Source organism: Nicotiana tabacum, chromosome 18, assembly GCF_000715075.1.
Source record: "Nicotiana tabacum cultivar K326 chromosome 18, ASM71507v2, whole genome shotgun sequence".
Lineage (NCBI taxonomy): Eukaryota > Viridiplantae > Streptophyta > Magnoliopsida > Solanales > Solanaceae > Nicotiana > Nicotiana tabacum.
The window spans coordinates 155,081,853-155,153,941 of NC_134097.1; the positions used below are offsets into that span (position 1 = coordinate 155,081,853).

Below are 72,089 nucleotides of genomic sequence, written 5' to 3' on the forward strand. Positions count from 1 at the left end.
TACATTTAATATACCATTTGTGTGCAGTAACAATTTGCATCATACCTAAAAATAAATCAGATTTTTCATCAAAAATTTCTTTTTCTTTATCATTAGAAAAATCAGAAAATCCTTTAGTCGAAGATTCAGGTAGAGAATTATTTTTCTCAATTTGAGTAATCCGGTGATCGCAAATCATTTGATTTTGCTTAAGAGACTTAATATCTCTTTTCAAATTTTCGATTTCTTCTTTTAAATCATCAAAAGAAGTATCTCGACTAGGAGTACTGGACTTTTGAAGTCTTCTATTTATTTCAGATAAAGAATATGGTGCAAAGTGTTCAAATTCGTTTTTGTATTTTTCAACAGTTTTTGAACTACTAGAACTTGAACTTGCAGCTAAAGTAATAATTTTTTCACGAAGTTTTTCATCAGTAACTTCTTTTAAAAGTTCTATTACATTGTCAGATGTAATAGTTTTTATATTAAGATCATCAAATTGTGATTTCAATTTATAAAATTCGTCACTATCACAAGCACAAATATCACCTTTGCAAGCAGTGCAAGCAGTATCAACATTTTTATTATTATCAGAAAAATCAATTAACTCAACTTCAGCTTCAGATTCAGTCTCTGAGTAATAGTCAGATTCTGATCCCGAAGTGTATAACAAGCCATAAACCTTATCGTATAACTCATCATCGAGTTCTAAGGTTTTTAGCTTTTGAAGCTTGCAGTTTGGAGAAATATGACCAAACTTTCCACACTTATAACACTTAATATCAGCGAGATCACGTTTGGATCTATTCTTCGCAAATCGAGTAGATTTCCTGTTCGCTTTTCTAGTATCACGTTCTTCCTTAGGCCTATATCTAGACCTCTTTTTCTTATACGGGCTATCCGGGTTAGGGTACCTATGATATTTGGTTTTCTTCTTCCTATTTTGAGTGGAAGTTCCGGGTAAACCAAACTGGGTACAAAAGTCACCTACTTGGGACCTTTCTTTAAGCTTATCTATCTTAAGCTGTCTAGAAAGTCTTAGCTCATTACATAATTTAAGACCTTCTTCTGTACAAACACCTATAAGCTTACCATAGGTATAATTATTATACAGAATCTCTCCGCAACTACCCTTTAACACATTCCTTACTCTTTCAGCAAATAAGGAAGGGAGGCCGTCTATAAACTTGGCTTTCCAGTGCTCATATCTATTCTCGGGTAGTTCCATAACTCTACTCATAAAAGTATCTTTATACCATCTAAACTCACTAAGGGTCTTACATCTAAGTCCATTAAGTAAAGTTCGGACGGTCTGATGGTTTGAGGTAAATCTACCGTTGAAATGCTCTAAAATTGTAAGGATAAGAGTATAAACTGCATCTTCTCTACCCACTACTAGAGCCATACCTATGTTATCAACACCTTCGTCGGTTGCCATAGCATTAATAACGAACGCCTTTTCCTCTACAGATAAATGATTATCCCACCAGCCACGAAGTTGGCCAGTAAAACCTGCAATAATCATTTTGCAAATAGTTCTATCTGTATTTTTAACACTTTTACAGATAGTCGAATACATGAGCATTCTGTGTACGAGAATGGTTAATTGTCTATCAGTTAGACCATCAAGATTCCATTCATAAATTTCGGAACCGTTATAAGACGTATTAGTCTGATTCCAATCTCGTTCCTCAATCAACACATCTTGAGGAGTAGGACGAGGATAATAATAGGTCTGCATTCTCGGTTTATCAGCATACCTATGATTTTGCTTAACAATCCCTTTGAGTTTATTAAACTCTGACCAAGTCTCAGTTTTATAATCAGAAACGGTCTCCATTTTATCAGCAAAATTTTTTGATAAATCAATAGGTCTAATATTTAAACCAGAAAGCTTTTTATCTAAAAGCTGAGCTAAGTCATCAAGAGATTTAAATTTAAAATCTTGAATCTCAGGAGGTCTTTGAATATGGGTAAGAATGTTTTGATCAACTGTTTTACTTCCTGAAGTGGAGGCAATATCAGTTGGTCCTTTCTTAGTACCCATTTTTTTTATTAAAATAGTCAAATCATCAAGTTTTTTATCAAGAGAACCAATATGTTCTCCTAAAATTTTAACATATAAACCCAAATAATTGTTTTGAGAAATCAATTTATTAATTTCTGCAATACTAATAGCTGCCACATTATCATCAATAAATTTTTGAAAGGCAGTGAAAGTAATACCAGTATTATTAGGTAAAATAAAGGGAGCCTGAGGCGGATAAATTGCTTTAGTAATATTACCACTCCCGTCTTTATAAGATCTTTCTAATACCTTTATATAAAGAGGTAAATAAGTTGTTATAAACCAAGGAACAAAATACATAATTTGATTATGTAAGGCACAAGTTTCATAAAATTCTTGAGATATATTACTCAAATCCTCTTTACTATAAGTATCAAAAAACCATGTTTTAAACTGGTTCCATTTTTCACTAAAAAATTCTTTTTGAATATAAATACGGGCCCGAGAACCTGGGCTAAAATCAATTTGGTGTGGAATCATTAAATATTATTGGGGTCGAAATCCATCTCAGATAGAGAAGGAATATCCTTATCTGAAATATTGTCATTATCTTGAACAATATTTGTTTGAGGGTTAATCTTAACCCTTTCAACCCTCTTATCTTTGGAATCAGGCTTATCGCTAGCAATAGTGTGTAAAGAAGCCGCACGATTGCGAGCTGGACCGTAAACTGGTTCAACAGGGGAAATATGTTGCATAGCAGGTAGAAGTCTGTGATTAGAAAAAGAATGCCTATTATAAATAGTAGACTTATCATCAAATTGAATACAAATCCTACCATCCGGATTTTGAGTGACATGCGAAAATTCAGTATTTGACAAGTCGTTAGTAATCTGACTTGGGGATATAACAGAATTTAAAGTCCATGTAGTCGGAAAATTAATTTCCTCCCATCTGATAGGTCTCCTAGTGGTGACCTTGGATTTTGCAAAATTGGTTTCGACCAATATGGTCTGATCCGAAGTATCGTATAACTTACATTTCGGATTTAAAGTAGATAATAATTAGAAATAAATCCTATAGGACAGACATATAAGTTCAGAACCAGGCGCATAATTATAACCATGCGTTTTCACATTTAAAGTTAAAGCATCAAGAATATTAACATCAGAAAGAGATAGTTGCAAATTGGGTTGAGTATTAAAATATACTGGACCATAGGCCACTGTAGATTCTATCGAACCCATTAGAGACTGTCTGAAATTCAGATTTCTAGCATCTCTAAGAGCTGCTAAGAAGGTCTCTGGTAACCCTTTAAGGGTTAAAGGTTTAAAAGCAATTTGAACCATACCAATATGCACATAATGGTAATGATGTTTATATAAATCTATATCATGCTTGTTTAACAAACGAATAGTCTGTTCAGATGAATTTAATGCTAAAGACTGTTCAGTCGTTTTTATCAATTGTTTAGAAGAAAGTTTATCAAACCAACCATAATCATAAATGGTTTTTATAGAAACTTTAGGAATTGTCCATTTATTTAACAAATCAAGGTTTTGAGGTATATCTACCTCTTCAAGTCTAGTACTTTTAGTACTTGTTTCTCCCAGATCCATTCCAAAAGCTTCATATCTATGTTGAATCTTTCATATCTATTACACAATTACCATGAAAATATCTAGGCTATGATACCAGTTTTTACACCAGGATCTAGGTAGGCGGGCGGTAGTCCGCACGGCCATCCAGATCTAGCTGCTTTAGTACACTTTAAAGGTTGGCGGTAGTCCGCACGACCAATAAGGATTCGAAATATACGGAAATTCTATTATAGTTTAATGACTGTATGGAAGGATCTATATCCTTTTACCCAAGCAAGGGGCCTGTCTAAGCCCGATACATACTCTTACTGAGCCCATGTGTCTAGCAGTTCTAACTATGAAAGAGATAGCCCTTTTGACAACTTCACATACACACACATATATATATAGGCTATTTTTTTTAATTTTTTTTATGTAAGGCACTTTCTTGTAAATTATATATGTATATACTAGTATAAATTGCTTATATATAGCTATATAAATATATATATAGTATATATAGTATGTATAGTATGTATATATAAGGGTGTATTATGTGTATATATAATTATATATTGCCTATATATATATATATATATATATATATATATATATATATATATATATAGTTTATATGTATTAGATATATATATTTATATGTATTAGAGATATATATAGTGCCTTATATATGTGTGTATGTATATATATACACATACACACACACACATATATATATATAGGCTATTTTTTTTAATTTTTTTTATGTAAGGCACTTTCTTGTAAACTATATATGTATATACTAGTATAAATTGCTTATATATAGCTATATAAATATATATAGTATATATAGTATATATAGTATGTATAGTATGTATATATAAGGGTGTATTATGTGTATATATATATATATATATATATATATATATATATATATATATATATATAGTTTATATGTATTAGATATATAATATATATATACTATATCAAATTTAAACACAAAATAAATTGCAAAGAAATATTCAAGGGAATGTCTTATATATTTTACTATTACGACATTGACAAAGAATGGTAATATCTTTCTTAGTCTTCCTCCCCCTAATGGAATGAGCACAACAAGGTACTAATACCACCATTAAAAGGAAAAAAACTAAGGAAGATGTGCCAAAATACAAGTTACATGTTAGTCTACGTATTATCTCTAACAAATCTCATAAATCCTTGAAGGTCCGGAGGAATTTTCGTTGGTGGTGGTGGAAAAGAAGCTTGTTCATCACCGCTTCCGGGAGAAGCAGCATCTTGCGCAAGTTCCGCTAGCATTTCTTCATAAGCTTCATCTATCTCCGGTTGTGATTCTGCAAGTCCAAAATTTCTTCTTTCCGAACGGATCCAATCTCTGAAGAGTACTGATTTTTCCAAGCTCTCCCTCATAGACGCTCTATGATCACCGATTTGAAGTCTTGCTTGACTGAATGCACTCTCCGATGCCACTGTTGAAGCTTGAACACCTAAAATATCTCGAGCCATACTTGAAAGAACCGGATAGTGTTTTTGTTTGTCCTTCCACCATTCCAAAACATCGAAGGAGCCGTCGGGATTCTCTGATTCAAGTCCCTGCGACAAATAAACTTGAAGCTCATTTAGTTGTGAACTATCACCAAAATTATCACCTTGAGAACCCCTGAACTCCGTCCAAGAACTAAGGGCTTTTAGGCCCGCAGTTCTTTTAGATGCTTGCGAACTAGACGAAGTGGAGTTGGAACATTTGGTCTAGCTTGATCTAAGGCAAGTTGATAAGCATTATAAATAGTTTGAACATTTATTTTAATTGAGGCTTTTTCATCTCCAAGTGCGCAAATTCCTTAGCTGAAAGTGATAAAACGTTATAAATTTTTGAATACCAAAAGTGAGGACCTCCTAATTTCATTGTAGGATTTAACAATGCAGCACCAAAAATAGGGGGGATAGGGAAAAAATATATTTTAAACTTAGCTTTCATAGAATTAATAGCTTCTTCATAAATTACTCCACCCTCTGAAAATTGAGTAAATAAATCTACAAGTGCTGCAATATAAACTAAACAGTTAGAAATAGTAGGATAATATTGGCCAGATAATTCATTTGTAGCAATATGAAATTGTTCTAAAAAGTCTACAAGCATTTTAACATTACTCCAATCTTGATTTGTAAGGTGCTCATCATCATCATCATCACCATCACCTACACGAGCATTATACGTTGCGCTTATTGGGTTCCTATATTCATATGCAACAACTAAACTTTCATACATGTAATTCCATCTAGTCGGACAAGGTTTAGGAACCTTTCTTTCTCTAAGGCCAAATTCATCACATTTTTTAAAATAGTCTCTAAGTCTACTTCTACGGTTTGAATAAAAAAGCCAATTAAGAGCCATTTTAACCTTTTCAATTTCTACATTTAAACTTTCATACCAGCACCGACGATTAAATGGTAAATATGACAAATACATCTAACATGAAAAATATTACTAAATGCAGGATTTAGTGTAGTTGTAAGCAAGCCTATAGCATTAGTGTTACTAGAAGCATTATCCATTGAAACCGACATAATTTTATCTCTAATGCAAAAATATCTACAAATATCTGCAACTGTGTTAGCAATAAACTTACCTGTGTGGCGTGAATTAATTATTCTATAAGCAATAATACGCTTTTGCATTATCCACTCCTCATCTATCCAATGACTTGTAACAGTTAGATAATCACAGTCATTACCACTTCAACCAATATCAGTAGTAATAGCAATGCGACAATCTATATGAGTAAATAAATAACGCAAATATTATTCATATTCATGTTTATATTTATAAATATCGCTCTTTACGGTTACGCGAGGCCATCCTTTATAAGTAGGATTAAAAACTCTTCTAATATAATGCACAAAGTGAGGATTAGAAGGAAAACTATAGGGTAAGCACATAATAGTAACCATTTTTGCCAATTCTTCACGATCTTTATTTGGATCATAATATAAAATGCCACCGGTAACAGTGTTAATTCCCAGTTGAACTAGATTTGAACCTGTACTAGGGTTAACCGTACTATCTACACTTGTCCCCTCTTGTGCAGCTTTCATTTGTAAAAATCTAGCTTTATCTCTAGGGTGTTTCAATATGTGTCTAGTCAAACTACCCGTACCGCTACGGTCTCCAATAAATTTATGAACTAGTTGAGACCCACAAGTGTTACACTTAGCCTTATTTTTTTCTTTTAGTTGAGTAAAAAAATGCCAAACAAGAGATGTTTCGGGCCGTTTAGAAGGTTGTCTATTAAAAGTAGGGGTTACTACAAGAGGGTCAGGCGGGACATCAGTTGGGTTATTAACAGGACTAGTAGGTGTATCATCTAAATCCGGTTGCGTTTCATCTAAATCATCATTTTCCTCATCATTTTCAAAGATAGTTTCATTAGGATAAAGAGCATTCATAACTTCTTCATTTAATTGTTGACCCGGTGCAACATCATGGCAAACTTGACTATCAGAAAATTAAAAACAAGAGTTATCACTATCAAGAATAATAGGTGGACGAGGACGGGTAACAGGTCTGGGTCGGGGAGCCGGGGGAAGAGTAGTAGCTTGGTTACTAGATTCACCAATTTTAGATTTTCCCTTACCCTTACCACCAAAAATATTTTTCAAAGAAAATATCATATTAATTTTAATTATACTAAATAAAACTAACAAAACTATAATATTAAAACTTAAGAGTTGGAACGCGTTTACCGAATTGACGAACAACTTCTTGAAAATTGAATATCATTGAAGACTTGAATACTTCACTTCACCAACTTCACAATTTTTCACGAAATTGCAGTAATAAAGCAAGCAATTATAGAAGAAAATTAGAGAGAAATTGATGATTTTGTGAGTAAAAATGAAAGAATGGGGAGGGGGGGTATTTATAGTTGAGAATTGGGAAAATGTGTAATTCTAAAAAGTTTGGGGTTAAAGCAAAGTTTGGGGACCAAATGACTATTTTTTAAAGTGGCCAACAGATAAATTTTGAAGGCCAACGACTAGATTTTAAAAATCTGGCCGGCCCGTTGGAGCCCGTTAGGCCCATTGGGCCCGGTTGAATCGGCCCAGGCCTGCCTGCCGGTCCCGGGCTCATGGGCTAAATGTCTTGAACCGGCCCACCACGGGCTTTTACACCACTAGAGCCCAGGCCCGGTTGAACCGGCCCGTTTGGCCCGTTAGGCTCGCGGTCCTGGGCCGGTCCCGGGCCATGCCTGGGCCACAATACAGCCTTAGTGAGGCTGTGATGTTGGACTTCGAGTTTGCAAAGGTGGTCCCGCTATCGTGAAGGGTTGAGATCAATGGTCATCGCGTTCGCGAGGGGTTAGTCGCGTTCGCGTAGAGGAAAGGTGAGTAGCTGGGTCCACGTTGATTTGTTCTTCGCGTTTGCGAGTGGGGAGTCACGCTCGCGATGCGTTGGGAAGCTGAGTCTTCGCGTTCGCATATGGGAAGTCTCAATCGCAATGAAGAAAAAAGTGGTCAACTCAAGTTTGTGCTTCGCAAACGCGAGACGTTGACCACGTTCGCGAAGAAGGATTTTGAATAGCTGGGTAGAATGCTTTAAAGGCCATATCCGCAATTTTGGGTCTAAGTTTCACCATTGTTGGGCGATTTTTGAGCTTTTTGAGGAAGATTGAAGAGAGAATCAAGGGGAAACACTTGGAGGTAAGGTTTATGGACTTAATATTCAATCCTAATATGATTTCTACCTAATTAATCATGGAATTTGTGGAATTTAAGCTTAAAAATTGGAGTTTAGGGCTTGGAAATTGGAGACCTAAATCTAGGGATTTAAGGGGTCATTTGTGGTCGGATTTTGATGTATTTGATATTTATGAACTCGTGAGGGTGTAAGGATTCTAGTTTTGTGATTTTTATCGGAATCCGAGACATGGGCCCGGGGATCGGTTTGGCCAATTTCGGAACTTGTGATGTAAATTGGTTATTTTCGAGTGGGCTTTGTTCCCTTAGCATATTTTGATGGTATAATTATGTATTTGGAGCATCCGGAGGCCGATTCGAGAGGCAAATGCATCGTGGGCTAGAGTTTGGACCGGATAAAGGTAAGTAATGATTGTAAATGCTGTCCTGAGGGTATGCAACCCCAGATTTCACATCGTTGTGCTATTATGAGGTGACGCACATGCTAGATGACGAGCGTGAGGTCATGCACCATTGGGGATTGTGACTTAGTCCGTACCGTATGACTATTAAACTGCATATTTGACTGAAAACTATTGGCTATCATCATATTTTGGGCTGAATGCCATATTTGGGCCTTGTGCCAACTGTATTGGACCCTTAGGGGATTTTTACTACTATTCCTTACTGTTTTGACTTTATATTTGTACTCAGTCATGCTGTATTCAACTGTTTTCATAATTCAACCATATTTACTCTATTTTGACATCTTAAATGATATTTTGGGCTGAGAATCATATTTTTACTGTGCCCGAGTGGCTTTGAGAGATTTCTGATTGAGTAAGGCCGAAGGCCTACATTATGAGGTGATTATAGGATCGGGTTACGGGCCGCAGCGGTATTGTACGGATTCATGATTATGAGGCCGAGGGCCTGAGTTGTTACGCCACAAGGTGGCTTGATATGAGGCCGATATTCTGTTTGATTATGCCATAAGATGGCTTGTTATTGCGCTTGGGCCGTAAGGGCCCCCTCCCGGAGTCTGTACACCCCCAGTGAGCGCGGGTACCTAGTGTAATACGTGATATAGCCCAAGGGGCTGATGTTGTTCCATGTTATTGCCCGAGGGGTTGATACGAGTGATTGTGAGATAGCTCGAAGGGCTGATTCTGTTGATATTTTGCCCGAGGGGCTGATTTATGTGTCTATATTTTCTCACTATTTTCATTCACTCGTTTGAGCTATTAAAAGATGTTTTAAAGAGGTTTACACTGAATTAAGGTGTTTTATGAGTTTTCACTATTTTATTGCATTGTATTGGTTTTATACTACCTCGTTGTAACATTTTGTTTTGTTTTACGTATTTTCTTATCGCTCAGCTGCCTTTACTTTTATTACTTACTGAGTTGGTGTACTCACATTACTCCATGCACCTTGTGTGTAGATCCAGGAGTCTCGGGTCACGCTAGCGAGGGCTGATTGCTTCTAATAGGCTGTTCGGAGTTCACTAGGTAGCTGCTCGACGTTCGCAGCCCAGTGTTTCTCCCTCCTATCTTTACTTTCCTTTGTAGTAACTCTGTAATAGATTGTGTAGTCCTTTTTAATACTCTTAGATATATGTTTAGATGCTCATGACTGGTGACACCCCGATGTCGGGCTGTGTTTGTTTTTGCAATTGTTCTATTTCACTCTATTTTGGGATTTATCACTTATTAATGACTAAATTATGAATTATTATAACTGTTAATTGGTTTTGGGGGTTTGTGTCGGCTGACCTTGTTTCACGAGAGGCACCATCATGACTAGGTCCGGTTTGGGGTCGTGACATATGACATTTGCGAGATTGTTGGCTCAAATAATAAAGCTAAGAGCACAATTTCCAGATTATGCAATTACGACAATTCGTCTTGATAATGCTGGTGAGTTTACATCCCAAGCCTTTAATGATTATTGTATTTCAACTGGGATAACAATTGAGCATTCAGTTGCTCATGTTCATACACAAAATGGCTAGTAAAATCATTAATCAAACACCTCCAATTAATTGCTAGACCAATGCTTATGAGAACAAAACTTCCCATTTCAGTATGGGGTCATGCTATTTTGCATGCAACAACACTTGTGTGGATAAGGCCCACAAGTTATCATAAAGTCTTCCCATTGCAATTGGCTTTTGGTCAAGAGCCAAATATTCCCATCTTAGAATCTTTGGTTGTGCGATATATGTTCAATTGCTCCATCACAATGCACAAAGATGGGTTCTCAAAGAAGGTTGGGAATATATGTTAGATATGAATCTCCTTCTATTATAAAATATCTAGAGCCGATGACTGGAGATTTATTTACGGCAAGATTTTTTGATTGTTATTTTGATGAATCAGTATACCCAATATTAGGGGGAGAAAATAAGCAGCTGAAAAAGGAGATAGATTGGAATGAATTATCACTGTCTTGTTTAGATCCTCAAACAAATCAATGTGAACAAGAGGTTCAAAAGATTATTCATTTGCAAAATATTGCAAATCAATTGCCAGATGTATTCACTGACAGACCAAGGGTAACTAAGTCACATATTCCAGCTTCTAATGCTCCAATTTGAGTTGATATCCCCGAAGGACAACCAATTAAAGCAAATGTTTCTAAGCCACGCTTGAAACGTGGTAGACCAATCGGTTCTAAAGATAAATGTTAATTGGTTATTACTTATTAATGACTAAATAAATGAGTAAATTATGAATTATTATAACTGTTAATTGGTTTTGGGGGTTTGTGTCGGCTGGCCTTATTTCACGAGAGGCACCATCACGACCAGGTCCGGTTTGGGGTCGTGACATATGGCATTTGCGAGATTGTTGGCTCAAATAATAAAACTAAGAGCACAATTTCCAGATTATGCAATTAAGACAATTCGTCTTGATAATGCTGGTGAGTTTACATCCCAAGCCTTTAATGACTATTGTATTTCAACTGGGATAACAACTGAGCATTCAGTTGCTCATGTTCATACACAAAATGGCTAGTAAAATCATTAATCAAACGCATCCAATTAATTGCTAGCCCAATGCTTATGAGAACAAAACTTCCTATTTCAGTATGGGGTCATGCTATTTTGCATGCAACAACACTTGTGTGGATAAGGCCCACAAGTTATCATAAAGTCTTCCCATTGCAATTGGCTTTTGGTCAAGAGCCAAATATTCCCATCTTAGAATCTTTGGTTGTGCGATATATGTTCCAATTGCCCCATCACAATGCACAAAGATGGGTCCTCAAAGAAGGTTGGAGATATATGTTAGTATGAATCTCCTTCTATTATAAAATATCTAGAGCCGATGACTGGAGATTTATTTACGACAAGATTTTCTGATTGTTATTTTGATGAATCAGTATACCCAACATTAGGGGGAGAAAATAAGTAGCTAAAAAAGGAGATAGATTGGAATGTATCACTGTCTTATTTAGATCCTCAAACAAATCAATGTTAACAAGAGGTTCAGAAGTTTATTCATTTGCAAAATATTGCAAATCAATTGCTAGATGCATTCACTGACCTACCAAGGGTGACTAAGTCACATATTCCGGCTTCTAATGCTCCAATTTGAGTTGATATCCCCGTAGGACAATCAATTAAAGAAAATGATTCTAAGCCATGCTTAAAACGTGGTAGACCAATCGGTTCTAAAGATAAAAATCCTCGAAAAAGAAAAGGAGAAAATGATCAAAGTGATCATAACACGGAGGTAGTGGCTCAAGAAGAGCCCAAAGACGTAACAAATGATAAGACCTTAGGGGAGGTCCAGGCACCTGAAAATAATGAGAATGAAGAGATATCAATAAGTTACGTCTCAACAGGAAAAAGATGGAACTGAAATAATATTGTTATCGATAACATTTTTGCTTATAATGTTGCTGTTGAAATAATGCAACAAGATGAGGATCTTGAACCAAAATCTATCGATGAATATAGATAGAGAAATGATTGGCCAAAATGGAAAGACATTATCTAGGCAGAGTTAACTTTACTTGGAAAACGTGAAGTCTTCAGACCCATAGTTCGAACACCTGATGGCATAAAACCAGTAGGGTATAAATGGATTTTTATGCGAAAACGAAATGATAAAATGAAGTCGTTAGATATAAAGCGCGACTTGTGGCACAAGGTTTTCGCAAAGGCCTGTCATTGATTATATGGAGACATATTCTCCTGTAGTGGATGCTATCACCTCCAGGTATCTCATAAATTTGGAAGTCCATGAAAAATTTAATATGCATCTAATGGATGTTGTCACAACCTATTTGTATGGATCATTAGACAACGAAAATTTATGAAAGTACCAGAGGGATTTAAAGTGCCAGAAGCATATAAAAGTTTTCGTGAAACTTGTTCAATAAAATTTCAGAAATCTTTATACGGATTGTAACAATCAGGTCGTATGTGGTACAATCTCCTAAGTGAATACTTGTTGAAATAAGGGTACAAGAATGATCCAATTTGTCCTTGTGTCTTTATAAAAAGGTTTGGATCTGAATTTGTTATAATCGTCGTGTATGTTGATGATTTAAATATTATTGGAACTCCTGGGGAGCTTCCAAAAACAATAGACTATTTGAAGAAAGAATTTGAAATGAAAGATCTTGAAAAGACAAGATTTTGTCTTGGTCTACAAATTGAGTATATGAAAGATGAAATATTTGTCCATCAATCAACGTACATCAAAAAGATTTTAAAGCGATTCTATATGGATAAAGCACATCTATTGAGTACCCCCGATGGTTGTGAGATCACTTGATATAAAGAAAGATCCATTCCGACCTCAGGAAAATGATGAAGAGCTTCTTGGTGCCGAAGTACCATATCTTAGTGCAATTGGGGCATTAATGTATCTTGCCAATAATTCCGGACCAGATATAGCTTTCTTAGTAAGCTTATTAGCAAGATTTAGTTTTTCGCCAACACAAAGACACTGGAATGGTATTAAACATATATTTAGATACCTCAAAGGGACCACTGATATGAGTTTATTTTATTCAAATGGATCCAAGTCATCATTGATTGGTTATGCAGATGCAGGATATTTGTCTGATCCATATCGAGGTTGATCTCAGACAGGCTATTTGTTTACAAGTGGAGGCACAACCATATCATGGCGTTCAACGAAAGAGACTATGGTTGCTACTTCTTCAAATTATGCAGAGATAATAGCCATTCACGAAACAAGTCGAGAATTCGTTTGGTTGAGATCGATAACTCAACACATTCAGGAAACATGTGGTCTTTTTTCGAAAGAGAATATTCCAACAATATTGTATGAAGACAGTGTTGCATGCATAACTCAATTGAAAGGACGATACATCAAAGGAGATAGAACAAAACATATTTCACCGAAATTCTTTTTCACTCATGATCTTCAAAAGAATTGTGAAATAAATGTTCAACAAGTTCGTTCAAGTGATAATTTAGCTGATCTATTCACTAAGGCATTACCAACCTCAACATTTGAAAACCTAATATATAAGATTAGAAAGCGTTGTCTTCGAGACATTAAGTGATATTTTTATCAGGGGGAGTAACTACGCGCTGCATTCTTTTCCTTAACTAAAGTTTTGTCCCACTGGGTTTTTCTGGTAAGGTTTTTAATGAGGCAACAAGCAATGCATATTATAAATAACTATGTACGTCCCAATATTTTTTTTTGTAAGTTCTTAATGAGGCACATTATCTTACATGGACATCCAAGGGGGAGTGTTATGAATAGTTTATAGATTGGATGTCCATGTATGTGAGTAGCTCACAGATGAAATCTCCTACTTTATGTCCATCCCATTCACTATTTACAATAGTAAGACTTCTCATTTTATGCCTATAAAAGGCTATGTAAATTGTAATGGAGAACACACCAAAGTGAAAGAAGAAAAGAGTTCCTCTTTCTTTCTGTCTCTCTTTCTTTCTGTCTATTCTTATTTATATTTTACTGAATTGCTTTTATTTTTTATATATATATATATATATATATATATATATATATATATATATATATATATATATATATATATATATATATAACCAAAAACAAATTTTACCCTATTGCATGAAGAAGAAGAAAAATTAAATGGATTAACCTTATTATTAACTGAAAAGGATTATTAGAAGATATGATAATAAAGGATTAATTGATAACTTTGTGTCCAAAAGATAAAAAGATAAATTCTAGCTAAAATACATATGAAATTTCATTAAAAATGATTAGGCCTCATAAATAATTTTGGCTTTAGGCCACTACTATAGTTGAGCCGCCCCTGCTTATGCATTTTACCTTTAAACATCATTCAAATTAATGTTAGCACCTATAAGCAGGATCTCTAAATGTGAATGTATAGGTACATATCAGTATTACATATAATACATGCTTTTAACTCAAGGAAGGTGAATTGCTTAGAAGCAACAGTTCTTACACAGGTGCAGTTTGTATCCAAGAGTTTTCAGAAAAAAATTGAGAACTCAAGACTACAAAAGAAGTTCTCCAAGTTTTTTCTCTTTTTTTTTGGGGGAGATAACAGAAGATGAGACAAAGTTGTTATTCATTGTAATTACTAATCTTGAGAGAAATGCAAAGGAGGAAAACCTTCCAGTCGTGATTTTAATTACCTTTTGTTCCATGAGTATAGAGGTCAACAAAACATGTATACACATGATAAAATATTAAAAGCAAGATGCAATAGGGACTACCTTTACCTGCAAAACAACTATTGATATATAGAAAATATAATATTATTTTATATGTTATGAAATCAATTAGGATATTTAGAGAACTGTTACTAAGCCTTCTCTCAGTGTGAGTGGTCACATGATATATTAATATCAACATAGCATCTCTTGATTTTATACTTACCTCTAAGAGCATTGCATAAAAGTTGTTGATCATAGACAACTTTCTATGTCAGCAATTGTAACCCCACTTTCCTCGCCAGTAACGTGCGATATAGTTTCTACTCGATCGGGTGTTGTACTGCTCTCTCTCTCTATTTGGTGATATTTTCTTTACCTTTTTAAAATAAACTTAAGAATCTTACTTAGAATCTCCATTTTACAGAAAGTACTCAGATTTCTAAGTAGATTTTGGAAGCTTGGGCAAGCATGCCCCAAATGATCTTCAATTTTTCAAGTATAAATGCAGGGTTTGGTTCCACTCTACGGCAGGGAAAAATTACTTACCATGAATATATCCAGGTATATGATGGCAGTGCCTAAACTAAGATCATACAGGTCGGCAAAGGGCAGAGATGTCGGACTCAACCAGATTGCATTATTTGAAGGCACAGTTGCTGGTGGTAATGGTGAACAAGTTCTCAGTAGAGATGTTTCCAGGCTCGGCCAGCTCTTTGATTTCTTTAGAATGTTATCATTCTACTTTACTACTATCTGATACTGCTTCTTATGTCCTTCTCACACTTTGATCTGTTATGCTAAACAAGAAATAGGATCATGATTTCCTACAAATTGAGCAATTTCTTGAATTGCTTACAAAATCTTAATTGAGTGACCAATGAGTATGTATGTCTTTCTTATCCTTGAAGAATGATGCTTCTCTTTTCGCCTTTTGGAAATAATCTCTGTTTTTTGCACCTACTTTACCTTCCTAGCTTTAGATTGTAGTATCATTCTCCTTCTATCTTATCTCCACAGATGCGCAAACAATCCTCTCAAAAGATATACCATTTGGACAACTTCTCGAAAAAATTGTTTTGAAAAAGTTTGTACGAAAAGAGAATGTGTTTTGTTAGCTGTATTATTTTTGAAGATCTCTAAGTGTTTTGTGAGTGAATAATATTTTTTCTTTGAAGAAACACTGTCAAACCACTTCTCCACATAACTGTTTTTTTTTTTCCAAACAAACTTCTTGAAGAGCTAAACAGAGAAGTCTCATGCTACAACTTTTTGCAATAGCTCCAAGAAAATTCCAGGAGAACGCCACTGATCTCTATGGAGAACTCATCAAATGCTTGTACTATTTTTTTTTCCGATGGTCTTTCACATTTCAATTCTAGTGCTCTTTTTCTATGGAACTTACTTTCTTGTTTGGCCTCTTAACTGCCTGTCTATTCTCTTTTTTCATGTGCTCACATGAATGTGTTTTTTTTTTTGTTATAGCTCTTTTCTATTCTTGTGGGAATATCAAATAGTCTACCAATCTTTGGCCTTCTTCCGCATGGAAACTGTGCTTCTGTTGGTGGTATATGCTGCTTACGGCTACAACGATGGTGGTGCTTTATCTTACATACTTCTCACTGTTAGCAATTGGTTCTTAGCTGTTTCTTGGCTTTTTGCTCCATGTTTGTTGAAGCCAGCGGGATTTGAATGGCAGAAGTAAGTAACCCCTAATAACTTTATTTCTGATCCTGTCCTTCCTGATATGACCACACATCCATCTTAACATCCTCATTTCAGCTACTTTCAGCTTCTGGACATGGGACTTCTTGATGGGCCAGCACTCACCCCCATACAACGTAGCCGGTCCAACCACCACTATGTAAAACTTGCCAAGTCCGGCTGGGACACTTTTATCATATAAAAACCCTAAGGCGAGCCTCCATCTCATCCACACTGCTCCAATATGATGGGTAGCATCCTCGTCAATCTCTCCTTTGCCTTGCATAATAGACCTAAAATACTTGAAACTATCTCTTTTGGGGACGACTTGAGTACAAATCTTCACTTTTACTCCTTCTTCATACATCCCATCACTGAACTTGCACTCCAAGTAATCAGTTTTTGGCCTACTCAACTTAATACCCTTAGACTCCAGCGTCTGTCTCCAGACTTCCAACCTAGCATTAACTCCGTCATGCGTCTCATCAATCAGGACTATGTCATCAGCGAATAACATACACTATGATACCTCCCCTTGTATGTGTCGCGTCAGCACCTTTAACGCTAAGGCAAACAAAAACGGGCGAAGAGCCGATCCCTGACGTAAACCTATCTCCACTAGGAAATCATCCGAGTCTCCTCTCGCAGTCCTCACCCGAGTCTTCGCTCCTTCGCACATGTCCTTAATCACCCTAATGTACGCCACTAGGACACCGCTAGCTTTCATACATCTCCATAGGACCTCTCTCGGGACTTTATCATAGGCCTTCTCCGGGTTTATGAATACCATATGCAAGTTCTTCTTCCTTTCCCTATAGTGCTCCACCAATCTCTCACAAGGTGAATAGCTTATATAGTAGACCTTCCCGACATAAATTCGAACTAGTTCCCGGAAATAGTAATACTACGTCACGCCCTCCTCTCCACTACTCTCTATCAAATTTTTCGGAGTATGACTCAACAGCTTGACACCCCTATAGTTGTTGCAGTCCTGAATATCACCTTTGTTTTTGTACAATGGGATCATCAAACTCCTCCGTTTTCGGGCATATTTTTCACCCTGAAAATGACATTAAACAACCTAGTAAGCTATTCCAAGCCTGTCCGACCCACTTCCTTCCAAAATTCTACTGAATCTCGTTAAGACCAGTTGCCTTACACCTGCTCTTCTTCCGCATTGCCCCCTCATCGTTCCTAATACGCATGTAAAACCCAAAATCCCTCTTACTCCCCGAGTTTTCCAACTCTCCTAGCACGATGTTCCTATCCCATTCCTCATTCAGGAGTCTATGGAAGTACTCCTGCCATCTACGCCTAATACACGCCTCTTCTGCCAGAACCTTACTATCTTCGTCTTTGATACACCGCACTTGATCCAGGTCCCGATCCTTCCTCTCCCTAATCTTGTCTAACATGTATAGCTTCCTGTTGCCTCCTTTGCCCCAAAGATTCTTATATAATCGCTCAAAAGCTGCAGTCTTAGCCGCCGTGACTGCCAATTTTGCCTTTTTCCTTGCCTTCTTATAACGCTCCCTACAGGTCCTCTGCTATTCCTCGTCCGTGCTCCCCACTTGCTTGAGATATGCCGCTTTCTTACCTTCCACTTTTCCTTGGACCTCCTCATTCCACCACCAATTCCTTTTATGGTTTCTAGAATTACCCTTCGATACCCCTAATACCTCTCTAGCAACTTCCCTAACCTTGCAATCAGTGCAAAGGCCCCTATCACCCCTCATAAAGAGAATGTAATCAATCTGAGTCCTGGTAACCTTACTCCGGAAAGTGACCAAGTGTTCCTCCCTCTTCTGAAAACACGAACTAACTAACACCAGGTCAAAAGCTTTAGCAAAATCCAACAATGAGGTACTGCCCTTATTCCTAACTCCGAAGCCCAACCCTCCATGCACCTCGTCATAACCCCTAGCAGTCACCCCAATATGGCCAATAAACTCGTTAACATCTTGTTGCTCCTCCTGAATACCATAGCTTAAACCCGTTAACATCCCGTGCCCTCGTACCCTTCCATCTATTCACATGAACACATGCTATATTAATCTCCCTCTTATGTAGAACCTTCCCTAATTCTATAAACTTACCCGTTAGTGTCCGTCAGTGTCCATATATTCAAGGACTCCACTCTCAGCCCATTGGAACCCTTACCCCCTTGACACCCTTGCCCTTGCCCCCTGGCCCACCCAAGAACATGACCCTACTCTACCATCCCTCCTAATAGCCACTACACCAACAAAGAAACTAAGGACTATAAATTAAGAATAAAACTACTACAAGTGCAGACAAGTGGAAAAGTTTCAATGTAGACTAAAAAAATTTCTTAATCTCACAAGATATAGAGTGACTCAGCTAATGGCAGAGAAAGGTAAACACGCAACAAAGCTATAAATACCCAAGATACAAATACTAAGCAGGATTCTCAATCCTCTCTGCTCATGAAATATAACTGTTTAAGCCAATAGCTGTGTAGATACTTGAAACCATATACGTAGTAATCTAGTGCAATACTGCAACATCTGATTTGTCAGGGTACCGCTATAAGTAATAATTTATTTGAGTTTTTGTTGATGTTAGAGAAAATGCATTGCCAATATAGCGGATTGTTGAAGTAGTTTTGAGCAATTTCTGTTCTGTCAGATATTCCAATCTTTGCTGTAGTGCTTGTATACTGTATTTGACATTTTTCTTTTTCTTAAAACATTGATATATATATATATATATTCCACACGGGAAGCATGAAATGAAAAAGTAAATTTGGGATCTATTAAGGTGCAAAATGAAAGGTGACCAGCTAGTGTTTTCATTATTGTCTATTAAGCTGTAATTTTGGAAATAAAAGATGCTTAAGAATGCAAAATAAAGGAAATGTTGAAATTTTCAAGTAAAAGATGAAAGATCTAAGGAGATTTGCAAGATTTGTGAAAGAGGATATGGAAATAGAGGCACCATCTTAGTTCTTGTTGATTAGTTCTATGTGTCTCTTTTTTTCTTTCGAAAAGACACCTCTGTAAGTTGACAAGTTCCGTTTAACAATTATATTCCGAACACCGTAAAACAAGCCAAGTTGATTCTCAGTTTGCTTAAAGTATTTGCTTTGATACCTCAATGTTAATTATTATGTGCTGTAGAAGAATTAAAAAGCTCATTTTTGTGGGTAGAAAAGGGTTTTTCTTGTGGGCATTTACATGTGAATTAGTAATCGAGAATTTGAATGCCATATGTTTTTTTTGTCTGAGTTACAGCTTGTTTGGATGGTTGTTACCTATCGTATTGTATCGTATTGTTACTTTAAATACAATATTTATTTTGATTGTTACTTAAATTTTATTGTATCTGGCGGTGATAAAGTACTACACGTGGAATATAAGACTGCTAACATGGCACAATACGTGAAAGTCTTGTTTGATAGAATAAGAAAAGGCACGGGAGAGAAACACCCACGAGATAGTACCGGGCCTAACATCTGGCAAAGAATGAATCAAGACAGTAAGAATGGAAGATTCATGAACCTTCAATTAATGAGGAGGGGGAATCAGAATCGTAAGAAGGGAAGATTCATGAACCTTCAATTAATGAGGAGGGGGAATCAGAATCGTAATAGAATTCTAACGAACAGTTACGATTACCAATTATAACGGATCATTAATACCATTAAAGCTCATAATTATTTAGCCATAAATAGAAGGAAACGTTATATGTGTAAACCTATATAAGAGGAAAGAATTTCACTTGTAAGGACATGTGAGACAATATTGGAATATATTCACTTTACTTTTCTGTTTTTCTCGAAATTCACTATATTGACTTTGCAATCAATTATTTCCTTATTTATTATTGTTATTTTCCTTTGATACCATTGGAAAAGTGAGGCAACACTTGATTATCAAAAGATCGTTTTCTTATAAAATTAATTTTTAACCGAAAGATATATTTTGGTTAAACAAATTAGTTCCGTTATCGGGAATCTAATAATTTTTTCACTTTCCAAATTCATTTTTCTGTCAAACAACCATATCGACTGCCAACGACAACAACTAACAGAACCAACAGAACCAGCAAAATCAACAAGAGGGTGGAACTCCAATCCCTTCACTCCAAAATTTTCCTCAACACTCCCAAGAGGGGTCACCTCAAAGATCAACATCACATACGAATATTCAACAAGGGGACAATCAAACTGCCAAAGATGCATTGAAACAACTAATTGCAGAACACGTCAACAATACCCTTTAAGCTTTTGTTAGTGGATTGCCAACTATACCACCAACTCCACCTCCAAACAACACTGCGACCATAAAAAACCCACGCTCAGGACTTGCTAATTCAGGCAGCAGAGGAACTCCCAGCGAATCTCGCGATGGGAGGTCAGGTACCCCAAATAATTCTAAGTTACAAAGTTTAGTACTAACTTTGAAGAAGCAGCTTAAGGAGCAGAATGATCGCATAGAATAAATACCTTGTATGTCACCCGTAATTAAAGGAGTGGATATTGACAAATGTTCACAATAGCCCTGGAAGCCAAGTGCCTCCCCCTTGCTGATTCCAAAAAAGTTTAAGATGCCAAATATTCCGAAGTATGATGGAACAACCGACCCACGAGATCATGTAACTGCGTTTACAACTGGTGCAAAAGGCAATGATTTAACCAAGCAAGAAAATGAGTTGGTGCTGGTAAAAAAATTTGGCGAAACACTCACAAAAGGAGCACTAACATGGTATTCTCTTTTACCGGAAAATTCTATTGATTCTTTTGCTGAGCTTGCAGATTCATTTATAAAATCACACTTAGGGGCTCAAAAAGTTGAAAAGAGGAAGGAAAACATCTTCAAGATAAAACAAGGAGATACAGAGCTACCCAGGGAATTTATGGATAGATTCCAGTGTTAAAGAATGATGTTACTGTGGGTACCCGATAACTGGGCGGCCATAGAGTTTGCAAGTAACTTAAATGAAAAAAGCTCAGAAGCCACGAGGAGGCTCAACGAAAGTTTGCGAGAATTCCCTGCTACAACTTGGAATGATGTTTACAACAGGTATAGTACGAAGCTGCAAATAGAAGAACATGTACGAACCTTACATGTGACCAGAAACTGAAAAAGGTCCGGTAAGAACATGTACAAACCTTACATGGGACCAGCGGGACGGGATTCACGTTCTAAACAAGAAAATATGAGGTACGGTTCTAGATCAAGAGACAGAGATGCGGGTTCATCATCCAAGTTTGGGAAAGAGCGAGATACGCGAGATAACAATGTTAATACAAAGGCAAAGATTGGCGATTAGAGTCATAATGTTAGCACTACTGAGTTGGTAGCTGTTTTAAGAAGTATGGGAGAAAAGTTGCAGTGGCCAAAAGAAATGAGATCGAACCCTAACAGAAGAAATCCAGATTTCTGGTGCGAGTTTCATAAAGACCACGGTCATAAAACAGCAGATTGCATATTGCTACAAGGCGAAATAGAGCATTTGTTAAAACAAGGTTATTTAACTGATTTGTTTAGTGAGAAGATTTAGCAAACGTATATAAAGAATAGAAAGAGCCACCAAAATCTCCATCACCAAAAAGAACAGTTACTGTGATAAACGGAGGAGAGGAGGTCAACGGTGTGACATATACAGCTGCAAAAAAATCAAAAGTCACGATTACCCACAAAAAGCGAGTTCGCCAAGTTTTGGAAGAATACAACATAACGTTTGATGATGCAGACGTAGATGGCATGATGATCCCTCACAACAATGCACTGGTAATATCATTACTTGTACATGATAGTAATGTGAAATGAGTTTTGATTGATCCAGGTAGCTCCGTAAATATTATTCTGTTAAAAGTGGTAAACAAGATGCAAGCTGATGACAAAATGGTGACCAAAGCACGGACCTTATGTGGATTCGACAATTCAAGAATTGTTACAAAAGGGGAAATAGTACTTACCATATTTGCAGAAGGAGTTGTCAAAGGTACGAAATTTCAAGTGATAGATACGGACATGACGTATAATATAATTCTCGCCAGACCTTGGATTCATGATATGGTTGATGTTCTGTCTACTTTACATCAGGTTATTAAGTTCCCTTCACAATGGGGGATTAGACAAATCCGTGGTGATCAGCAGTCTTCCAGAAGTATCAATTCAGTGGCGATTCAAGCATAAAGAACGATGTTGCAGACAAAAATAGCAATTACAGATATCAATTGAGGATTTAGCAACACAAACCTCAACTGGAGATGGGCAAATGGATGTAGATTCAAGGCCTGATATCATTCAAGAGCCAGAAGAGAATAAAAACATTAAAAAAACAATAGAATAACTCGAAGCAATGGTGCTGTTTATACATTGGTCGGACAGAAAAGTTTTTATTGGAACCAACCTGAGCGCAGAAATGAAAGGTAAGTTAACTGAATTCTTAAAAACTAACGCAGATTGCTTTGCTTGGTGGCATTCAGATATGACAGGTATACCACCAAAGGTGATGACCCATAAGTTAAATGAAGATCCATCATATCCACCTGTCAAACAGAAGAAAAGGAAGCAAGAATCCTTCAAAAATCAGGTGATTCAGGATGAGGTACAAAAACTTTTAAGAATTGGGTCTATACGAGAGATAAAATATCCTAATTGGCTAGCTAATACCGTAGTGGTACCAAAAAATAATGGGAAATGGCGAGTTTGTGTAGATTATACGGACTTGAATAAAGCTTATCCTAAAGACTCATTTCCTTTACCGCATATAGATCAACTAATTGATGCTACTGCAGGACATGAGTTGTTGAGTTTTATAGATGCCTATTCAGGGTGTAATCAAATAAAAATGGATCCTTTGGATGAGGAAAAAACTTCCTTTATTACAGACAGGGGACTTATTGTTATAAAGTCATGCCTTTCGGGCTAAAGAATGCTGGAGCCACGTACCAAAGGTTGGTAACAAAAATGTTTCAAGAACACCTGAGAAAAATTATGGAAGTCTACATCGATGACATGCTAGTCAAGTCAACACAGGTGGGGGATCATATCCAACATTTGTCAGATACTTTTCAGTTTCTCCGCAAATTCAATATGAAGTTAAATCTCAAAAAGTGTGCATTTGGCGTGTCTTTAGGCAAGTTTTTAGGTTCTTTGTTTCTAACCGAGGAATAGAAGTAAATCCTGCACAGATCAAAGCCATTGAAGAAATACCAGACATACTCATGAGCAAAAAAGAGGTACTGAGATTGACAGGTAGGATAGCACCTTTGGGAAGATTTATTTCTAAATCTTCGGAGAAAAGTTTTAAGTTCTTTTCAGTGTTGAAAAAGCAAAACCAATTTGAGTGAACTGAGGAATGTCAACAAGCACTCAAAAATCTAAAAGAATACTTGTCAAACCCACCGTTGCTGGCTAAACCAAAGGATGGAGAAAGGTTGCTCATCTATCTTGTTGTATCAGAAATAGCGGTAAGTGCAGTGTTAGTACGTGAAGACAAAGGTAAACAATCTCCAATTTATTATGTTAGCAAATCTTTATTGGATGCTGAAACTCGATATCCTCATTTATAAAAACTTGCTTTAGCACTAATCATGGCATCTTGAAAATTAAGGCCTTATTTTCAATGTCACCCTATCTCTATAGAGACTGCTTACCCCTTAAGAAACATATTACGTAAGCAAGAACTATCAGGTAGATTAGCCAATTGGCTATAGAGCTCAGTGAATATGATATAACATACCAACCTAGAACTGCAATAAAATCACAGGTTTTAGCAGATTTCATGGCAGACTTCAGCCCAAGTATAGTACCTGAAGCAGAAAAGGAACTACAGGTGTTCAATGGGTCTAATATGGGTACCTAGACCCTATTTGCTAATGGCTCCTCGAATATTAAAGGAGTGGGTTTAGGCATTGTTCTAATCCCACCTTCAGGAGAAACTATAATGCAGGCAATAAAGTGCCATCCCATTACTAACAATGAAGCAGAATATGAAGCTATAATTGCAGGTCTAGAATTGGCACGACAGCTTGGAATAGTGCAGATTATAATCAAAAGTGACTCGCAGCTTGTAGTTAATCAAATGCAGGGGACTTATATATCTAGAGAGGCGAGGATGAAACAATATTTAGAAAAGGCACGAGACTTAATCAGACAATTCCAATCTTGGAAAATCGTGTAAATACCCAGGGAGGAAAATGCTGAAGCAGACGTGTTGGCTAATCTCGCATCTGTTGCAGAAGTAACAAATTAAGAGAATGCTTCCATAATACATTTGTTTCATTCGATACTCGATCAGGACAGTAACGAGGTAAATTTCAATAATTTAACTTGGTATTGGAGAAATGAGTTCGTTAATTTCTTGTAGTACATGATTCTACCTAAAGATAAGAAAAAGGCTCAGTCACTTCGATGAAAAGCTGCCCGTTATTGTTTGGACCGTGGCAACCTGTACCGAAAGATGTTCGGTGGGCCTTTAGCAAGATTTCTCAGACCTTCTCAAATAGAGTATGTGATGAAAGAAGTACACGAGAGACACTGTGGAAATCACATAGGGGGAAGATCCTTGGTAAAAACTCTAATTAGAGCAGGATATTATTGGCCAAAAATTGAAGAAGATGCGGAAAGTTTTGTGGCCAAATGTGATAAATGCCAACAATATGGCAACGACATGCATCGCCCAGCGGAGCTACTACATCCGGTTATTTTACCATGGCCTTTTATGAAGTGGGGGATGAATATCGTCGGTCCACTACCACAAGCCAAAGGAAAGGTACAATTTTTATTAGTATTAACAAATTATTTTACCAAGTGGGTAGAAGCAGGTGGGGGAAAAAGAAGTCAGGGACTTTATTTGGCGAAACATTATATGCCGGTTCGGAGTTCCAAAAGAAATGGTATGTGACAATGGCCCGCAATTCATAGGTGCGGCAATCACAGGATTCTTTCAAAGTTAGCAGATTAAAAGGATAACTTCAACAACTTATCATCCTGTGGCTTATGGACAAGCTGAATCGACAAAAAGGTTATTATTAATAACTTGAAGAAAAGATTAGAGGAGTCAAAATGTAAGTGGCCAGAAGTATTACCAGGAGTCTTATGGGCTTATGAAACGATAACAAAAGTAGGTATGGGAGAGACTCCATTTGCACTTGTGTATGGTGCCGAAGCCTTAATCCAGTGGAAATAGGTGAACCAAGTATAAGATACACTCAAGCAACTAAAGAATTAAATGAGGAAGAGATGCGCATAAATCTCGATTTACTTGAAGAAAGGAGAGAAGCGACTCTAATAAGGATGGCAGTGCAGAAACAAATTATTGAGCGATATTACAATTGAAAAGCTCATCTTAGATACTTCAAAATTAGGGACTTCGTCCTCAAAAAAAGTTTTTTAATCAACAAAAGCAACCAATGCAGGAAAATTTAGTCCAAATTGGGAAGGACCTTACAAGATTCGAGGCATTGTTGGAAAGGGTGTATATGGGTTAGAAACAATGGACAACAAAGTACTCCCATCGAATTGGAATTCTATTCATTTAAATAAGTATTACTTCTAAAGGAAGAACCCCAGGTCAGGTATCATTTATGTGTGGTTTAGTTTTATTCGTTTTTAATTATACTAACCATTTTAGATGATAGGCATAAAGCTAGCCCACACCGAATGATGATATTAGACCAAAAAGACACGCGTGATACAAAATTATCCCCGGTGTGGGTTACAACCTTTCTGATGGAAATAAAAAGGGTTAAGCAATCATCATCTAAAAATATACCTCTGAGTCCCGTATGTATTTTCCTTTTCAGGAAATAGACCAAATGGAAGGAGTAATCAAGTGGTAGATATTTCATACTTCAAAGTTCTAACACTTGGGGGACTATAGATAGAAGGCAAAGAAGACAGCAAGTCAGAGAAGACTAAAAGTCAAAATTCAAGCCTGGATCACCCAAAAATCAGAAGTCAAGAGCCAATCAAGAGACAAGAAACAAGTATGAATAAAAAACTTTTGTAATAAGCTTTGATAAAGTGTAAACTCATGGGCATAAATTACAAGATCCTGCGAGTACTTAGGTTAAGGACAATGATTAGTTGTGGGTTGCAAGATATACCCTAGAATTTTTGAAATCTGTTATAAGAAAAATAATTATGAAAGAGTTGTAGATGTCGTACAAAAAGTTAATTGAATAGTTGTAAAATGCTATGTAATTTGAAAGTTCAAGATATGAAACTTCCTCAAATTATTCATGAAACTGCTTCAAAATATGTATTTTCCTACTTCTCTCATATATTTATACCAATATGAAGTTGAGACGTCTTCTTCATTAGTGTCGTTTATAAAAGGACCATCTTTTATAAAATTCGTGTCTATGCCAAAATCATGAAATATTAAAGCATTTTTAAATGCAAGTCAAAGATTTAAAAAAAAACTCAAACTAAAAGAAAGATCATATATTAAACTTGGGTTAAAACTAAGTATATACTTAGTTAAAACCAAAATGTTCAAACAAACCCCAAAATGAACCAGGGGTAAAAACTAACCATCCATTCCAAAAAGTAAAAAAAAAATTCTTACCAAAAGTTCCAAAAACAAACTAAGTTCTAAAAGAACACTAAGGAGTAGAATCCAATGCGACATTATCAGCAGCGGGAGAGGTAGAATCCAATAAGGCATCATCAACAGGGGGAGGAGATTCAACTTGAGCAGAAGAAGCTTGAATGCCAACTTCACCAGGAGTAAGTTCATCACCTTCGGGAATGCTGACCTTAGGTGAATGAAAGTCTTGATTTTGCTGAATTTTTTCGATTTCTTCTTTAGCTTTAGCAATCTCAGCATTGAGATCAAAACCTTCCTGGCTAGCCTCCATCAAAGACTCGAAGCTGGTTGTATGGCCCCAGAAAATTTTGCTAAGTAATTTAAGATTTCTTGGTGCCAAGGTAGGCTAATTATTTTATTTTGTGAGCAAATGAGGATTCATGATATAATGGATATCAATTGTATATGTTAATAAGCGTATAAGTCTAAGCCAAGTTGGAAAATTACATAATAGACTAAAATTCCAAATGAGTACGCACAAGATCCCACTTTGGACGAGCATATCTACAGATATATAAGGTTTTAGATGATTCACAGCCTATCAAATGAAAGTTCTTTGAGTCTAGTCTCTAACGCTTCAAACCGTCCGTCATTTGGACTTTCCTACAAGAAGTTATGACCAAATTACCAAAGGATGGTGGAGGACTGCGCGGATGCCAAACATCCAAGGCAACATTCAAAAAGAGGAGATGGAAGTGAAGTGCTGCCATAGCATCTGGGTCAGCATCTGGGTCAGCATCTGAGATCCTGAGAGGAGTGAAGTGGGGATGCAAAGCATCCGAGGCAGCATCCGAAATTTGGGTTTATAAACACAATTTCAGGATTTATTTTCCCCATATCTTTTGGACGACTTTTAGGGTTTTCCTCCACTCTCTCAAGACCTCCAACACCTTCAATATTCAAGGTAAGCAACCTCCATTAACTTGGTGTGAAATTCCATCATTCCTACACTAGTATTGATGAAATCTACTCATAAAAGACATAGATCTTCAAGAAATTCCTTCAAGAACTCAAAGGAGGGTTTGCAAGATTTCTTCCAAAAGGTAATTCCTATACCCTTAGACTTACATATATGGATATATTATGGGAATATGAGTATGAATTAAGTATTGTAACTCATGGGCTGGTGATTGGAAGCCATACCTGCCTAGCCTAGGTTGTGTTGGTATTATAGAGATTGTGAGATGGGTTATTGGGTATGATTCTTGGGTGTAATAGTATTATGTATACATGCATGTACAATTTAGATTTGTGGGAAGATTGTTGAACATAAATAAGTAAAGGTTGGGTTGGTGAATGAAGAAAATCTTGTAAAAAAGATTTGAAATCAAGATGCACAACTAGTATTTGATAAAATGCTCGAATGAACTAAAACCATGAATACCTTCCTAATTCGTGTTCAATTTTGTCATGTCTCAAAGTAGATTGGGATTGCTAGAATTTCTGGAACGTCGTAGTAACTTAAAGAACGCTTAAACAAGGTATGTATGTCTAAAACCACCTCTTCTTAGAAATTGAGCTCCCATGGTGTCCATGTAAAATTGTAAGTCCGGAATTTGATTGACGTAGTATTTGTTATTTAAAAAGAATTAGTGTTGCAAGAATATATGTGAAAAGTATGTCCCAATATGTACAATATGGTATTCTTGATAAATTGGTGATATGTGAAGAATGTGGACTATATGCTAAATTGCCTAGATTTCAAGTCAAGTTTAAATTGTGATTATTATGCCAACTCATGTGAATCTCTCTCTCTATGCTTACAACTTGAATTGCTCTTGTATATGCCCATTATCTTAAATTGCAAGTTTGATGTTGGAAGTGTAAGTGATGTAGAATGTGAGTTATGAAATGTAGCCTATTGCCAAATATGATTTGATAATTATGGCACTAAGTGCCTCTGAATTGATACATGTGGAATCCAAAGATTGAAGTGAGATGATTAACGGAAAAGGGTAACGTCTTGGTAAGATGGCTTAGCCGATCGGGCCGTGATCGGACGCCATGTTATGGACACATGGTGGTAATATATTGATAATTAAAACAGGAAAGTGAGAATAAAAGAAGGGTAACGTCTTGGTAAGACAGCTTAGTCGATCGGGCCGTGATCGGACTCCGCTCAAAGAAGCGGCGGTAATGTTGATGATGATGCAATTATATGGAATACCCCAATTTAAAATTTCAAAAATTATGTGAAACTATGTAAACCTCTTATATTGTTGGTTTTGATGCTTATTTGAAGCTTTGTTGTCCTTATGATTTCTTTTACTCTTGTATGGTTGTTCTTTCTAATTGGATGGTGTTTAGTTATACATACTAGTGCTATTCGATGGCACTAACGTCCCTTTTGCCAGGTGCGCTACGTCTTTAATTGGATGTAGGTGTTTCTATAGCAGGCAGTGTTGGTCGCAGCTAGTGCCGCATCATCCTTTCAGCTGACTTGGTTAGCCCCACTTCGTTTCGGGGTCCTGTTTTATCTGTATATCATGTCCTTTCTATTTGAGGTATTGCTAGAGCCTTGTTGCAGGCATTTTCATATTATTCTTCAGTTATATTTAGAGGGTCCGTAGACAGGTTGTGGGTAGTGTCGGGTATTGGAATTAGCGTAGAAATATTGATGTTTTGCAATGATGAATAAAACTTGTAATATCTTCAAAATTGTGAACGAAGTTAATAATGGAAATGATATGAAAATGTTGATACCATAATCTCCAGATAATAATATCTTCAGTTATATTCTCCAGATGAGTAATGTTGATACCATAATCTACGAATTTGAAACATTAAAGAGGGAATGACCCCGCCATTGAATCTGAGGTAGATTGCCCCAGCATTTGTTAGGAGAACGTATCGAGCCATGGATGGATTGGTAGAACTTGTTGCTAAGGGGAGTACCCTTGTTCCTTAATGTCTCTGCACCACCAGATCATATAGTATATCAATATGTTACCAACGTGCATTAGGGATGTGGAGTCGAAGGGCATCGATTAAGTTATTGCCCTAACAACCTAAAGTCAACAAGTAAGTCACTCCCTAGTACATCATTATAAACAACACAAAATTTTTACTTATTGCATGTCTACATCCTTATTGAAGAGTCCTCATAAACATGATCTTAGTAAGATGTGAGTCACAAAAACTTGTGTGTACCTACTCCTTGAAGGAGACGTGTTGTTCGTGAATCCACTCTATCATAAATTCTCTTATTTACATCCTCTTGTGGAATTAAGTTCTATAAATACGTCCTTGAATGGAGTTATAACTCTAGGATTAATACTTCCCACTTTCTTTCCTAAATTCTCAATAGGGGACTACGTCCGATGAGTTTGTTACAAAATCTTTTTATGGACAACATCTGCTCATTTGTGCCTATGGATGCACCTTCGTAAAGTTTACCTATGTGGTGTCAAGTTCCATGTAAAGCATCCTAGTGTTGTGATCCTTCTCGAGTCACTCTTTTACTCACTTGTGTATATGGATTATATGGTTTGAACAGTCACTCTACTCTCTTGCGAGTATCATCGTGAAAGCTTCTCACGTTCTAGTAACATAAGAGTATACCCTAACACCTATCACATGAATACTTGTCAATCGAAAAGGTCACCATGTGCATAAAGTCTCTCTGAAAATTGAGATCCTCACATCCTCGTCATAGGAAGATCTTGTGTCGCCATCTTAGTATAACTTTTGTGTCCATTTGGGACATCCCGCAGTAAGTATCTCACTTTATTACTAGTATTGTGGTTGCTCGTGGCGTGGTCATGTATTGCAGTTGGGAGTTAATATAGAAAAAGCATGTCCAGCTTATAACAAATGTTTATTTCCTCTTTACACCTCCACAACATGTGTTAATTGTGTTCCTTAGTTAGTGAATTCATTGTGCTAGTTTCCAAACACTTGTTCAATAACTATGAGAGAACATATCCTTCTATGTCTCATTGTAACACCTCCTTTCTCATAAAGACCCTTACTAGGTTCTCCGTCAAGACCAAGCACACCTTTGGGGGTGATTATAGCACAACGCCTGTTTCTCATGTTTTTCTATCTTTCATTAGCATCTGGGCAATTCTCAAGTCAAAATCCATGGAGAACTCATTATGAACATCTGCAAACCTTCCATTATTATTTTATACTATCTCGTTGGGTTCCCACCTTCTTCAAGTTCATCAAGGGTTGATAGCATGCCGCAATTGTTGAGATTGAATGATCTCCTTTCGATAATGGATTATCTACACATATGCTAGTCCAACAATTTGCTTATTAGGCTAACTCTCGCCTCTTGGTTTTGGGTTGACCAAGGAGAAATACACTTAGTAACACATTCATATGTCAAAGCTTTTCTCTCAGTCAAGTCTTATAGCGTCTCCCAATTTGGCTGGTAATAGCTGGTTGTATAGAAGTGTGTTGCAGTGCTTCATTGTGGAATAGAGTTGCCAAACATAATTGGATTTTTGAATTCTGGAGCTATACATCACGTGACTACATACAAAGATCTTCTTTCAAAAATTTAGCTTCTCGTAATCCCTTATATTACCACCCTTCCTAGTGGTTACTATGTAAAGGTTACTTCCATAGGCTCTCTTACTTTCTTTTCATTTACCTTGTATCGTGTGTTGTTCCTCTATATTTTTCAATATGATCTTATCTCATTTTCTCGACTAGCTATCCAATTATATGATTCGATCCAATTCACCTCACTTTTATGTACTCTACAAGCCCCTTTTTCTAAAAAGGACACTGGAAGTGGGTAAATTCCCCTTTATTATAGACTTCTAATATCTTCAACTCAATTTAAGCTTGTTGGTTCCAAATGGTGCTTTTTAGTTTTGTTGCCCTACTATCTATTTCATCTGATAACTCTCATTGTAAAACTCATTTTATGTTTTATGGCATCAAAGAGGATGTCTTATAGCATCGCGGATATGGACATATTCCTTTTGTTAGAATAAATGAATATTGCTGGTATTCCTTGTAGATGTTCTTCTAACAACCATTTACCTGCTCTTCTTGTCCATGTGACTAGATAACCTATGGTACCTTTCCCCAATAAATGCATTAAGACGTCTCATTCTTTCAAACTTATCCATGTAGGCACTTTGAGGCCTTGCTCTATACCAACTCATAATGGTTTTAAGTACTTTCTTGCCATTGTTAACGATTTTCTAGGGCTACGTGGGCTTATCTCATGGGTTTCAAAAGTAATGATTTCACCTAAGTTCAAACTTATATTGCCATGATTTCAAGCAAAAGCGCATCCCCTTTTCAAAAGTCTTAAATGGGTTGGATTGGATGGGTTACATAGCCTTCTGCTCACTTGGCTTCTAGGATTATTGACAACGTCATTGTCATGTGCGGGAAATTTTGCTATCCCTGGCATTTCACCTCCTTAAGGAGGATAGGAGTTTTAATTGTCTTTCCTCCTAGAGCGTTACGTCAACCATTAAAACCCCTCTAACCAATACGTGATTTCACCCCTATGGTATGAGTTCCTAGCTATATGGTTTCACTCGTAAAAAGTTGAGGTTAGATGCCTTTAGATTTTTGCACATATCATGAGCATATTGATTTGGAAGACCAATTGTTGTATCTTTAGTTCTCTCATATAGGGTCAATTATCAGGAAAGGTTCAGCTGTTTGAAACATGATAATCTCATAAGTATTCAACTTCTTTCCATCCTCATGGGCTTGTGGCATAGATTCCTTATGTGAGTCAATGAAAGGAGTGCAATTCAACTTCATGTATTTTGAATCCCATATCGCAATCAAGGTGCCATAGTATTCTCATTCTTGATAAACAGAGTTTCCCTACACTCCAGGAGACGACTGGGTCACGTACTTGAATATTCCTCCTTAATGATTCTTATTGCCAATGTACTAGTTACCCATACGCTTCATTTGTCTAATAATTGATGTCGTCACAATGATTAACCATGTCAGTATTGTTAGTAGTAATCTTCGTGTCTATTAGCATATAACCTCATGAAAGACTCTGCTCAGCACATTAATGGATTCCTGAATAATTCCAGCCTGATCTTGAACTCTGTTGTTCCTCATTGTATTAGATCCATTGGGTATTGTAGGTTCAAACAAGTCAAAGAGGAAGCTTCGCAGTGTGATCACATATATTTGATAGGTAATTTTATGGTCAGTTTATGATAGCACATCTTAGAGTAACTGTTGAAGGTCATCAAGGATTTAGTGTGAAGTGTTCGCCTAGAGATTTAGAGTTTTGGAGGGTGAACAGGTTATTCTCAACATTTTCCCCTGAAGATGTTTTGTGAGTTGATAATGAAGGTTGCATAAGTGTATTCCACATTAGGCCGCACTAGGAGTATGAAGTTTCCCCATAGTTGTTCGCCATATATTTTGTCTATTCACATGTCTATGTCTCAGAAGGTAGTTGGAGATCCTTTGTGTATCATTCCAGTGGAAATTATTGAAGGTGAAGTTAATGGATAGTTAGCTTATGCGAGGTATCTAGCTGTCATCCTTGTTAGATAAGTTTGGAGGTTGGAATTGTTTCCGTAAATGTGTTATGGTAAAGCTAGTAAGTCAAGGAGGCCACCTTGAAGGCCTAAAGTGTCGTGGAAAGAAAATATTTTCGCTCGATTGTATAACAATTGGTTTTGATTTGAGAGGTACCTTATAGGTGTTGTGATTTAAAAATGTGCAGTCCATGTTCAGGTATCATTATGATAATGTTGTGCTTGTAATTGTGAGATTAGTATTTTTGATATATACATTGTGGTGCTTTGTCGAGATGTAGATGAGTTGTTAGGATGGTCTTGGTGGTTCTCTGGCAGGTGGATAGGCCTAGTTACAAAGGAGACTCTGTCGAAATTTCTGAAAATTTGGGAGTTAGTCTAAATTTAGGGAATTGAGGTAGGTGAAAAAAGGGATATATTGTGTTATGCGTTTAGGGCAGACGCTACTCCTCATTCGAGGACGAATGATCCGGGGGGGGGGGGTCAGGCCCTAGAAAATATTTCTAAGTAATTTAAGATTTCGTGGTGCCAAGGTAGGCTAATTATTTTATTTTGTGTGCAAATGAGGATTCGTGATATAATGGATATCAATTGGATATGTTAATAAGCGTATAAGTCTAAGCCAAATTGGAAAATTACATGATAGACTAAAATTTTAAATGAGTACGCACAAGACTACACTTTGAACGAGAATATCTACAGATATATAAGTTTTAGATGATGCACAGCCTGTCAAATGAAAGTGCTTTGAGTCTAGTCTCTAACGCTTCAAACCGTTCGTCATTTGGAATTTCCTACAAGAAGTTATGACCAAATTACCAAAGGCTAGCGGAGGACTGCGCGAATGCGAAGCATCCGAGACAACATCCAAAAAGAGGAGCTGGCAGTGAAGTGCTGCCATAGCATCCGGGTCAGCATCCGAGCTCATGAGAGGAGTGAAGTAGGGATGCGAAGCATACGAGGCAGCATCCGAAATTTGGGCTTATAAACACAATTTCGGGATTTATTTTCCCCATATCTTTTGGACGACTTTTAGGGTTTTCCTCCACTCTCTCAAGACCTCCAACACCTCCAATCTTCAAGGTAAGCAACCTCCATTAACTTGGTGTGAAATTCTATCATTCCTACACTAGTATTGATGAAATCTACTCATAAAACACATAGATCTTCAAGAAATTCCTTCAAGAATTCAAATGAGGGTTTGCAAGGTTTCCTTCAAAAGGTAATTCCTACACCTATAGACTTACATATATGGATATATTATGGGAATATGAGTATGAATTAAGTATTGTAACTCATGGGATGATGATTGGAAGCCATAGGTGCCTAACCTAGGTTGTGTCGGTGTTGTAGAGATTGTGAGATGGGTTATTGAGGTATGATTCTTGGGTGTAATAGTATTATGTATACATGCATGTACAAATTAAGTTTGTGGGAAGATTGTTGAACATAAATAAGTAAAGGTTGGGTTGGGGAATGAATGAAATCTTGTAAAAGAGATTTGAAATCAAGATGTACAACTAGTATTTGATAAAATGCTCGAATGAGCTGAAACCATGAATACCTTCCTAATTTGTATTCAATTTTGTCATGTCATAAAGTAGATTGGGATTGCTAGAATTTTCGGAATGTCGTAGTAACTTAAGGAACTCTTAAACAAGGTATGTGTGGCTAAAACCACCTCTTCTTAGAAATTGAGCTCCCATGGTGTCCATGTAAAATAGTAAGTCCGGAATTTGATTGACGTAGTATTTGTTATTTAAAAAGAATTAGTGTTGCAAGAATATATGTGAAAAGTATGTCCCAATATGTACAATATGGTATTCTTGATAAATTGATGATATGTGAAGAATGTGGACTATATGCTAAATTGCCTAGATTTCAAGTCAAGTTTAAATTGTGATTATTATGCCAACTCATGTAAATGTCTCTCTCTATGCTTACAACTTGAATTGCTCTTGTATATGCCCATTATCTTAAATTGCAAGTTTGATGTTGGAAGTGTAAGTGATGTAGAATGTGAGTTATGAAATGTAGCCTATTGCCAAATATGATTTGATAATTATGGCCCTAAGTGCCTCTGAATTGATACATGTGAAATAAATATTGAAATGTGATGATTAACGAAAAAAGGGTAACGTCTTGGTAAGATGGCTTAGCTGATCGGGCCGTGATCGGACGCCATGTTATGCACACATGGTGGTAATGTATTGATAATTAAAACAGGAAAGTGAGAATAAAAAAAGGGTAACGTCTTGGTAAGACAGCTTAGTCGATCGGGCCGTGATCGGACTCCGCTCAAAGAAGCGGTGGTAATGTTGATGATGATGCAATGATATGGAATACCCCAATTTAAAATTTCAAAAATTATGTGAAACTATGTAAACCTCTTATATTGTTGGTTTTGATACTTATTTGAAGCTTTGTTGTCCTTATGATTTCTTTTACTCTTGTATGGTTGTTCTTTCTAATTGGATGGTGTTTAGTTATACATACTAGTGCTATTCGATGGCACTAACGTCCCTTTTGCCAGGTGCGCTACGTCTTTAATTGGATGTAGGTGTTTCTATAGCAGGCAGTGTTGGTCGCAGCTAGTGCCGCATCATCCTTTCAGCTGACTTGGTTAGCCCCACTTCGTTTCGGGGTCCTGTTTTATCTGTATATCATGTCCTTTCTATTTGAGGTATTGCTAGAGCCTTGTTGCAAGCATTTCCATATTATTCTTCAGTTGTATTTAGAGGGTCCGTAGACAGGTTGTGGGTAGTGTCGGGTATTGGAATTAAAGTAGAAATATTGATGTTTTGCAATGATGTATAAAACTTGTAATATCTTCAAAATTGTGAACGAAGTTGATAATGGAAATGAAATGGAATTGTTAATGACATGTTTATAGAATTTGATTAATGGTGTACATTTTCTCCTTATTCAAAGATGAATTTGGGTAGTATAAAACCTAATATGCTTGCTCAGTCGGGTTTACTCGGTTGAGCGCTGGTCGTGTTCCTCGGATTTTAGGGCGTGACACTGGTATTCAAAAAAGTCCAACTTATATCAGGTGTTGATTTATCTTCAAGGGTTTCGTAATCTTTCTCCCACTAGTCAATTTCAGCCTTCAACTCTTCTTTCTCAATCAAAGAAGCATTATAAGAAATCTTCAGAGGGGCGAGGGAACTCTCCAACAACTGGATTTTATCAGAAACTTATGGAGGTCTTCTTGAACCTGAGTAAGTGTTTGAACTAACTTCCCCACATAAGTCTCCTTCTGATTAAGGAGTTCTTTCAAACCCCTTATCTCCTTGGTAGTTTTAGAAAGTTGCTTTGCAAATGAAGACTCAAGGATGTCTGTCTCTGCCAACTTGACTTGAAGAGGCTTTTTCAACTGCCAATTCCGCCACCATCATCCTTACTTGTTGTTCCAAAGCACACTTCTCTTCAGCCAAAAATTCTTTCTCCAATTGAAGACCCTCATATTGTTCCTTCCAGTTATCGCTTCAGTATGGTAATCATTGACTAGCTGCTCAGTGTGAACAATTCTTTTCATAAGTTCCGTGCCTATTTAGTTGATCTACAAAAAAAAGTGGTTGTCAAACGAAAGTAAATAACCACGAGGAAAAGGAAAGGAAAAAGCTAAAACTTGAAGCTTCAAAGATGAATGAATAATATCATTCATCTATGTCAAGGAGCCGTGGCTTTCCAACTTAAGACTTCTCAACTGGGCCAATTAAAGGTTTTAACCATACGTCGGTTTGACCAAAATTTTTCAACAGATTACCATCTTCAGGGACTTTATGGTAACCTTTTTCATCACTCTATTGCTATTAGAGGTACCAACTTCAACATGAGAAGTAGTAGAAATAGGTATAGTTGAGGAAGTAAAAGCAGCCACGGAAGGAGCTGTAGCAGCAGTAATAGGAACGGTAGATTGAGAACAGACGGGGACTGACACTGGAAGAGAAGCAAAGGGTAACTCTTCAAAAATGGGACCAAAATCACCACTATCAAAACCACGGGAAAACAACTTATCAGTAGATTCACGAGGAGGAGCATTCATCTCTTCATTAGAATTCACTAAAGTAGCATCTGCAGGCTCGTTGACAGGAATTGAACTTGGAGAAAGTATGGCTTCATCATCTGAAATAACGCGCCTCCTAACTCGAGGTCCACGAACTAAAGAACCTTCCTCTAGTTCTTCTTCTTCTTCCTCTGAGCCACAGGCTCCATCAACCTTCCTCTTTGAAAAAGACCTTGGAATCGTTTCTTGAGCAAGACTCACCGTAAGTCTTGCAGATGAAACAGAAGCAGGACTAACACCACGAATGACAAATCCTGACAACAGAAAAAGAGTCATGGTGAAAAACACTTAAATAAGTAAAAGAGAAAAAGAAAAAGACTAAACGGGAAAAAGTACCGTGTGTTTTAACTTTCCACCCAAATCTCCGAGAAAGGTACTTCCAAGATCTTCTCTCCATAGGAGCAACATATATTAATTTTTCTACCCAAGCACAAAAGTCAAGGATCTCTTCAAAAACTTCCATAGTTGCTGAAAAAGTAGGTACGAGAATACATGAGAATCAATTTTTGAGAAAGGAAAAAGGTGAGATACAAATACTTACGTGCAAAATTCCACTTTTCTGGAAAAGACATATTTTCTTCACCCACCAAACCGCTAGTAGGAGCAGCAACGAAGCAAGTATACCAGCCTCGATCTCTATCATCTTCAGGGCTAACTAATAATCTCTTACTTTTGGCCACAAGGAAAAAAACTCCATCACGAAATAGTTTGGGAGAGTAGAGATGGAGTAAGTGACGAAAAGTAAAAGGCATAGAAGTCAAGTTTGATAAATAATGGAGACATGCAACAACTCTCCAAACAATAGGACCAATTTGTCCCAAACAAACACTGAAGTAACGACATAACTCAATGATTACCAGGTCAATAGGAGGTTTAAATCTTAAGGTAAAGGGATATGTATAAACGAAGGAATAGTCAGCTTGGTATGAAGTTATTCTTTAGTTAGAACCAGGAATTAAAACTGGGAAGTCGGGTTTCCAATTACATTCTCTTCGAACCAGAGCAAGAAGGCCAGTGGTAATCAGAGTTGGGTAACGATCATCACGATCAAGGGAAGCAGCCATGGAAGAGACTTCACTCTTCATGGATTCACAATCAATCACAAAGGATAGCTATTCAGGGACAATTTCATCAACAATGGGTTCACGAAGGGCTTCGGTTAAATCTTTATCTTTAGAAGAAGAACTTGGGGTTGCAAAAGCCCTAGCTCTAGAAGAAGATGGTTTGGTAGCACTACCTTGAGAGGAGGAACCACAGTCAGAAATAGAACCGAGGCTACGTAATCTACCACCTCTTCTACTCCTAACAAGCACAGTTGTAGGGGGAAGTTCATCAACAATTACTACTTTGTGAGGACCGGGATTTGATGAAGCCATGATTAACTAGAGAAACACAGGAAAAAGATGCAGAATGAAGTAAGGCAAGAATACGAAGAAGGAAAGGCTTTAGAAAATCGGAAAAAATGAGTTAAGTATTTATAGGAAGACACGACTATTGAGGTCATTATGAAGCGTCATAATGGAATTGTCACTTCGTGACTGATGCGGTTGCAGGAAAACCCTAAAAGGCGCTGAAGAACTGAAGGACCAATTGTTAACAGCTACGTGACATGGTCGTCAAATAAAAGTGATTAATGTCACATCGATTCAGAAAAGGATATGATTATATTCGAAAAAGGCGGCAGAGAATTCCCGTCATAAAAACCTTCCACTTTCCCGAATATTTAGTAGAGAATATTCAAGAAAGTGGGGGGACTATCTGTATTTGGTGGTGATAAAGTGCTACATGTGGAATATAAGACTACTGACATGGCACAATACGTGGAAGTCGTGTTTGATAGAATAAGAAAAGGCACGGGAGGAAAACACCCATGAGATAGTACCGGGACTAACAACTGGCAAAGAATGAATCAAGACAGTAAGAAAGGAAGATCCATGAACCTTAATGAGGAGGGGGAATCAGAATCGTAACAGAATCCTAGTGAACAGTTACGATTACCAATTATAACGGATCATTAATACAATTAAAGCTCATAATGATTTAGCCATAAATGGAAGGAACCATTAAATGTGTAAACCTATATACAAGAGGAAATAATTTCACTTGTAAGGACATCTGAGACAATATTGGAATATATTCACTTTACTTTTCTGCTTTTCTCAAAATTTACTATATTGACTTTGCAATCAATTATTTCCTTATTTATTCTTGTTATTTTCCTTTGATACTATTGGGAAAGTGAGGCAAAACTTGGTTATCAGAAGCCCGTTTTCTTCTAAAATTAATCTTTGATCGAAAGATATATTTTTGGTTAAACAGTATCGTATCATTAAATCCATCGTTATGTAACGACAAAAAGTATCACTTTATGAAACGACAGATTTGGTGTGATGGCGTCGTTTCCTTGTTTTTTCTCTCATCTCGCCCTTCTTTATTATTAAATAATCATATTTTGTTCTTTATCCTACTTCTTTTATATAATAATTCTACTCCATATCTTATTTTTTCTTAGTAATGATGCAAGTTTATTCTCCATATTGTTAGTGCGTGACATCATAAAATGACGGCAAACGATACAATCTATCCAAATATTATATTCAACGAACAATACAATACAATACGATACGATACGATACGATACGATATATTTAAAAACAACATGTAACAACAATCCAAACAAGCTATTAGATATCACGGAACAATATTGCTATACGGTAGAGATAATGAAAAGTCATCAATCACACAAATAACATAAAAAACTTAGAAGAACAAGCGGACCAATAATTTCAAGATTTAACTTATCCTCTTCGTTTGAGCCATGGTACATCGCTTTCAAATTTTTTTGATTGTGTTCACAAGTAAATAGCAGCTACCGGAGAGTGTAACTTGTGCAGTTAATATGAAAGGCCTCTATGTACATGAAATATGAACCCATTAAGTGAAAATAGTTGTCTTCTTCTAAAGTTGATGAAAAAAGTCATAAAAACTTATTAAAAAAAGGAGCAAATTCCATGTTGAGCCAACAAATGGATGGCTCAAGCTTAAAGTTTTAGTCAAACTTGCCTTACAAAATTTGAACCCTACACTTGATTTTGCAAAATAAGATCATACAGGAAGTTGCAGGTGGAAAAGTGGGGGAAATTGAATTTTTATAATATCAAATTTAGATGCACCAAAAATGTTTTTTGGTAACACTGTAAACATTACCATTGATAACCAAAGAACAATTTATAAACTAAAGAGCACCTAATCTTAGGCCTCCAGAATCAAAGTGAGCAGCTAATTACATTTGTAATCTTTGCATGAGTCCTCTAAATCTACATTGTCACACCTCCTTTTTATACACCCTGAGAGGGTATATAAAGGAGTTTTTCCAATTTAAGTGGCATTATTCGATATGGGATTATTTATTCATTTTTTATTCAGAGTCGCCACTTCGAATATTTTTATTGGTGTCTTAAGTCACCGGCTTATTTTAAATCCCAAATCGAGGAAGATTCGACTTTCCTTTTGAAGTCTGCGAACCAGAAATTCTGAATAAAGAATTCTGTTAATCCGGGGGAAGGTGTTAGGCATCCCCGGATTCCGTGATTCTAGCACGGTCGTTTAAACTATTACAATTGGCCTATTATCTGATTTTAATACATGTTTTAGCCTATGGTATAATTTTAAATTATTAACCGCTTTTAATTAATTTTAGGAAGATTCAACGTTACCTAAAACACGTCTTTGAACCACGCCACATGAAATGCACCCATGGTCCACGACACATTTTATTTAACGTTGTTGAGATTTGGATTTGGGTCACATGAAATGCACACCCGAGTTTAAGGAAATTAATTTAAATTACGCGCCTAAAACAACTACGCACCTTCACATTTGCGAGGGCCATGAAAAATTCAACTGATGGCACGCCTCGATTTTTAAAAGAGCTAACTAATTTTAACGAGGGCCATGGGTTACTTAAGAAAAATGGCACACCTCAATTTCACAAGAACAAATGCTGACCCACCAGTAAAAACACCAAACCAATCTCGTTCTCAACTTCAGTGATTTGCTAACCAAATTGTGCTCAAGGCTCTTAGTTGTTAACAAGTAAGACTATAAATTTTTAATTTGATGCCATCTCCCAACAAACTTCAATACAAGGCTCAATAAGAATTCATGGCTTACTGCTTACAGGAATCAGATGCAAAATCCTATAAGAATTACACCAAACCTTAACGACACAAACAAACGAGATAAGCCAAAACAAGAGGATTTCTACGACAAACATTGTGCTTTCTTCACTATTGCATTTTTCGATTCAAATATCGAAATTAAACACTTACGTTCTTAAGAGCAAATTAACAGAACATAAAAATATTCCACCATTCGAAGCAACGAGATAGCAACTCAAGGATTCCGAAATAGAGCAACCAAACAATTTATCGAATGCATGACATTAACCCACTTAAAAAAATGAATTTAAGAGAAGAGGATGGACCTTTTGATGCGCAAGCTTTCCCTTTTTATTAAGAAATCAACTGATTTACATGGTTGCGACCAAAGCTTTCAAGTGAAAACACGAACAAGACCAAACCGGGACTTCAAACGTCGACCTCGACTCGCTTCAACCAGAATTGAGAACGACCCCTTTGGCAGCCCCGAACTCGTCGAAAAACCAACAGAGAAGAAACGAGCTAGGCGTTGTCTTTAGAGCTGAAGCGCAGTGACTTCGAATATGTTTCGAAGCTGTTGTACCGGGGAGTTTCGGGCGCTGTTTTGGGTGGTTTTTGGACGGATTTTCGCTGGATTTAGAGTTGTGTTTCCACGGAGTTTTCAGCTATGTTTTTGGACTGATGAGGAATCATTTCTGGGGTGTTTTGAGGTGAGAAACAGGGTTGTTTCACAGCTGGTTTTGGAGAGTGAGGAGTTAATGGGGATGTTTGCGGCTGACTCGCTAGTTGCCGGAGAAGGAAAAGGAGCCGCTGCTCTTTCTCTATTGAGAATCAGAAAGAGAGATCATGGATCCCTTTGTTGAGAAATCGCTGCTGTGTGATTTTGTTGAAGAAGGTGAAGAACAGGAAATTGGGGGGGGGGGGGGGGTCGTTCCTTGTTTTTTCCCATTCTCCAGCCTTTTTTCTTTTCTTTTTTTCTGTGTGTGCATGTGTTATATAGAAAGAGAATAGGCATGAAAGGAAAGATTCCCCAGCTCTAATTTTTGTCCTCATTGCCCTCTCTAATTTTTCTTTTTCCGTTTTTTCGTTCCCTTCCCCCATGTGCTAAAAAATGTGAGTGAGAATAAAATGGGGTGCATGTGAGTTTGTTACCAAGAGATAAGGTGGGCTCCGTTTTAATCAATTGATTTTTCTTTGCAACTTTACTTCTTCCGTTGCTTCATTACTCTTTTTGAAAAAAATTCACGTTTTCTTTCTTTTTCTTTTTCCTTTTTGTTTTGTTTTATTTCCTATTAATGATAAAATAAAACTAGTTACAAAATATTATTTATCTAAAGTAAGCAATATTAAAAAGAGAACTAAAATAATTCTATTAGAGAAATTCAAATACTACTCGATATTTACTAAATACTTATAACTTAAAATTACACTAAACCAAGTAAAAATATTTTTTGAAACTTTTCTTTTATCCTTTGTAAAAATAAAATAAAATAAAACTAGCAATCAAAAATATCAATAATCTAACATAAAGAAGTAATATTTTGTTAGTTTTCTTTTTTTTAGTCTTTGAAATAAAATAGACCGAAGAAGTTTAAAAATAGCCAAAATAGCAATATTAGACCTAAACTCAATATCTACATGCTAAAATGTGAAAAATCTTGGGGAAGGTCAAAAATCACATGTCTACATACATAACTTGTTGTACAGGTATGGTAAAGTTAGTCTATCAACTAGTTCTTCTTGATCTGAGTTACCACCGGCTCCGTATGTACATTTAATCCTCTGAATAGCTTCTAATTTCGAGCTCTCCATGTATGGTAAACTAGATCACTCCAAATGGATGCAACAATCTCTTTTTGTATATGCTTCCAATGTTTCCATCTGATACTTTTGAACACTTGGTTGACAGTAACAGGCTGCATTTGAATACATGCCCATGACAACAAGGCCTCCCTAGCAGTTTTGAACCAGGAACACTCTCCAAATAAGTGTTGAGGGGTTTCCATAATACCTGAATTACATAAGCAGCAATTAGCATTCTCCACCTGAATGTGCAGATGAGCAAGTCTCTCCTGAGTGAGCAACCTATACTTAACAACCAACCACACGATGAATCTGTGCTTTGGTTGAGTAATATTGTTCCATATCAAAGTAGCAATATCCATCTTCCCATTGAACCCCATAAGGGCCATATAGCTCATAGTAATAGAGTATTCCCCTCCAACAGCTAAGACATACCTCCCCTAGGAGTGGCATCAAATCTAGGCCCTCGGCCTCATATCAATCTCAGTATAATCAACCAGACTCTCGGCCTCAATATCAATGTACTCAACCAGGCTTTCGGCCTCAATATCAATGTAATACTGTTGCGGCGCGCAGCCCAATCCATGCTCAGTCCAGAAATCATCATAAGCCCCTTGGGCATTTGTAAAACAGTAGTTCTCATCCCGAAATATCATTTAAAAATACCATTTAAGTTTTCAAATCTTAAAAAGATGGCTGAGTTTGCAAAACAATATTTAAAAACCTTGGACTGAGATCAAATGATATACATGTATGCGAAAACAATGATGTCAATCCCTGAAGGATTCAAATAATTGGCAAGAAGCCCAAATGTAACAGTTAAATCCAAGTAAGGATGATTCTCAATTTAGTTCAAGTAGAAAATACGGTAAAAACATCTCTTGGGACGGACCAAGTCACAATCCCCAATGGTGCTCTACCCCACGCCCGTTATCCGGCGTGCAAGTCACCTCAATATAGCGTTACGATGTGAAATTCCGGGGTTTCAAACCCTCAGGACATCATTTACATCAATTACTCTTCTCGAACCGGCTACTTCTTTAGCTCGCGACGCCTTTGCCCCTCGAATTGGCCTCCACGTGCGTCGAATCTATCCAAAATCATTCGATTTAATCAATAAAAATTATAGGAATTAATTCCATATGAAATTCTACACTTTCCAATAAAAATCCGAAATTGCACTCAAAATTCGCTCGTGGGGCCCGCGTCTCGGAATCCGGCGAACTTATAAAATCCGACAACCCATTCCGATATGAGTTCAACCATACCAAAATTATCAAATTCCGACAACAACTCGACCTCCAAATCTTAATTTTTTATTTTTGGAAGATTTTGCAAAAATCTTGATTTCTTCCATTTAAATCCGAATTAAACGATGAAAATAACCATGGATTTATGTAATATAAACACTTTCGAGTATAGGACACTTACTTGAGTTGAAATCGTGAAGAACACCTCAAAATCGCCCAAGAACCGAGCTCCAAAAATCCCAAAACGAAAATGAAGAAATCAGCATTTTTGGTCCTTAAGTTTCTGTCCGCCCGTCACTAAAGTCCAGTTTCGTCACTAAAAGTCCACCAGAGATAGCTTTACTAGCCATATTCAATCGATCATAACTTTCTGTACAAATGTCTGAATGACAAACGGTTTAAATTTTTGGAAACTAGAATACAAGCGCTACAACTTTCATGTTTTATACATTTTCTGATTGTATATATATTTCGAGATATAAGCTTTCAAATTAGCCTCCTCGCATCAGGAATTTCTGGGAAATTTCAAAACAGCTTTACTAGCCCTTATTCAATCGATTATAACTTTCTGTACAAATATCCAAATGATAAATGGTTTATATTTCTGGAAACTAGAATACAAGGGCTACAACTTTCATGTTTTATACATTTTCCGATTCCTTATAGATTACGAGATATAAGCTTCCAAATTATGCTCGTGGCATCAAAATATTCGAACCTTGCTGTCAAAAATCCAGCAAGTTAAATTGGCCTAAAAATGGCCCGAAACCATTCTGAAACTCACCCGAGCCCCTCGGGACTCTAACCAAATATGCCAACATGTCTTAAAACATCATCCAAACTTGTTCCAATCATCAAAACACCTCAACTAACACTAAAATCATCGAAATACATCGAATTAAAGCCTAAGTTCTTTTAAAACTTCCAAAACACGCATTCGATCAAAAACCCAACCAAACCACGTCCGAATGACCTAAAATTTTGCACACACATCACAAATGACGTAACGAAGCTACAACAACTCTCAGAATTCCATTCCGACCCTCAGATCAAAATCTCACCTATCAACCGGAATTCGCCAAAATACTAACTTCGCCAATTCAAGCCTAATTCTACATCGAACCTCCAAAATTACTTCCGATCACACTCCTAAGTCACAAATCATCCCCCGAAGCTAACCGAATCATCGGGATTCAAATCCGAGCCCTCTAACACAAAAGTCAACGTCCGGTTGACTTTTCCAAAACAAACCTTCCTTAAAGAGACTAAGTGTCTCATTTCCTACTAAAACCAATCCAAATCAACTCGTTCACACCCAACACTGATAATGAAGCATAAAGAAATAGGAAATGGGGAAAACGGGTGGTAACTCACGAGACGACGGGTCGGGTCGTCACATCCTCCCAAACTTAAACAAATGCTCGTCCTCGAGCGTACCCAGAGTTGTCCTTGAAGCCAACCAATAGTTGAACGACTTTACCAAGAATATACCCGTAGGTGATCCCACACTACCCTATCTCGCATAGGTCCGATAACACAACATAGCTGAAATTTCACAATTCATCTAGTCCATAAACCATAGAACCACACTGCACCTTCCGGAATCATACACAAGATTAGAACTTCACATCCATACTCAGAATAAGCCCGAACCAGCTGTAATAACCCATACATGCAACATCAGGTGCAACTATCTGATATACCACATAACTCAGACACTCGGAACGATAATTTCTATTCACAGTAGCTGCACATAATAATCGAATATCGATAGGAAACCTCTTAACAACTAAAGCCTCATTCCAACACTTTTACATACTGCCAATGATAAAGGAAACACGCAATAAATCATAACCATTTCCTATGTCAACCATTCATGAAGTCATTTCTCTCCTGGTAATTACCATAGCAAATTTTGAACGAACCTCAATATTTACCCATCACACATACTGAAATCGAATCTGTTCACATTCATTAATGATTTCAACGATCTCTTCTGACCAAACACACTACTCAGGTGACATGACACATCAATACATGCCTAAGCCACAACTTGCATAATACGTGCACCGATAAGAAACGGTTCGAACATACTCAATTCATGAAAATGACTCAACTGAGAGAGTTGTACCTCAAACTCACCAGTACTGCCACAACACAAGGCTGAGACCCTGTCTCACATCATAGAAACATGACACACAAATTTGACCCGCAATGTCATATTTCCACACAGCTTTGCTGTAACACGCGTTCCTATCCAAATACTACTCCACAGGAAACACCTCAAGTCACTATGCTTGAAATCGACAACCATGCTCAATTGATGTCTCGAGCCAAAGCAAATCATTACACCCATGGTGAAATAAATAACACACACCACGCAAACCTAATAGAACATAACTGGTATGTTATTCACCGAGCAACACCCAATTACTCATCCCGCTCGACTTCTACTACTACAACTCCTATCGGAGCCAGACGATCCGGTGCCCGGCACCAAATTAATACCGAAATCAACAACCTCTCCCGGCGACATGCCTAGCCATATGAAACTCATCTAAAAAGTCCCTCAACACCGGAACTGAATTAATGATATCAACCTTTGCACTGACATCCATCACGAATGCCCAATTAAGAAAACAATCCTTCCCAACCGTCCGCTGGTCCTTTTAAATATAAACCACTCTGCTAGAACATAATCCAAAGCACTTCATCACTCAACTCGTGGCATTTTCGGTTTTGCCCGTAGTGCAATAGTTCAGAATCACTCAACACTAAGACAACCAGTCTGAATTCCGACATCACATCCAAAATCTGACATACCGGCAAACAAAGATCCACTCGAGCCTCCGAATCCCGATTGCCGCTAAACGGTGCCGAATACACACGATCCACCACCACAACCTAGCCTGTACATGAGAACTCCTAGTCTTCAACTCCATATGGCACACAAATCATCATACCTGATTCCAGTTTCCACCATGCGAATACATGGACACTTTTGATACCTAATCATTCCACGATAAATACTCTAAAATTTCCATGTGCCATACAAGCAACTCGAATATCAGCAATCGATCCAGCCTTAAAGTGCCTCAATACTATTGAAGTGCCATCAACTTAATCACATTGGCCTTTTTTTTTTCTGAAACATATACCCTCTACAAATCACTATGATTAGAAATACAATTTCCTTAATCATCTGAAGATCATTCACCCTAATCATCTGAAGCTCATCCCTCTAATCACCTAAAGTTGCCCGTACTGCCTAAGAATGTTATGAATTTCCATTCAGAACTGAACCATAACCTTACACACGCAAATCTCAATCCTTCACAACATATCGCATATACCATATCATCCTAAGGTAACATGAAGGCTTCACCTCCCTTCCGAACCATGAACGTTTACGTACTCAACTAGTCAAGAACTTCCATTGATCCCATCTAGAAAAAAAATCATGACACATCCCATGCTCTGCATGACATACATAGGTTTTATTCAAATTCTTACAATACCGACACGACAGATGAGATATGTATAAATTCATAACACCGTCGAATCAACAATTCATTGGGTCTATACTTCTGGTAAGAACTATCACTTCATTATGAACCAAACAATGGTCTTAGCCCCTTAATTTACTTCATATACTCAGATTGCACTGATCTCGAATTCAATGATCTCGTCTAACCCATTACGAATTGCTCAGGCAATAAGCCACCCCAGACATAATCAAAAGCCGCATATGATGCCCTAATATGCCAATAGGCTACCAATTCGAATGCGATACAAAAAAAGAAAATGAACTCTGGAAGGAATTACCAATCCCACACACTAATACGGACTTTCCTTAGAAAACAGGAAACAAGGCATACAAAATAGCATATAGAAAACTATACTCAACATCACACTATTGCGGCGTGCAACCCGATCTAGATAACATACCCATGGCAGCGTGCCACCCGATCCACACATAGATATCACATAAAGAGATGCACATCGAGCCAAATTTGCTCATTACAACAAAATACCGAGTATCGGTTGTAAGCATGCTAAGTGCATAATAATATCTCTGAGGGACATATAGCATTATAAGCTACAAAACTCAAGCACAACTGAGGTGCAATGTACAACCTGAATTTCATGAGCCAAGATGCTCATATAACGTCATTCCTACGCGGATTCTCAACACATAGCAATTTCTCAAGCCGTCTCAAAACTCACACGGCGCAATGCATTACTACGCGAAATATCTGACAATGAAACATCAACCTAACTACTCCTCCATGGGGACCGCGTTACTAAAATGCACACATCTGGCCTGATATAGAGCCATTATTCACATTAAATCTATCCACCGGCTGCAAGCTGATTCTGATCACACTGAACTAGTCTGATAACCTTTTAAAGGTCCATAATACCTCCTATTTTACTCATAACACACAAGAACAACCATCACAATCGGAGTAATCCTCCCCAGTTCACAACCCAATAAGACAAGTGCCCTCCAGGCATGAATCTTCAATTTAACGACACCATCACAAACTTCATACTTGGTTTACATCTTTAATCAATCAAGTGATCACATGCCACACTTATATAATCTTCCCGTGGGACACACTCCCACAACCTACCACAACAATATCTGGAGCGTACCTCCAAACCACCGGTCGCACTAACGCTGAAGAGCGATCAAGAATCATTAACCAGAATGCAAAACCCTTTTTACAAAACACCGATCTTAGGTGACGCTGAAGACAATACCAACTTACAGTAAACATAGAAACTTATCTCCTGCTCATACGAGCTTATGACATCTTGTCAAAATTTTCCTTCACTCGTGCCATTCTCCGCCCAATTTCCACAACCAGAACTAATTCACCAGCATGCATCAAATCGGAACTAACATAGTACATAACCGCACAATCCGCTAACCAATAGCAAGCTCCCCAACTTGGCTCGAAGCCATAGATCACAACACACTATACTCATAACGCATATACTCTATTGTTGCCTCAATTCCTTAGTGAGGTTAAACTCAAATCCTCTGTAATCTTGTGTAAACACATTTCATCTAGTACTTCAACTCTTTGGCAATCTCGCAACAGTTAAACTCACTCTCTTAAGTGACCCAAAAATTTCAAACTTCAACACTTACAATTCATTTGCACATGAGATCTTCTGTCATCACATGAGGATCACACCGCCTTAGCACACTTCACGGGAGATAACCCACCTGCTTCGCCTCAATATAAGATTTTCGTATACCTTCCACCGCCATAAGCATTACGTAGTCACTTGATCTTTCTGAGTCTGTACTCATACCGCAACATGAAATTTACTTCACTCCCAACTAGGAGACATGAAAAGATTCTTCACACGCCCATAACTCGGGCTATAACTTAAATCACGATGGACTTCAAGAATCTATTAGTTCTTCCATCATTCAGCAGACCCTTCTCGTCGCTTCCAAATCATATAGATATGCCTCGCAGTACTAACATACTTATCACATAGCCACAACCATCATTTCCTCTAACAGGGACACTACCGAACATATAAGTTCAAAAACACTTGTTCACACAATCAGCACCTTGGCGCTCCCGCCATAGGCAACGATCCAACCTCAAGTCCTCCAGACTGGCCCACCATAAACTCACAAGATAACACATCGCCCCTCAATCGGGGAATGACAAGCCATCGAGGCACATCTGATACTGAGCGCCCATGCGTGCATACGAACGCGTGGAAGAAATTTCAAAAGTTTCTTTTCGAGATGAATCAAGGATGCACGATAAGAATTCAAGAAATGTGAAGTTTTCCTAAAGGTTCTGCCGCCTCTCGAGGATAAATACAGACGTCTCCGCACCGATCCGCGAGACTCTACTAAACCGGCTCATGACTCGCGAGACCAAGTAACCTAGGCTCTGATACCAACTTGTCACGACCCCAACCCCGGTCATGATGGCGCCCAACACACTGTTAGGAAAGCCCGACCATTCAACAACATTATCCCAAATTCTTATTCAGATTATAGATAAATATCACAGAGAATTTACTAAGTCATTTCATTCAAGTGTATAATTAATAGTAAAATCTGCGGAAGTTCAATTAAAATACCACACCATAGCCCAACAGAATCCGGTGTCACGAATATGAGCCTCTAATATAGAATATCCACCTATTACAACTCTGTCTAGGAAAAATACGGAATAAAAGATAGAGATAGATGGGAGAGATCAAGGCTGCGAACGCCATGCAGCAATACTCCCGGATACTGCTGCTCAGCTAAACAAATCCTTACTCAACCTGTGGTGTACCTGGATCTGCACGCAAGGTGCAGGGAGTAATGTGAGTACTCCGACCCAGTGAGTAATAAACCTAAATAAAGGCTGAGAATAAGAAATCATGGAAAAATACAAAGTAAACTATAACTGGCAATTTAGAACAACAAATAGTGAAGCAACAAGTCAATTAAATCAGAGTACCAAATACTGAGACAGGTATAACGGATAAAAACAAATGCATGAGTGCAATGCAATGCATATGATGGTACACTCTAGTACCCACTGCGGCGTGCAGCCCGAGCCACCCATTTGTTTATCGTCGACGATGCTCACTGGGGGTGTGTGCAGACTCCGGAGGGGCTCCTACAGCCCAAGCGCAATATCAAGTCATCTCGTGGCATCAAATCTAGGCCCTCGGCCTCATATCAATCTCAGTATAATCAACCAGACTCTCGGCCTTAATATCAATGTACTCAACCAGGCTCTCAGCCTCAATATCAATGTAATACTGTTGCAGCGCGCAACCCGATCCATGCTCAGTCCAGAAATCATCATAAGCCCCTTGGGCATTTGTAAACAGTAGTTCTCAGCCCGAAATATCATTTAAAAATACCATTTAAGTTTTCAAATCTTAGAAAGATGGTTGAGTTTGCAAAATAGTATTTAAAAACCTTGGATTGAGATCAAATGATATGCATGTATGCGAAAACAGTGATGTCAATCCCTGAAGGATTCAAATAATTGGCAAGAAGCCCAAATGTAACAGTTAAATCCAAGTACGGATGATTCTCAATTTAGTTCAAGTAGAAAACACGGTAAAAACATCTCTTGGGACGGACCAAGTCACAATCCCCAATGGTGCTCTACCCCACGCCCGTTATCCGGCGTGCAAGTCACCTCAATATAGTGTTACGATGTGAAATTCTGGGGTTTCAAACCCTCAGGACATCATTTACATCAATTACTCACCTCGAACCAGCTACTTCTTTAGCTCGCGACGCCTTTGCCCCTCGAATTGGCCTCCACGTGCGTCGAATCTATCCAAAATCATTCGATTCAATCAATAAAAATTATAGAAATTAATTCCATATGAAATTCTACACTTTCCATTAAAAATCCGAAATTGCACTCAAAATTCGCTCGTGAGGCCCGCGTATTGGAATCCGGCGAAACTTATAAAATCCGACAACCCATTCCGATACGAGTTCAACCATACAAAAATTATCAAATTCCGACAACAACTCGACCTCCAAATCTTAATTTTTCATTTTTGGAAGATTTTGCAAAAATCTTGATTTCTTCCCTTTAAATCCGAATTAAATGATGAAAATAACCATGGATTTATGTAATATAAACACTTTCGAGTATAAGACACTTACTTGAGTTGAAATCGTGAAGAACACCTCAAAATCGCCCAAGAATCGAGCTCCAAAAATCCCAAAACGAAAATGAAGAAATTAGCATTTTTGGTTCTTAAGTTTCTGTCCGTCCGTCACTAAAAGTCCAGTTTCGTCACTAAAAGTCCACCAGAGACTGCTTTACCAGCCATATTCAATCGATCATAACTTTCTGTACAAATGTACGAATGACAAATGGTTTAAATTTCTGAAAACTAGAATATAAGGGCTACAACTTTCATGTTTTATACATTTTCCGATTCCATATATATTTCGAGATATAAGCTTCCAAATTAGCCTCCTCGCATCAGAAATTTCTGGGAAATTTCAAAACAGCTTTACTAGCCCTTATTCAATTGATTATAACTTTCTGTACAAAAATCTAAATGATGAATAGTTTTTATTTTTATAAACTAGAATACAAGGGCTACAACTTTCATGTTTTATACATTTTCCGATTCCTTATAGATTACGAGATATAAGCTTCCAAATTATGCTCCTCACATCAAAAGTTTCGAACCTTGCTGTCAAAAATCCAGCAAGTTAAATTGGCCTAAAAATGGCCTGAAACCATTCCGAAACTCACCCGAGCCCCCTCGGGACTCTAACCAAATATGCCAACATGTCTTAAAACATCATCCAAACTTGCTCCAATCATCAAAACACCTCAACTAACACTAAAATCATCGAATTACATCGAATTCAAGCCTAAGTTCTTTTAAAACTTCCAAAACACGCATTCGATCAAAAACCCAACCAAACCACGTCCGAATGACCTGAAATTTTGCACACACATCACAAATGACATAACGAAGCTACAGCAACTCTCGGAATTCCATTCCGACCCTCAGATCAAAATCTCACCTATCAACCGGAATTCGCCAAAATACTAACTTCGCCAATTCAAGCCTAATTCTACACCGGACCTCCAAAATTACTTCCGATCACACTCCTAAGTCACAAATCATCCCCGAAGCTAAACGAATCATCGGGATTCAAATCCGAGCCCTCTAACACATAAGTCAATGTCCGGTTGACTTTTCCAAAACAAACCTTCCTTAAAGAGACTAAGTGTCTCATTTCCTACTAAAACCAATCCAAATCAACTCGTTCACACCCAACACTGATAATGAAGCATAAAGAAATAGGAAATGGGGAAAACGGGGTGGTAACTCACGAGACGACGGGTCGGGTCGTCACATACTCCCCAACTTAAACAAACGCTCGTCCTCGAGCGTACCCAGAGTTGTCCTTGAAGCCAACCAATAGTTGAACGACTTTACCAAGAATATACCCGTAGGTGATCCCACACTACCCTATCTCGCATAGGTCCGATAACACAACATAGCTGAAATTTCACAATTCATCTAGTCCATAAACCATAGAACCACACAACACCTTCCGAAATCATACACAAGATTAGAACTTCACATCCATACTCAGAATAAGCCCGAACCAACTGTAATAACCCATACATGCAACATCAGGTGCAATTATCTGATATACCACATAACTCAGACACTCGGAACGATAATTTCTATTCACAGTAGTTGCACATAATAATCGAATATCGATAGGAAACCTCTTAACAACTAAAGCCTCATTCCAACACTTTTACATACTGCCAATGATAAAGGAAACACGCAATAAATCATAACCATTTCCTATGTCAACCATTCATGAAGTCATTTCTCTCCTGGTAATTACCATAGCAAATTTTGAACAAACCTCAATATTACCCATCACACATATTGAAATCGAATCTGTTCACATTCATTAATGATTTCAATGATCTCTTCTGACCAAACACACTACTCAGGTGACATGACACATCAATACATGCCTAAGCCACAACTTGCATAATACGTGCACCTATAAGAAACGGTCCGAACATACTCAATTCATGAAAATGACTCAAGTGAGAGAGTTGTACCTCAAACTCACTAGTACTGCCACAACACAAGGCTGAGACCCTGGCTCACATCATAGAAACATGACACACAAATTTGACCCGCAATGTCATGTTTCCATACAGCTTTGCTGTAACACGCGTTCCTATCCAAATACTACTCCACAGGAAACACCTCAAGTCACTATGCTTGAAATCGACAATCATGCTCAATTGATGTCTGGAGCCAAAGCAAATCATTACACCCATGGTGAAATAAATAACACACACCACGCAAACCTAATAGAACATAATTGGTACGTTATTCACCGAGCAACACCCAATTACTCATCCCGCTCGACTTCCACTACTACAACTCCTATCGGAGCCAGACGATCCAGTGCCCAGCACCAAATTAATACCGAAATCAACAACCTCTCCCGGCGACATGCCTAGCCATATGAAACTCATCTAAAAAGTCCCTCAACACCGGAACTGAATTAATGATAGCAACCTTTGCACTAACATCCATCACGAATGCCCAATTAAGAAAGCTATCCTTCCCAACCGTCCGCTGGTCCTTTGAAATATAAACCACTCTGCTAGAACATAATCCAATGCACTTCATCACTCAACCCGTGGCATTTTCGGTATTGCCCGTAGTGTAATAGTTCAGAATCACTCAACACTAAGACAACCAGTCTGAATTCCGACATCACATCCAAAATCTGACATACCAGCAAACAAAGATCCACTCGAGCCTCCGAATCCCGATTGCCGCTAAACGGTGCCGAATACACACGATCCACCACCACAACCTAGCCTGTACATGAGAACTCCCAGTCTTCAACTCCATATGGCACACAAATCATCATACCTGATTCCAGTTTCCACCGTGCGAATACATGCACACTTTTGATACCTAATCATTCCACGATAAATACTCTAAAATTTCCATGTGCCATACAAGCAACTCGAATATCAGCAGTCGATCCAGCCTTAAAGTGCCGCAATACTATTGAAGTGCCATCAACTTAATCACATTGGCCTTTTTTTTTCTGAAACATATACCCTCTACAAATCACTATGATTAGAAATACAATTTCCTTAATCATCTGAAGATCATTCACCCTAATCATCTGAAGCTCATCCCTCTAATCACCTAAAGTTGCCCGTACTGCCTAAGAATGTTATGAATTTCCATTCAGAACTGAACCATAACCTTACACACGCAAATCTCAATCCTTCACAACATATCGCATATACCATATCATCCTAAGGTAACATGAGGGCTTCACCTCCCTTCCGAATCAACTCGTTCACACCCAACACTGATAATGAAGCATAAAGAAATAGGAAATGGGGAAAACGGGGCGGTAACTCCCGAGACGACGGGTCGGGTCGTCACATCATCCCATAGACCTGTGCCCACGTGAATTCGGTGAGTACTTACTTCAGTAAGGATGTTATTCCATTAGATCAGGTTTGCTTTGTTTAAAATCTCCATTGTGGCAATCTATACGTGGGTGTAGTATGATCGTATTTGTTGATAAACTTTCTTTATTTAGGATATTATTAGGGCCATCTTGTAGGAAGACTACCAGATTCAACTGCACCAGTTCAGGAGAAGTCTCTTGATGTCTTCATTTGTTACTTGAAATGTTGATGTTGAAGCTGGGAGGTAATGCTTTAGTTCATTTAGTTTTAATTTTATTTTGATTCATTTGAATAAGTAGTAGATATGTGAAAGAAGTATGTGATGCAGCAGTGGCTAAATTCTTGATCGGGAGGCCAAAGAGAGTGGAGAAGGTGCGGATGGTGTTTTTTTACTTGCCATAGAGTTGGAGGCCATTGAGGCAATTTTGGTATGCAATGGAACGGAGTTTAATTCATCGCGACAGGAGTTCACCAAGTCTAAGAAAGGGCTGGTCATCCAACGAGAAGGGGTAAATCAGCTCAGTCAGCTAAGGCCCAAGAGGCAAGAAAGGGATTGGATAAAGACTGGTTCCACTAGGGGACATTTATGCCATTACTACATGATAGTAGGAAGAAAATGCATAGGAGTTGTTAAAAGGTCCTATGTCCATCCAGTAGAACTAGACGATCTCGCTTTCGGCATAGCCAATTCAAAAAGGTGAGTGCAACCTAGCTCACCCAGAGTGAATTATTGGAACCTGTAGTGTCGTATTGATCTTATTCTGTAGGGTCATTAACAACTGGTAGATCATCCAAATCTCATCAACTAATTGGATATTGAGGGGCTGAAAGGGAAAGAGGTATTCAGAGGCTAAATGTGTAAGAATTCCTGCCAAAAAGAAGCGTAGACGGGCATTTTCCAGTAGTGACTTTACTGTTTTTTTCTTGCCAAAAAGACTTCACATAGTGCTTGGACAACTCAAGGATGGCTTATTCGCATGAAGAATCAGAGTTTAGTTTAGAAAAAATCTGAGAGAAATTGTTACCAGGTAGTGCAAATTGCAACTAGATATTACCTAATTGCATTCTGCTGAAATATTGAAGAGTGATTGGGATAAAGTACTCAGTTGACAATTACATGACCAACACACACTTTGGATTTGACGAATTGTACATGTAAATTTTTCACAGAATATCTTTTAAAATTTACAATATTTTTATAGCTCTATTTTTTATTAGGCGAATCCCGCACCTTTATTCATATTTGGACTCGTACCCCCGAATCTTAAAATTTAAATTTTGCCGAATTCGATACTCGGATCTGTCCCCGTATCGGATACCTGTACCCGAGTCGGAGCAACTTAGGGTATGAGCTAAAACATGTTTCTTCATGGAGTATTTTCCTAAATGTTTCCATATATTTTCTCCCATTTTTTTGCCAGAGATCTTTGTTTGCTGATAAATGTTAGGGATTTAATTTACTACAATTAATTTCTTTCAGGCCTCCAAGGAAAATATCCGCATTATAAGAAAACGAAATATTTCTAATTCTTTTCTAGATTCAGGTTAAAAATAGTTTCTTTCCTAACTTTTGACCATTGTGGGTTATTTCAGGTCAAATTTCAAAGGGTATCTATGTGTTTCTAAGATATTTATTACGAACCCTTACAAGTTTTCACGAAGTTGTGCGAATTAATTGTTTTTTTTTTCCTTCGTTGCAGTATGTATGTATGTATGTATATATATATAATTTTATTGTTAATGTCTATTAATCGTAATAATTATACGCATCCAGAAATATTTGCTAGAAGTCTTACCTAAAGTTTAGAAGAGTTTAAATTAGACGTAGAAACTGAATTTTATTCAATAATAGACTTAGCCGTACATTTTATATACCTACAACAAAATAATAGTATTTGTTCAGTTATATAAAGAAAACAATTGCATTTGATAATTTTAATATTATCATATCATCAATCATACCATCTAAGAAGAAGATCATAATCTTAATAAAGACAGACCTTACCATCTTATACCATAATTTATATCAAAGACTTTATTTTATATCCAACCCCATCTTATATCAACTATAATTTATATCAAAGACTTTATTTTATATCCAACCCCATCTTATATCAACTTTATTTTATATCCAACCTCATCTTATATTGGTATCAGAGCAAGAAGATTTTCGGACCAAAAAGTATATGAAACAACATATTTTTACTAAATACATAAGTTACCATCACCACATAATATATATTAGTTTAGAAAGCATTAGAAATAATATAGAATATAGAGAAACCTTAGAATCACAACTGAGCCTCTTTGAAAAACTAGAACTAAGTATTTTAAATACTGAAAACTTTAAGAATTTCCTTCTCTTTGAAATAGAAAGAATTAATATTGAAATAGAACAAGAAAAGGATTATATCAGAACAATCAGAAATAAGATAAAATATATTCCATTAGGATAAAATATATGTTAAGACAACATCCTTTAGCTAAACGAATAGCTTTTAATTATTGGATTTTAGGTAGAAAAATACAGAGAAAAGAAGAATTAAAGAAAATATTACAGAAAATCAAGATTTTATTAATAACAACTCTAGAATTAGCTAAACAAATAGAAACATCAGATCCACTAATCAATAGAGAACCAAGTTATATAGTAAAGCATAATATTAGTACAGAAACTATATCAGCTTTAGAGTGGGAAATACAATATATAGAAGGAGAAATGTGTCAGAAAATCAAAGAATAAAATTCTTTAAGAGCCAAAAATTTGGATACCATTAGGTTAAACAAAATAGATAAATTAAAGAACCTAGAATATTTAGATTTAAAAATATACCCAGAAAAGAAGTATAGAATATTAAAAGATAATTCGGTAATTAAGTGTAATTTCAGTAGTGGAGAACATATATTACATACTGAAGATAAACAATATAATACTCTGGTAGATCTAGTAATCAACCTTGGAGAAAAAACTCAAGAAAATAATAAAAACATAATAAGAACACTAGAAATAGTAGAAGCATTATAAACTAAACAAAGAAAGACGCTAGAAAAATTAGAACAAAATTTTGATTTCTTAAAATCGCAAGAACTAGAAATTGACAGAAAAATACAATTCCTAAACAATAAGTTTAACCTAGAAAAAATACTTACGAATAACGAGATAGAAAAATTAATTAAAACTATTATAGAAAAAACTAAAGAACTAGATATACAAACAACCAGATCAGTAGAAAAAATAACACATCAAGTAAAAGTATTAAAAAGTGAGATAAGCACCTTAAAACAAAAGATAGACACAATAAAAGAAATTGCTCTCTCACGAATTATTTACAACAACTAGAAATAGATCCAGTGTATGAAGACGCATTAAAATTTACCGAAAGACTTCAGCCCAATCCAGAAGGACTTACCAGCTGCACTCCTCAAGGAAAAGCGGATCAAACAATAATAAAACAGAATAATACTTTAATAGTATTAGTGTAGAAATTAATAAAAAATTAGATAAAATTATCAAAGAAAAAGAGTTAAAGATTGAAATTCCAAAGGTAGACGATTTAATAGAACAATTAAAAAGAGTAGAAATAACACCGCAAAAAGATAGACTTAAATTAAGAAAACCACAAAGATGGACCTTTTTCCAGGTGGGTCAAGAACAATAAACGAAGAAAGATTACGAATAAGTTTTTCAGATAATAGAATAAGTAATAATATGTTAACAATAATTTTAACTAGAAAAAGACAAGAAGAAAATCAGAAATTAGACGAAACAATAGATATAGACAAAGACATACAAATTTTTCAACAAAATCAACTAAGGTTACTTAATCCGAGAATATTATATAATACAAGATATGTTTCAAATAATTCTCAATTATATAGGCATTATAGAGAAGAGCAATTATCAGCCATAGGAAATAAGGTTGCAACATTAAATTTAATTAACCCAGAATCAGTAAGACAAATAAAAAATTATAAAAAGAATTTAATGCATATGGGATTAATAGTAATCGGATTAAAAGGACTAACTAGAAAGAATTTAGGAACTAAAGTACTAATAGTGTATATGATGACAGATAGTCAGATCAAAAGAAATCTATAATAGGTTTAACAGAAGTAGACATGACCAATAATGGAGGAATATTTTATACTAGCTCAGACTTGATGATAAATTTAGCAGAATTCAGAAAAAATATTAAAATAGCAATACAGACTAAAGGATATGAAGAAATGAATAATGGAAATAATCTACTGATATGTGTAGGTTTCATAGGAGAAATGGCAACTAATAGTAATACAAAATTTAGAATTAAGGTAGAGGATGTAGTCGAAGTAATGGAAAATAAATGGATAAAATTAATAAAACATATTCAGATAAACCCAGAAGAATATGCTGGATTAGAATGGAATCTAGAAGATTTTGCAAAGCCAAAAATATTTAAACCAGAATCTCATTTGATGCACACAAATTCAAAAGGAGAAACCTCAATTAGGTTTACTGATTATAATTATTCTACCCAAAGAGAAATAGATGATGGAATTGAAAGTACGGTAGAAGATAATGATACTGAATGTATAAATATCGAAATAATACAAGACGAATTTGAAGTAGACGTAGCATTAGAAAAAGAAAGGAGACTAGTTAAAGAAAATAAAAATAAGACTTTCCAATGTAAAGGATGTAAACTTGGAAGATTAACCTTAAGCGAAGTAGAAGAACATTTTAAGAAATGTGAATCAAGAATAGATAATTGGGGATATAGAAAGGAAAATATTTCACAGAAAAAATCGGATAAATTTGATCAAATTTTTGAAGAAATACAAGATAGCTATAAAGAAACAGAAACAGAATTTCTAATAAGTCTAAAAGAATTAATGGAATCAACTAGTTCTAGTCCCAGTCCATTTCAGAGAACAACTCATCAAAGTACAATAGATACTAGCACGGGAAATATACCTAGAAGAAGAGTATATAGACTAAGACAAGAAATAGAAACAGAAAATGTAAAACCATTAGGAAAAAGGATGCCTATAGAAGAACCTATAATGTTACAAGAAGGAGGAAGTAAGAGTAAAATACTAAATATAGCAGCTCATGACCCACAAATGTGAAACTCGATAATAGACCTATGGAAAGGAATAATAGCGGCAGACTTTATAAAAACTTATAATGACACAGACGCAGAAACAATGTATAAATATATGGAGACTTTCTTAGGAGAATCAACAAAGGGCTTATGGGAAGCCTATAAGTCAGAGTTTCCACAAGACTTTCAAACCTTAATAGCAATGAGACCAAATCCTTATAATTTTACAAATAAAATACATAGCTTAATCACAAGCGAAGATCCAAATAGTGGATTAGTAGTATTACAAAAGAAAGCTTTAATAAAATTAGAACAATTAAGTATAAACAGTTGGTTTCATATAAAAAGTTTTTAAATGATTATTTTTATTATTGTACTATTGGTGGAAATTCTTTTGATCAAGATCTAGGTAAGAAATTATTTAATAAACTACTATGAGTTTTAGGAAGAGAAATAGAAGAACGATGGTATAAAAGAGAGGGAGTAATACAAAATCCAAATGCAAAATGGTCTATAAGACACAAAGTACAACATATAATGGAAATACTACAAGAAAAATGTACCATATACAGATACAAAAACAGCTAAAACAGAATAATATGAGTTTCTGCAGATCAACGGTGTATACACCACAAAGTTATGACAAAAATGAAGATAAAAAGAAAAAATATAGAAAATATAAACCTCAATATAATAAGGGATATAATAGAAAAAATTATTATCTTAGAAAATCATCAGGTAGAAAACCATACCTAGATAAAGATAGACATGTTAGAAAGTATAGAACAGATAGAAACTATAAAAATAAACTAGAATATTTTACTTGTGGTAGTGCAGAACACTTAACAAATACGTGCCCAAAAAGAATTAATAATAAAACAAGAAATTCACAGTTTATAGAAGATTTTTGAGAAACTTTAATAAATGTAGACGAATATATGTCAGATAATGAAAGTATATACTCTATAGTAAGTGTAGATCTTCTTTCAAAAAACTCAAATAGATTCCTCGGAATCAGAAGAAGAAGAAGAAGAATTAATAAATGAGATAGGATTAGAAAAATTAGATTTAGAAGAAAATACTTTTGTAAACATATCGGAGGAATGTACCCATAATTTTGAAAGAGATAAATGATTAGATAGTAATTAGTGTTTTATCTGCAAATGGTACCCTAGTAGAAATAAAAGGGCTAAATGTAAACTATGCTATCTAGAGGGATGTATTTCATGTATAGAAAAAGAATTTGAAACAAAAATGAGTAAGGAAGAAAAATACCAAGAGATAAATGATTCTACTATGAATTTGAGAATAATAACTTTGGAAGCCAGAATAAATGAATTATAAAAAAGAATACAAAAAATGGAAAAGGAAAAAAGAGAAATTAGAAGACATCAGAGAAAACATAACAGAAGTAGAGGAAGAACTAACGAGTATAGAAAACTATCATGCGCTGATATGTAATGAAGATAAAAGATTAAGTACCATAAATTTTTTAGCAAGAATCAAAATAAAAGATTGCGAAATAGAAACATTAGCTTTAGTAGATTCCGGATGCACAAGATGTATAATAATAAAAATAGAAACATTAGGAATCTTTAACTCTTTTGTTTTAATCCTTTTTACAACTTATATTAACAAGTGATAAACATTTAAATAACAACGGAATATGAGATTAAGCGGAAGACTTAGACAAAATAAACCAAAATAATATGGAAATCAATATATGCCTCTACCCAGAAACTGGTGTCACAACATTCACGGACTAACTATGATTACTACATACAAATGTCTGAAACATAATAATATGCCTATGTATGTCTCAGATACAAATGATAACAGAACATAATAAAAGATAGAGGAGACGTCGGACCTGCGGACGTCTGCAGGGCTACCTCGGAGTCTCAGTGGACTGAAGGCTGGCTCCCCTACTGTTGTTGACCAAGTGTTGCTCCGGTATCTGCACAGAGTGCAGAGTGTAGCATCAGCACAACCGACCCCATGTGCTGGTAAGTGTCTGGCCTAACCCCGGCGAGATAGTGACGAGGCTAGGACCGGACTCCAGATAAACCTGTGCAGTTATATAACATATGGCGGAAAATAAACAGGAATAAGCAGTTTAAATATATATATATATATATATATATATATACATCGGAAAGATAGACGAAAACAAACAATTAAAACTGGGGAGGGGAAACATGCTTCGGGGAATAACAGATAAGGCAGAATCTCAATAAAATTATAAGGAAACCAAAATTTAACTTCTAACAAGGATAAGGAAAATAAAGGCAAATTTCACTTTCAGTTTACATCTTGTTGCAGGCGTGCAACCCGATCCCATTTCTCATATCTTGTGGTAGGCGTACCACCCGCTCCCATTTCATTAAATCTCATGGTAGGCGTACCACCCGCTCCCATTTCATCAAACCTTGTGGTAGGCGTACCACCCGCTCCCATTTCATTAAATCTTGTGGTAGGCGTACCACCTGCTCCTATTTCATCATATCTTGTGGTAGGCGTACCACCGGCTCCCATTTTATTAAATCTCATGGTAGGCGTACCACCCGCTCCCATTTCATTAAATCTCGTGGTAGGCGTATCACCCGCTCCCATTCACAAGCCAACACAAAATCACAAGGAATTCCGGCAAGGGAACAAAAGCCATACAATATCTTTCTAGCAAAATCAACTATAACCAATCCTAACTCAACTTCTACTCAGCTCAATTAATACCAATACTCAATCATAAATAAATTCCACGAGAATAAACTAAATCTTTGCTCAATATCGAGAATCATCAATTAAAGCATTCGTAGTAACATTTAAGAATACAACAACTATCAATTTAAGACTCACGGTCATGCTCGACTCTAACGTATAGATACCCGTCACCATGCCTATACGTCGTACTCAACAAGAAGCAATTAACAAATAGGACTTAACTCCTAATCCCTCAAGCTAAGGTTAGACCGAACATTTACCTCGATGCCTCGAACACAACTCAAGTTTCAATTATAGCTTTACCCCTTGATTCCTCCGCCAATTCACTCGTATCTAGCCACAAGTTACTTAATTACATCAATAAACGCTAAATGAATCAATTTGAATGCATGAAAATGTGTTTTCCAAAGTTTTCCCAAAAAGTCAAAATCGCCCTCGGGCCCACGTGGTCAAAACCCGAGGTTCGAACCAAAACCCGATTACCCATTTCCCCACGAGCTCAAATATATAATTTGTTTTAAATCGGACCTCAAATCGAGGTCCAAATCCCCAATTTTTGAAAAACCTAGGTTCTATCTAAAACGCCCAATTTTCCCCATGAAAATTATTGATTTGAAGTTGAAATCATGTTAAAAGATGTTAATGATTAAAGAAAACTAGTTAAAAACGACTTACAATTGATTTGGAGAAGAAACGTTATTTGAAAAATCGCCTCTTATGTTTTTGGTGTCTTAAAAAATTAAAAATGACGGAAAATCCCGTCTAAATATACTGCCCTCAGATGCCTTGTGCGGACCGTGCAAAATCAACTGCGGCCGCACAGGCTTCCTGTGTTCTGCAGTGACAGGTCTTAGTATTTTGGCCACAACATTCTCTATAGATGTCCAAATTATGATTTCTTTAATTTTTTGGAAACTAGACACGAAGGGCTACAACTTTCATTTTTGAATCATCTCAACATTCCTTGTAGATCAAAAGCTATAGGCTTCCGAAGTCGGACCAGTGAATTGTTCTTCACCGCGGACCGCACCAAAACTAGTGCGGCCGCACAGGCCTCTCCGCGGAAGCAGTCCATATCGTGCAGACCGCACTGGCCTGTTCAGAGGTCCTCCACCTCTCTGAACCTGCAACAACTCAGTTTTTAAGCCTAAGACACCCAGAACCTAACCGAAACTCACCCGAGCCCTCGGAACTCCAAACCAATCGCACACAAAATCTCAAAAACATCCTACAGACTTATTCATATAATTAAATCATCAAAATAACATCATGAACATCAAATTAAATCTCGAGATCAATGAAATTTTCTCAAAACTTCTTTAAACATCAATTTTGCGATTTAAGTTCGAATCACGTCATATGATATCCGTTTTTCACAAAATTCCACAGAAATGTCTTAAATCATATATAAGACTTGTACTGGGTGCCGGAATCAAAATACGGGCCCGATACCACCATGTTCTAAGCAAATTTCAATTCAAATTTCTTTAAACAATTTCAAAAAATAATTTCCTTTAAAAAATTTGTTTCTCGGGCTTGGGACCTCGGAATCCGATTCTGGGCATACGTCCAAGTCCCATATTTTCTTACGGACCCTCCAGAACCGTCAAATCACGGGTCCGAGTCCGTTTACCCAAAACGTTGACTGGAGTCAAATTAACTCATTTTATAACCAAATTGTTATCATTTTTCATAGATTTTCATATTTAAGCTTTCCGGCTACGCGCCCGGACTACACATGCAAATCGAGGTAACTCTAAATGAGGTTTTCAAGACCTCGAAAACACAGAATTTAATTTAAAGCAAGTGATGACCCAAAAGATCATCACATTCTCCACCTCTAAAACAATCGTTCGTCCTTGAACAGACAGAAGAAGGAAGTACCTGAGTCGGGGAAAAGATAGGGATAACGGCTCCACATATCGGACTCGGACTCCCAGGTCGATGCCTTAGGAGGCTGACCTCTCCACTGAACATGAACAGAAGGAAAACTCTTCGATCTCAACTGATGAACCTGCCGGTCTAGAATAGCCACCGACTCCTCCTCATAAGACAAGTCCTTGTCCAACTGGACAGTGCTGAAATCTAACACGTGGGATGGATCACCGTGATACTTCCGAAGCATGGACACATGAAAAACTGGATGCACCGCTGATAAGCTCGGCGGCAAAGCAAGTCTATAAGCCACCTCTCCCTCTCGATCAAGAATCTCAAACGAGCTAATGAACCTAGGGCTAAGCTTGACCTTCTTTCCAAATCTCATCACACCCTCCATAGATGACACTCGGAGCAATACCCGCTCACCGACCATAAAATCCACATCTCGAACCTTGCGGTCTGCATAACTCTTTTGCCTGGACTGAGTTGTACGAAGCCTATCCTGAATAATCCTGACCTTGTCCAAGGCCTCCTGAACCAGATCCTTACCCAAGATCCGAGCCTCTCCCGGCTCAAACCATCCAACCGGAGACCGACACTGCCTACCATATAAAGCCTCATAAGGAGCCATCTAAATACTCGACTGGTAGCTGTTGTTGTAGGCAAACTCTGCTAAAGGCAAAACTGATCCCACGAGCCTCCAAAATCTGATCACAAGCTCGGAGCATATCCTCCAAAATCTGAATAGTCCGCTCAAACTGCCCGTCCGTCTGAGGATGAAATGATGTACTCAACTCAACCTGAGTGCCAAACTCTCGCTGAACTGCTCTGCAGAAACGCGAGGTAAACTACGTACCTCGGTCCAAAATGATAAACACAGGCACACCATGAAGACGAATAATCCCCCGGATATAGATCTCAGTTAACCTCTCGGATGAATAGGAGACTGCCACAGGAATGAAATGCGCTGACTTGGTCAGCCTATCACCAATGACCCATACTGCGTCGAACTTCTTCCGAGTCTGCGAGAGTCCAACAACAAAGTCCATAGTGATTCGCTCCCACTTCCACTAGGGAAGCTCAATCCTCTGAAATAAACCACTAGGCCTCTGATGCTCACACTTAACCTGCTGACAATTCAAACACCGAGCCACATATGCAACTATGTCCTTCTTTATTCTACGCCACCAATAATGTTGTTGCAAATCCTGATACATCTTCGCGGCGCTCGGATAAATAGAGTATCGGGAGCTATGGGCCTCCTCTAAAATCAACTCTCGGATCCCATCCACATTAGGCACACAAACTCGACCCTGCAATCTCAAAACTCCATCATCATCTAAGGTAAACTGCTTGGCACCTTCGCGCTGCACCGTGTCTCTGAGGACACACAAATGGGGACCATCATACTGCCTATCACCGATACGCTCCAATAACGAAGAACGAGCGACTGTGCAAGCTAGCACACAGCTGGGCTCAGAGATATCTAACCTCACGAACTGGTTGGCCAAAGCCTGAACATCCAAAGCAAGTGGTCTCTCATCGACCGGAATATAAGCAAGACTGCCCATACTGGCTGACTTCCTACTCCATACATCGGCCACCACATTGGCCTTTCTCGGATGATATAAGATAGTGATGTCATAATCTTTCAACAACTCCAACCACCTCTTCTGTCTCAAATTCAACTCTTTTGCTTGAACAAATACTGAAGACTCTTGTGATCCATGAACACCTCACATGCCACGCCATACAGATAATGCTTCCAAATCTTCAATGCGTGAACAATGACTGCCAACTCCAAATCATGAACCGAATAGTTCTTCTCATGAATCTTCAACTACCGCGAAGCATAGGCAATGACCCTGCCCTCCTGCATTAACATTGCCCCAAGTCCAATACGTGATGCATCACAATAAACTATATAATGTCTTGAACCTATGGGCAAAACCAACATCGGTGTCATAGTCAGAGCTGTCTTGAGCTTTTGAAAGCTCACCTCACACTCGTTCGACCATCTAAACTGGGCACCCTTCTGGTCAACCTGGTCATCGGGGCTACAATGGATGAAAACCTATCCACGAACCGACGATAGCAGCCTGCCAATTCTAAGAAACTCTGAATCTCTATAGCTGATGCTGGTCTAGGCCAGTTCTTGACTGCCTCAATCTTCTTTGGATCCACCTGAATACCCTCTGTTGATACAACATGACCCAGGAATGCAACTAAACTCAGCCAGAACTCACACTTCAAATTTAGCATATAGTTGACTATCCCTCAGAGTCTGAAGAACCACTCTAAGATGCTACTCATGCTCCTCCCGGCTGCGGGAATATATCAAATTATCATCAATGAAGACTATCATGAACGAATCCAAATAAGGCTTGAACACTCGGTTCATCAAATCCATAAAAGTTGCTGGGGCATTATTCAACCCGAATGACATAACTTAGAACTCATAATGCCCGTACCGAGTGCGGAAAGCTGTCTTAGGGACATCGGATGCCCTAATCCTCAACTGATGGTAGCCAGATCTCAAGTCAATCTTTGAAAATACCTTGGCACCCTGAAGGTGATCAAACAAATCATCAATCCTCGGCAATGGATACTTATTCTTGATCATAACCTTGTTCAACTGCCGGTAATCAATACACATTCTCATTAACCCATCCTTCTTCTTAACAAACAACACCAACACACCCCAAGGCGAAACACTAGGTCTAATGAAACCCTTCTCAAGCAAGTCTTGCAACTGTTCCTTCAGCTATTTCAACTCAGGCGGAGCCATATGATACGGCAGGATAGAAATGGGCTGAGTGCCGGGAGCCAAATCAATGCAAAAGTCAATATCCCTATCGGGTGGCATACCCGGCAAGTCTGAAGGGAATACCTTAGGGAACTTACGAACAACGGGCACAAAATCAATATATGAAACCTCAGCACTAGAATCGCGAACATATGCCAAATAGGCCAAACACCCCTTCTCGACCATACGCCGAGCCTTCACATACGAGATAATATTGTAGGTAGAATGACTAGGAGTCCCTCTCCACTCTAAATGAGGCATACCCAGTAAAGCTAAGGTCACAGTCTTGGCATGACAGTCCAAGATAGCATGGTAAGGTGATAAGCAGTCCATCCCCAATCACCACAACACAAGAATGATGGACTCAATCGACCACGATAGAATCACCCACCGGTGTAGACACATAAACAAAAACACTCAATGAATCACTAGGCATGATCAAATACAGTGCAAAATAAGATGACACATATGAGTATGTAGACCCTAGATCAAACAACACTGAAACATCTCTATCACAAACCAGAACCATACCTATAATAACTGCATCTGAAGCCTCAGCCTCGGGCCTAGCTGGGAGAGCATAACATCAGGGCTGGGCCCCACCACCCTGAACTAAATCTCTAGGATGGCCTGCAGCTGGCTTGCCTCCACCTTTAGCGGCCTGAGCTCCACGTCTAGCACCTCTACCTCTAACTCTAGCACCTCTACCCCCACATATGCTGGTTGGGCAGCCTGTGGGACACCTGGTGCCTGAACCATAGCACGGGAACCCTAATGTGGAGAACTACTCAAAGCTCGAGGGAAATACCTAGCAATGTGCCTCGTGTCACCACGAGTAAAACAAGCCCTTGGCTGCTAGGGTTGACGACCCTGGAAACTCTGAAGTGGTGGTGCACTGATAGGTGCTGGTGGCGCACTGTAGGACTGCTGATCAGAATACTACATCTGAGGACCGCGGCTACCTAACGCACCGTGAGAAACTTGGAGTGCTGACTGGAAAGGCCTAGGGGGATGGCTTCTACCATATGAATCTCTACCTCCAGACGAGGTACCACTAAATCTGCCTGAATGACGGGGCCTCTTATCCAACCCATGGCCACCTCCCTGTGATAGGACCATCTCCACTCTCTTGGCCACATTGGCTGCCTCTTGAAAAGATATCTCACTCCCAGTCTCCCTAGCCATCTGAAAACGAATCGGCTGAATAAGACCATCAATAAACCTCCTCACCCTCTCTCTCTCTTGGTAGGTAGTATGACAAGAGCATGGCGAGCTAAGTCGATGAACCTGGTCTCATACTGGGTAACATTCATGGAACCCTGCTAGAGGCGCTCAAACTATCTCCGATAGGCCTCTCTCTGAGTAATGGGGAGAAACTTCTCGAGAAATAGCTGTGTGAACTGATCTCAAGTCAAGGCTGGCGATACGGCTAGTCTAGCTAAGCAATAATCCCTCCACCAAGTCTTGGCGGATCCAGACAAGCGAAACGTAGCAAAATCGACCCCATTTGTCTCCACAATACCCATGTTCCTGAGAACCTCATGGCAGCTGTCTAGGTAATCCTGGGGATCCTTAGCATATGTACCGCTAAAAGTAGAAGTGAAGAGCTTGGTGAACCTATCCAGCCTCCACAAAGCATCGGCAAACATAGCCGCTCCATCGCCGGTCTAAGCTACCACACCCGGCTAAACTGCTCCAACTGGCTGAACTACTGGAGTTTGAATTTGGGGAGATAGTTGCTCTGGAGTGCGAGTAGCAGGAGTCTGGGGCCCTCCTCCAGCCTGAGAGACGGTTGGTGCTACAAGAAGCAAGCCTGCTCAGGTGACGCTCTCCATGAGGTCCACTAATCGGATCAGAGCATCCTGAAGAACTGGGGTAACAATAAACACCTCTAGGATCTGAGCTGGGCCAACCGGAACTGCTGGGGCCGGAACCTTCTCATCAAAATCAACCTGAGGCTCCGTCACTAGTACTGCTGCTCGAGGATGAGCTTTGCCCCTACATCGGCCTCTAGCACGGCCTCGACCTCGCCCTCTGCCCCTCAGGGAAGTTGTTGCTGGAGGTAGAGGATGCTGAGCAGTAGATGAGGAAGTGCGTTTTCTCGCCATCTCGGAAGAATAGAGTAGAAATTCAATTAGCATTGAGAAACAAAATCACACGACAGAAAAGAACAAATGTGATGTTCTCCTAACTCTGTAGCCTCTAGGGATAAATATAGACGTCTCTATACCGATCCCTCAGACTTTACTGAGCTTGTCCGTGAATTGTGAGACCTATGTAACCTAGAGCTTTGATACCAACTTGTCACGACCCGGAATTCCCACCCTTGGGAGTCGTGATGGCGCCTACTCATAGAAGATAGGCAAGCCACAAAATTAGGAATCTTTAACTCATTTGTATTAATCCTTTTTACAACTTATATTAACAAGTGATAGGCATTTAAATAACAGCGGGATATGAGATTAAGCGGAAGACTTAGACAAAATAAACCAAAATAATACGGAAATCAACATATGCCTCTACCCATAAACTGGTGTCACAACATTCACGGACTAACTATGATTACTACATACAAATGTCTAAAAGAAAGATCTATGTCTGTCTCAGATACAAATGATAACAGAACATAATAAAAGATAGAGGAGACGTCGGGCCTGCGGACGCCTACAGGGCTACCTCGGAGTCTTAGTGGACTGAAGGCTGGATCTCCTACTGCTGCTGACCAAGTGCTGCTTCGGTATCTGCACAGAGTGCAGAGTGTGGCATCAGCATAACCGACCCCATGTGCTGGTAAGTGTCTGGCCTAACCCCGGTGAGGTAGAGACGAGGCTAGGACCAGATTCCAGATAAACCTGTGCAATTATATATATAACTGTGCAGTTTTATATATATATATATACAACGGAAAGATAGACAAAATAAACAATTAAAACTGGGGAGGGGAAACATACTTCGGGGAATAACAGATAAGGCAGAATCTCAATAAAATTATAAGGAAACCAAAATTTAACTTCTAACAAGGATAAGGAAAATAAAGGCAAATTTCACTTTCAGTTTACATCTTGTTGCAGGCGTGCAACCTGATCCTATTTCATCAAACCTTGTGGTAAGCATACCACCCGCTCCTATTTCATCATATCTTGTGGTAGGCGTACCACCCGCTCCCTTTCATTAAATCTCATGGTAGGCGTACCACCCGCTCCCATTTCATTAAATCTCGTGGTATGCGTACCACCCGCTCCCATTCACAAGCCAGCACAAAATCACAAGGAATCCTAGCAAGGGAACAAAAGTAATATAATAACTTCCCGTCAAGGGAGCAACAATATCGAAACAATCATCCCGGCAAGAGAGAATCAGCTATAACCAATCCTAACTCAACTTCTACTCAGCTCAATTAATACCAATACTCAATCATAAATAAAAACGAGAATAAACTAAATCTTTGCTCAATATCGAGAATCATCAATTAAAGAATTCGTAGTAACATTTAAGAACACGACAACTATCAATTTAAGACTCACTGTCATGGTCGACTCCAACGTATAGATACATGTCACCATACCTATACGTCGTACTCAACAAGAAGCAAATAACAAATAGGACTCAACTCATAATC

At 37.6% G+C, this 72,089-nt stretch overlaps 3 protein-coding genes across 4 annotated transcripts; all 3 read right to left on the reverse strand.

The window, feature by feature from the left end:
• Positions 1–16,565: 16,565 nt before the first annotated feature.
• Positions 16,566–17,147, reverse strand: LOC107817584 (uncharacterized). The gene has a single exon (XM_075236455.1). It carries the CDS (start codon positions 17,145–17,147, stop codon positions 16,566–16,568), a length of 582 nt encoding a protein of 193 aa, XP_075092556.1.
• Positions 17,148–36,510: 19,363 nt separating this feature from the next.
• LOC107817585 (uncharacterized) lies at positions 36,511–42,996 on the reverse strand. 2 transcript variants are annotated; one of them, XM_075237546.1, is made up of 4 exons: positions 42,243–42,996; positions 38,298–38,425; positions 38,093–38,224; positions 36,511–38,010 (listed from the first exon to the last, which is right to left on the reverse strand). In XM_075237546.1, exons 2-4 carry the CDS (start codon positions 38,326–38,328, stop codon positions 37,445–37,447), a joined length of 729 nt encoding a protein of 242 aa, XP_075093647.1. In that variant the 5' UTR covers positions 38,329–38,425; positions 42,243–42,996; the 3' UTR covers positions 36,511–37,444. The 2 variants fall into 2 exon arrangements, with proteins under 2 accessions (XP_075093647.1, XP_075093648.1); XM_075237547.1 differs by lacking the exon at positions 38,298–38,425.
• A 713-nt stretch (positions 42,997–43,709) lies between these two features.
• Positions 43,710–44,108, reverse strand: LOC142172774 (uncharacterized). Its single transcript, XM_075236456.1, has one exon. The coding sequence runs from the start codon at positions 44,106–44,108 to the stop codon at positions 43,710–43,712; it is 399 nt and encodes a 132-aa protein (XP_075092557.1).
• Between the last annotated feature and the right edge of the window lie 27,981 nt (positions 44,109–72,089).

Bases quoted from the DNA above. Each gene is read 5' to 3' on its own strand.
- LOC107817584 (XM_075236455.1), bottom strand. From the start codon at position 17,147: ATGTTATTCGCTGATGACATAGTCCTGATTGATGAGACGCATGACGGA.
- LOC107817585 (XM_075237546.1), bottom strand. From the start codon at position 38,328: ATGTCTTTTCCAGAAAAGTGGAATTTTGCAC. The intron at 38,225-38,297 runs GTAAGTATTTGT...CTACTTTTTCAG, and splicing joins AGAAAAGTGGAATTTTGCAC to CAACTATGGAAGTTTTTGAA. The intron at 38,011-38,092 runs GTACTTTTTCCC...TTCTGTTGTCAG, and splicing joins GTGGAAAGTTAAAACACACG to GATTTGTCATTCGTGGTGTT.
- LOC142172774 (XM_075236456.1), bottom strand. From the start codon at position 44,108: ATGGCCCTTATGGGGTTCAATGGGAAGATGGATATTGCTACTTTGATA.